Raw genomic sequence first — 56,976 nt, 5'->3', positions numbered from 1 at the left:
CAGACTGAGTTTACATCTCTACACCAATCATGCATGGTTCACATTTCCAAGTTTTTCTTCCCGGCCATGAGGGCTGGAAACTTACCAATTTTCTTTCCCTTTATCTTCTGTTTTTAAATGAAAGTGGAGAGTCTGATATAATTACATGATTCCAAGAACCTATGATCAGGTTTACATAGTGCATACACCTTAAGGCAGCCCTATCCCTCAGCTTTCTGTAGTCTGGCAGGGAAGCAGTGGATTCGCTATCACTAACAATTTTTAAAATCACAGGGCACAGCTCAGAGAACACATTTTCAATTTAGTATCCATTACACAGTTTCTTAACTGTTGCCCTTGAGGGCTATTTTTTAGAGTCTCAAAGCCCCAGGCTGGACACCACTTTTCAATCCAACTGACTGCTTTCAGTTGCTTATAGGAGACTCCTATATGCCTTTTTTCATAATACAAGAGAGCTAAGGGACATTCAGTGATAATGAAAAGGCAGCATATTTAAAAGTTATGAGGGCTATTTTTTTTTTAGAACATTGCATAACTAACTTATGAGATCGAGCATCAGAGGGGTAGCCGTGTTAGTCTGTATCCACAAAAACAATGAGGAGTCTGGTGGCACCTTAAAGATTAACAGATTTATTTGGGAATAAGCTTTCACCCAGGGTTTTTTACCCACAAAAGCTTATGCCCACATAAATCTGTTAGTCTTTAAAGTGCCACCAGACTCCTCGTAACTTAGGAGACTCATTTTGCTAGCTCAGTAGGTATACAGGAGCAGGATCCTAATGGGGAACATAAGCCAAGGTCATGTTCAGATTTTCCTATATAATTTAATGGAGGTTCCTTAACATGCCAAACTGGGTGGGAAGGAAGGAGTTAACATTATAGATAAAATGTTCAAAAACAACTACAGATTTTGGGTGTCCAACATGAGCCTGATTTTCAGAGCATTGCAGTTTCCACTGACTTCAGCTGAAGCCTTAACTCCTATCACACACACACACACACAGATTCCAATGATGCAATTTCCACATAAAATTTAATATTAACCTTAGATCAACTACATAGATCACATTACAGAAAAATATTTTAAAACCATATTTGCAATATGACACCATATCCGCCACACACCAATAGAAAACCAAACATAGAATGTGTAATGTACTTTATTAGAGACACACCAACTTTATATCAGTCATCAAAAACACATGAAGCCATAACCAATAAACATGGACAAAGGTGGACAAGGATGCCTGTTAGCAGTTGAGTTTGAGGGTAAAGATATGTGGGCTGAGGTTGGTAGAAAGGAGATAGTTGAGGGTAAGAAGGGAAACTGCTGAACATAGTGCAGGGGTATTGAATGATTTAGTTACTAACTTTTTATGTTTCACTTTGGGTCTAGCGACCTTAACTTGCAGGTGAAGAGTTTTGTGTGGGGAAATCTACAATAAGCAAATGTTAAGTTCTGATATTAAGTAGAGACTAAAATAGGGTAAAAAGGGAGGAGGAAAAAGCATAATAGTAAAAAATGGTGAGAAGTAAAAAAGGTGGATTTTGAGGAAAAGTTGAAGAAGGAAGTAAGGATGCTTGGCATACAAAAAAGAGAGATATCATTCTAGGTGAAAGGAGAAGCTTGGAAAGTGTCATGAAGATGGGTGACATGAGCAGACAAAGGGTGAGAATGTGAGAAGAGCAAGCAAGAACATGGGGAGCTACAGAAAATGAAGCATGGACAGGAGCAGAGCTGTGCAGGAACTACAATGTTGTACAGACAGAGAGGTTTAGTGAAGGGGCATGACATGGAGGTGACAGAGTTGTCAACAGAAGCGGAGAAAGAAAGCAGGGAGAAAGTTGTGGAGGACAGATATGTTCAATTTCTGACCTGTTTTTCTTTAAGGAAGCAGCAGGACACCCATATCAGAAAGACATAGAAAAGACGTGAACATAGTCAAGGGTGGAAAAGAAGAATTACATCTCATTATAGCATAAAGCTTATAATAGACTCAGCCAAGAGTTAGTGTAAAGAAGAAAAAAGTAAAAGAATGAAAACCCAACCCCTGGGAACATCAGCAAAAAGGGACAGGGAAGAAGAAAAGGATTTTTCAAAAATAGTGTTAAAGGAGTCATCAGCAACACAGAAAATGAAGAAAGAAAGGACACAGCTACAGATGTCCAAAAAAGAGAGGCTCTCATGAAGTTCGTAAGCACTAGAGCAGTGGTTCCCAAACCTTAACAACCTGTGAACCCCTTTCACTAAAATGTCAAGTCTCGTGAACCCCCTATTAAAAATGAATATTTCCAGGGATTTTCTCCTTTACCTGAGAATAAAGCAGTGATCTTGGAAATATAAAATTTGTTTTTATGACATGCTTATTACACACTATTTATTATTATTATTTATCATTACAGTATTTTTATTACATTAAGAATGTAAGCAGTCAGAATGAGCGCTACCCTGACATCTGGTGGTGAGCTGTGGAAAAGGACATCAGCGTCTGATCTCATTTGCATGGGCACACCCACCCTGCCTAACATGTTGGACTGCCTGCCCAAATGGTCACTTTGGCTGCTGTGGGATCCCCAGTCTCTGTTATTGGGGCAGGAGTAATAAAGCATTGTTATCCTGGTTATCAAGGACAGTAGAACTGTACTTGGCATTTTATGATGGAGGGATTCGCCTTCTACGTAGCAGCACTCACGAGGCAAGGGACATGGGTTCCAAAGCCCAGTGAACTGAGAGAGGTGGGGGATAGGTATGTGTACCTGGTAGCGTAGGCCCCTAAACACCACTTTTATATTTCTTCTCTCCAGTGTGTAATAACAGAGCCAATTTTGACTCCATTAGGAGTCTTGTTATATGCTATAGAGCTGAAATCACTGATACCTAGATCTAAGCATTAGACTTACTTTGGGCTAGTGGTGCACCAGCACCGAGGCTCCCCTACCAGCTAAATTCACTGAGAGCTGAAGTCACTAAAGAGCCGAAGTTACTAAGTGCTGTGTTAAGTGGGGGGAGAGCCTGAAGACAAGTTGGTGGAGCGGATAGCAGGACGGCGAGTGGAGCAGAGCGGAGCAGATAGCCGGGTGGCTGGCGGAGAGCAGAGCGGAGTGGCCAGCAGGACAACTGGTGGAGAGGCGCAGCTGGTGGTGAAGATTGCAGCAGAACCCCATGGAGAGGCATGGCACTCTGCTGTCAACCCAAGCAGCGGAGCATGTAAGATGCCCTCCATACCTCCCCCCCACTTCCACCCAGGCTGGGAGGTAAACTCTGCAGATGAACTTCGGAACTCTGGGGGTGGTACTGACCAAGGTCAGAAACTGTGGGTGGGTTGACTGTTGGGTTGCTGGACCCTAAGGGGGAAAAGGACACTGCCAAATTAACTTGGGGGTGGGTCTTTTGCTCATGGTTTGTGTTATGAATTCAGTTTGTGGTGTTTCCCCAAGATAATGCCGCATTGTTTTTTCCTCCTTTATTAAAAGGCTTTTGCTACACTCGGACTCAGTGCTTGCGAGAGGGGAAGTATTGCCTCTTAGAGGCACCCAGGGGGTTGGTATGTAATTGTCCCAGGTCACTGGGTGGGGGCTCGAGCTGGTTTTGCATTGTGTTATTAAAACAAAACCCCTAGACACTGAACCCGGCCCTTGTTGCTGCCAACTCTGACGGGCAGAAGGGTTACATGAAAATGGCAACACTCTTCCTAGATCTCACTTTCGTAGCTTGTATCACTTTGAATACACCTGTTAGGAGCCTTGTCTTATATGTTTCACAAAGGAGTATCAGCTGTGAAACAGCACAAAGATAAATAAATATATGGAGATATACCTCTCTTGTAGAACTAGAAGGGACCTTGAAAGGTCATCAAGTCCAGCCCCCTGCCTTCACTAGCAGGACCAAGTACCGATTTTTGCCTCAGATCCCTAAGTGGTCCTCCTCAAGAACTGAACTCACAACACTGGGTTTAGCAGGCCAATGCTCAAACCACTGAGCTATCCCTCTGCTCAAAGAGTTCCTTCTACACAAGCATTCAGGTCTTGAGCAGTCCAGGCAAAACACACATTACAACAAAGCTTAAATTTGTTCATAATGATTATAAAAACAATACTAGCAGCCTATTTAATTTTAAAAACAGCAAAAAATATCCACCTCCCTTTCCATTTCTTATAAGGAGTCTTGAAGTTTAAATCTTCTCAGTGTGATAGATATGCTTGCTTTGATCTGCTTAGCTCTTGGAAGCTGCTGGCCCCATGCTGCCCAGAGTCCCTAGGGACAGCTCTGTCTGCCATTAGGGAATTCCTCCCCGATAACCCCCTGTAACATTTCACAAACCCTAGTTTGGGAACCACTGCACTAGAGAGATGAAGGAGAATGAGCATAGAGAACAGATCATAGATATGGAAAGAAAGATTACTTTTGTGATCTTCTGAGTGGGCAGTTTCACAGGAAAGGAGAGGGAGGAAGCTCAAGTGAAGACAGAGCAAAAGGACTAACCACATGAGTAACGTCTACAGGGTCAAGCAAAGGCTTTGAGTGGAAGCAATATTCCCATGACAATGTCTATGGGCACTAATTAAATAAAGCAGCAAATTAAAGAAATAAGGAAAGCTGTATGTGTGGGGAGCAGCAGGGTCTAAAAGATGGATCATATTTGGTGGTTAGTACTTACAGGCAATATCATTTGCTTTTAAGAGAAAGTTATTTTTCTTTCCCCCTCTAATGCTGAAACAGGACTGCTTAGCAAGTCTTGTCCAGCAATAACTTTCTTGCTGCTTCCTCTCTTGGGACTTTAAGCCACACTATTTTTCATTGGAGAATTTTGTAAGTTACTATCCTCCCTTTCTAGAATAAGTGTCAGAGGTTACCCTTAAATGTAACAGAGTCTTGTAATAGAAGAAACTGTTAGAAGAGTGAAATAATGTTGCTAAACTTACCTTTCAAAAGGGGAAATATCTAATTCTCTTGGAAACTCCTGGCTAAAGGAGTCCTCCATTTAATGACTCCCTCCTCAAAGTTTCCTTTAATCTGTGGTGTGGCAGAACAACCTGGCTTTATAAGCAGTCAGCTGGAGCATGCCCAGTACAAGGGAGAAAGCCTCAACTGCACAAAAGCGTTTCCCCTTCATTTTAATCCTTTCTTCTATTAATGGAAATTTTGAAGAGAAATAGTTTTATCTGGGAATACTTACAGGGATCTCTGTCTCTTTCTCTTTTTAAATAGAATGTTGTGTTCTCTTATTGTTTACTTTCTTGAGCTACAAATCATTGCTAGAGCTTCAGGGTGAGAAAATCTGCTGGGGCTAGTTTTAATACTAAATAATAACTCTTATTATCTTGGTTTTATTTTTCTCCATCCTCATTTTACAGATACAGTGCTTCATGTATGATTTCAGAAGTGTATTTTTTACCATCTCTCTTGAATATAGATCTTAGCATCTGGGTAAGACCAGGAATTTGGAGCTTTTGGATTTTCCTGCTAGACAAGCCACTCTCTGGCCCCAATTCTAGGGCTTCCCACAGCCCTGGCCTGTAAGCCAGCATACAGGTACTAGAAAGCTAACAGATCTCCCCATGGAGGAACAACCCAGGTGTAAGAGGGATATCTATGGTGGCACAGAGCAGAATGCTGTAACCCTTGCACTCCCTTTCAGTGAAGGGGCATGGGCGGGAGGAGGGTCTATCATGGTTTATGAGTTAATTGGATTGTTAGATTTGTGTCCCACAAGCTGTGCCATAAATAGTTATTTTTAACAGTCTGAGCCTTAGCTTTATCAATAACTTCTTATGATGACCTTTGTACTTTATTAACCTAAGCATGCAAGAAATTCAAAGTGAAACCAATTTGTTTTCTTAATCCTTTTCTTAGCGATAAAGAACTAATGATGTTACAATCAAAGAATTCCCAGCTTGCATTAATTTCCCCAACCAAAGACATATACCGTGTCACAATTGGCTGACATTTGTACTGTGATGTCATCTTATTATAGTGCCATCCCAGAAGTTTTCAGATTTCTGGTGTCTAGAAGGGGCTGGCTTCATGGAGAAGCGGTGCTCTTAAAGAGATGTTATACAGCAAGAGCAAGCTCCTAGCATCTATGTGACCATCCCAGCAGAATTAGCTAAACTGGTATTGCACCTTAACATTATGTGGTAACATGAGTTTGCAAACACAATTACATCAACACCCCCAGGTTGAATTTAGGGTTAAACAAAATTTGTACCTATGCATTTTGAGCGGGGGAGATCTTTGCAATTTTCATCCATTTGACTCAAACTGTTCCACCAAATGTATTTGCTGGAGACATTCAATATCTAATATTTTTAAAATAAACAAACAACCCTACACTAGACCTGATCTTTCACTGAGTTCCCAAAGGGGGAGTCAGCTCTGTGGGAATATCAGATCATTAGGTTCTGCATTTTAGCAATGGGAGCTTGCTCCCAAAGCCCAAGATAAGAAATTACATTTTTTCTCCAAATGTCTCCTCTGTGAAATACGGGGCAATGGTGAGGTATGTGCACACCCTTCAGCAAAGAGTCACTGAAGTGGAGAAAGTTTATAAAGTAACTTTTAGACCTCATGCCATGCTATTCTTATCCTGGCATAGTTTCTCTGAAAGCACTCTCAAGTGATTCTGCTCTCTGAATCAACAAGATGCAGGAGATGAGTAGCACCTTGGACAAGACAATTTTGCCTTATAACTTAATTTTTCCTTTTAACAGGGCATTATCACCTCCCCCAAGTGTGTTTATTTGGCATGGCTGACAGCTTCTTCAGGAAATAGATGACTCTTTAATCTAGCAGTGAAAGACATAACGAGATTTAAATGGTTAGAAGCAGAAGATAGACGAATTGACTAGAAATAAAGTGGAATAGTGAGGGTGGAATAGTTTACCACTGGAATAGTTTACCTAGGAACATGGTAGATTCTCCATCTCTTGAATTCTTTAACTCAAGATTGATCATCTGTTTGAGTTATAGCATATATTTTAGGAAGACATTCTGAGCTTGATGCGGAAGTTACCAAGTGAGGCTCTATGCCTTGCGTTATGCAGGTGATCAGATTATATTATAATGGTCCCTTCTCACCTTGAAATCTGTCAATCTATATGAAACCATGCAGCAGCCTTCTTCAGGACTGCTAGCAATCTTTTTTCATCCAGACTCATCAGCTGCTAGAGGCAGTGTCAGAGTACATATGATTTCTTCCCCTCCGATCATTTTCAAGGTCAAGATTTTAGACATATGACATGACCTGAACCACATTTATAATACACCTCTTGATTGTATAATGTTTTAAGGTCTTAAATTCCTGAAGGGATTTCAGGACAATTTCAAAATTCATTCATTCCTTGTATTAGTGGGATGAAATCCAACTAATCACAGCTTGGATCCTTGAAGGATGTTTCCTTTCTGGGACTTCTAGAGGTACAATGTTCTACATTAATGAGTAGTCCTTGTGAGGGAGTCCTATTCTCATAGTTTTGAAAAAGTGTTGGCAAATCATCGGTTGAAGAAGTCTTACTTAATTTGACTGCAATCATAATTACAGGTATAAAAGGGTGTTTCAACTGCTGATGATGATCAAAGTCCTAGGGAAAATGGCACAAGTGCTGGCTTTCATACTCTTAGTACCTGCAAGCACTTCAGACTGTATGAGTGTAACATGCACTATTATGAATCGGCAGGACTACTTGCAGTAGTAAGCACTACATCTGATCATAAGTCCTTGCAAGATTGGATCCTTTATCTATACTTACTGCTTCTTTGAGAGCTATGATCTGGGTTATGTCACTGCTACCTACATATAACTCTTTAGACTCAGGCAAATATATTACTACTGTAATATAAGCTTTTCAGAACATTCCACTAAATACAGCTTTGTCTAATAAATGTAAGTGTTTCATTTCTGAATACCTCTGAAACTTTGAATATCTTTACATGATTTATTTAGTCTCACATACAATAAGGATTGCTGGAGAGCTGCTTTCATAAACCATTCAAATGTGGTCCTCAATAAATATGTTGAGCTTTTGGTTTATTAAAATAGCAATCCTTTCCCAAGGACAGAAACAAATATGATATTTTGTATATGATGCCAAATGTCCTTGTAACTTGGTTATCTACATTAACCATGATTAAATAGGTTTATTCAAAATTATAACCATTTTAAAACAAAAAGCAAGAAAATTATCTTGATTGTTCAAGATGAAAAATATTTAGGGGAGATATAACAACTGATAATCATATCCAAAGTTTAAGCTTTCACTTCACAAGAAACAAGTAGTCGTATTTCAAGCCACTTAACAATATTCAAAAGATTAAGATTTTCTATATAAATACTCAGCTGTTTCATAATATAACACATAATAACCATATAATAGATTCCTGCTTTTAAAAAAAAACCTGTTTCTCTTTTTTATTTGTAACACAAACACTCAATGAAAAAAACAGTAATTTGCACATATATAACACGTTTCATAGAGGATGGTAAAATACTTTAGAAAAATAATAAGTAATATGATCCCTATTTTATAGGTGTGAAACTGAGGCACTGAAGTTTAAACGAGTTGCCTAAGGTCACAAAGTTCAACACTGACAGATAAAAATGGAATCCAGGTTTCCTGACTTTAGTTCTATATCAGGGGCGGGCAAACTTTTTGGCCTGAGGGCCACATTGGGTTTCAGAAATTGTAAGGCTGTGCCTCCCCAAACAACCAGGCATGGCCTGGCCCCCACCCCTTATCTGACCCCCCCCTGCTTCTCTCCCCCTGACGCCCCCCCCCCCTCCAGGATCCGCATCCACCTCTCCTGCTCTCTGTCCCTGACCACCCCCGGACCCTCCACCCCTAACTACCCCCCACCGCCCCATCCAACCAGCCCCTCTCCTTCCTGACTGCCCCCCCCGTGACCCCTGCCCCATCTAACCACCTCTTTTCCCTGTCCCCTGACCGCCCTTGGAACCCCCACCCCTGACTGCCCCCATCCAATCCTTCCTCTCATTCCTGACGGTCCCCCCAGGACCCCTGCTCCATCCACCCACCCTGCTCCCTGACTGCCCCCCGCCACCCCATCCAACCCCTCCTCTCCTTCCTGACTACCACCTCACCCCCAGAACCCTGCCCCATCCAACCACCCCTTCTCCCTGACCACCCCCAAAACCCCCGCCCCCATTCAGCTCCCCACCCTCTGACCACCCCGACCCCTATCCACATCCCCGGCCACTGACCACCTCCCAAACTCCCCTGCCCTCGATCCAATCCCCACTGCTCCCTGCCCCCTTACCACACTGCCTGGAGCACCGGTGGCTGGCGGTGCTACAGCCGCGCCACCCGGCTGGAGCCAGCCACACACCGCTCAGCACAGAGCTACCCCAGGAGCTTGCAGCCCCGCTGCCCAGAGCATTGCGCCCGCAGCAAGCTCCCATAGATAAAACTCAATGCAACTGAAATGAACGTAGGAGTGTCTCTTGTACAAGAGTCTTTTTGCAGTTTTTTTGATCCTCTGCACAATTTTCAGCTACAGAGCATATCCCACTGCACAGACTGAAACAAGTTTATCCTGTCACACAAGATTGTTTAAGCCAATCTCAATGTCACCCTTTTTTGTTTACAGTTTATCTAGGAACACTTTATCCTATACTGGATCTTACTATGTTATTCAGGATCTGCCTGGCTTTATAATATGAAACTGAATTATAAACCTGTGATAACTGAAACATAAAAGTTAAATCCAGAGTGAAACTTGGTACAGAAAACATCAGGCAGGAAATGGACATTTTGTAAAAAAAATTATACAAAATCTATTTCCGTGTGTTTTTTTTTTTAATATGGAGATATACCTATCTCATAGAGCTGGAAGGGACCTTGAAAGGTCATCGAGTCCAGTCTCCTGCCTTCACTAGCAGGACCAAATACTGTCCCTGATAGACTCCCCCTGCTGCGATCCCTAAAAGGCCCCCTCAAGGATTGAACTCACAACCTTGGGTTTAGCAGGCCAATGCTCAAACCACTATCTCTCCTCCCTGATAACTCTTAGTTTAAATTTAAAAATTTCCAACAATAAACCAAGTGTACTTTTGTGTGATCCACTCCTGATGCAATACTAATGCACTTCTTCAGAGTTCCAGTGACTCCCCCACTAAATTCACCCTGTCCCTAAGCTCCAAACAGAGGCCATATCTTAAAGCTGCAGCCATGTTTCTAAAAGAAATGACAAAATAGCATTTCAGAAAGGATACCCGGGTTCTAAAAGAAGCTGATGTGAAATTACTAGAATGCCCATTCTATCCATTTGTCACAGTACAGGTCTGTCGCATCTTACGCGCATTTAACATGCGCGATTTCAGCTTTACGCGGTCGTAAAAACGAAACAAAAACAAAAAAAAAGAGAACAACAACAATTTTAATACTGTACTTGTAGTGTGGGTGATTCCGCCCGCCATTCAACTCAATGCAATTTTGACTATACGCGGTTTTCGCTTTACGCGCTAACCGCGGAACGGATCCCCCACATAAGATGAGACTTGCCTGTACCTGAAGTTCTCATTTCACGAGAGGTAAAACAATACTGATTTTTAATTGCTGTGTTCTATTTAAAAAAAATCTAATTTCCCCTTTCTCTCTATTCCATTCCACCTATCAGAAGGCTGCTTGAGACTCCATTGGTGCCACCCACATTTGAGGCAAAGTCACGGGTGCAAAGAACAGAAGCAGGGGTTGCATGTATGAGCTATTACCATAGCAAACCACGTTAGAAACAGAGGGAGGAAGGAAAGCCCATCATTTTACCTGTAGCACCAGAAGCAAACTTATAGAAAAAGGAAGGGTGGATCTGGGGAAGCTTTCCCCATGTCAAATTGCAGCTCTCCTCTACCCCTCCCCACACCCCAGTCTGCTGCTCCCAGATGGGGAGGTGGGGTTCATCCAATGTTGAGACATGCTGATTTAACCCTTAGAATCTTAATGCTTACGTCCCAGATAGTGTATCTATCTCCAGTTTCCTTCCCCAACTCAGCTGCTCAAAGACACCCTTCCAAGCCTTTTCTCTGCACTCCCTGAAGCTCCAAAACCACCCTCTTATTTTACATTCTTCATGAGCTGGCCTCAGAGTATAGCTGTGGACCCTCTTCCTTTTCTTCCCCAATTCCGGCCCCTGCCATATCTTGGCAGAGCTGCATAGCGCAAGATTCATCAGCAGGGCAAGGCTCCCAGGCAGGCAGAGAAGTTCCTGGCCTTGGAAAGGTGGGATTGGCTCTCCTTAGTAGTCCTGGTCTGGCCTCTCCTCTACCTGCTTGCAAATTACCGCACTCCCTGAAAACTCACCCAAAATACCTGGAAACTAGCCAGTTCTGATGTTTTAAAATAAAGACATAGATTTTAATGCACAATGTTTGTTGTCCTTGTATAATGTTACCCTGGAAGGTGTTAATGACTGCTGTCAATCACCTGGTTAAAGTTAATTGGTATAGTAAGCATGTTTCTATCAGACTAAATGAAAGAGCAATTAAATGCCTCTTGTGTAGCGATAGATGAAACAATAGATGCTACTTCCCAAAGCACTGGCTTGCATGGAAAGGCCTGAGCAGAAGCTAAACCATGTGTGCAGAGGACTGATTGAAAATTCAGGAGGGTTTGGGTATTGATTGGGTGTAATTGTGTGTGTAAAGCAGAAAGCAACAAGAAAGCCAGGAGAAAGCAAGAGAAGTAGCAGAAAGCTTGCCCCAAGAGAGAGCAGAGACAGAGCTTCTTGGGGCACAGGACACGCTCGAGAGACAGACTTTGAAATTATGATCAAAGAAACTGCCTGTTTGTTCTTACTGTGTTCAGGGAACACACCTTTCTGTACATTCTTTGTAAATAAACAGGATTGCACCAGAGAAATACCTGACTCTCATGATCAATTTCTTCTCCTAATGGAAACAACCCAGCAAGGGCTGGAATACTACCTAACTGCTCAGGCCAAAAAGTAACAATAATTGAAATACATATTTATTAGCTACGCAGTTTTGCAAGGTTTCAATTCCAAGTACAGTTCCCTCACTTGTGTGATTAGAATAAGGGATACTTTGTGTCTTATTCCCCAAATCAATATGTATGAATAGCAGTAGCTGAGCAGTCACAAAACCTCATATATTCCGTTTTATATGGAATGATCCTGTGTATTTGGCACTTTACCTGAGAGGCTTTGATTCCCCTGACATTCTATTTTTATAAGAACATCTTCATAAACCAACCATAATGATTTGTACTTATGCTTTCCAACCAAGGATCTCATCACAGTCAACAACCAACAATTAAAAAAAGCATCACCACTTGAAGTTTTGCCCATTTGTGCTTAGAACATTCCCCACAGTGTTTTAGTCCCAGAATTAAATGTAGGTGCTGGGACTAAACATACTACATACCTGTACTAAGATAATTTAGCCTCTGATTCCTTATCAGTACATCCTAATGCCTCCTAAAAAGCATCACTGACTACTTAAGTTTTACTGCTTTTGAACTAAAAATCATGTGCCCAACTAAGGATCATACAAGGTTATCCAGTCAGAGAGGGTATAACAAAGAAGCATTATGCCTACAGAAGCTAGGAGCAGGTATAACCTCAAGGAGTGCTGAGGGAGCATGCTTATTACTGGCTGCTGGACGACTCCTGCCCACTGAATAGTTTCAGTGTTTACTTTCTGGTACACCGCAGGGGCAGGGCTATATTCTTGAGCAACAATATGCCCTCAGGGACTGGCATACTTCTACCAGCTCCAGCCAACCTCCCCTCTTGGGCTCTCTTAGTGCAAGCAGCCCAAATCTGGATGCCTCCTGTGCATTATTTTCTCCCCCTGTGTCAGAGCAGGCATAATTGGACCTATTGTGTAATTAAAAAAATAAAATTACTCAATGCAAACTGTATCCAAACAATCTTGAGTCTGAAAAAAAAATGAATACAAGCAAAACAATTTCAGAGGCTTTATTCCTCTCCAAATTGTAAGCATCAGAATGCCTTCCTAATGACTTCAAGTATCAGGGGGTAGCCGTGTTAGTCTGTATCTACAAAAACAACAAGGAGTCTGGTGGCACCTTAAAGACTAACAAATTTATTTGGGCATAAGCTTTCATGGGTAAAAACCTCACTTCTTCAGATGCAGAAGTGAGGTTTTTACCCATGAAAGCTTAAGCCCAAATAAATCTGTTAGTCTTTAAGGTGCCACCAGACTCCTTGTTGTTCCTAATGACTTGATTGACTGCTGTTATTTCAAATGTTGCTCATGAATGTATTTGCTTTATTTTTGTCAGCCCTTAACTCTTTAAAAATGCAGTTTATGTTGAGTGAATTAACACAGACTGCATAATACTAAAGCTCTGTATATGATTGCACTGTATTTAATGTAGCTTGTGCATTACTTTCAAGCTCTGCAAATCAAAGGTTCAAATAATAGGACTGATCATTTCTTTAGTACAAGCCACAATCCTTCTAATATTTTATGTTTTGCAAATGTATTTTATCATACTCAGAATAACAAGCCTTGCATGCTTCTAATAGATATTCATCAGACACTAGTTTAAATGATCTAACACAGAAAGAATGTGTATGTTTTGTAGAAAGTTGAAGTGATGTAGATGGCTCAGTGAATATCACCTAATAATCAGTTATTTTGTCCATAAGTCTCAGACCAATTCAGAAAGAAAATAAAGCTTCACTATCCCCATTTTACAAATAGTGAAATGTAGGCACAGAGATTAAATTAATTTACCAAGGTTACACAGAAGATCAGAAGCAAAACTGTGACTATAACCCCAAATTCCTGATTTTCAGCCTCATTATTTAGCTATAGGTTCATGCGGCATCTTCACTATCAGTTAATAGTAAAGTTACTATTGTAGCTAATAACTCCAGTACCCCTGGCTATCCTACAAGAGGCACAAGAGAGAAACTCTTTGCTCTGCCTCCAAACTTGAAATTGGAGCTGCACAGATAGATCCATGTGGCCGTGGAGATCAGCTTGAGGGACTGGGGCCTGTATGATCTCTCTCTCCCTTCCCTCTTGGGAAATCCTCTTGTTTTTTCCTTCCTGTATTTTTATGTGCATGCAGTACTGCTTTGGTAGCTAAGGAGTATGCCTAATAGGCCAGCTTGAGTCTCTTGAGTCCCAGTTTACTGTTTTAACAACTTTTCACATACAATGCAGATTTTCTTGATTTCATCTAAATTTTTCAAGTTCCTGTAGAACTTGTAGAATCTGTTACATGACTGAAAGACTAGACAATGAGAATGTTACCAGAATCCCTTGTCTGTTCTAGGCCAAAATTCTGCTCTTACCTATGCATGTTTAAGTCAGTGGGAGTTATATATCTCATCTACTTTCTCTGGAAAATGTAGTTAATACTAGTTTGTATGTACTCCATCCATTGCTTTTTAATCTGCAGATCTCACAGTGCTTTGCAAAAGCAGACAAACACTATTATCCCTGCTTTCAGTTGGCCTAATTAAGGTCCAGATCCCACAATGAGTTTTATTTGGGCAGACCCCTGCATCCACATGGAACTCCACTGAAGTTAATGGGGCTGTATGCAGGCCTGGACACCCTGATCTTGCAATGAGCTAAGTCAGGGATTGGCAACCTTTGGCACGCGGCCCATCAGGGAAATCTGCTGGTGGGCCGAGACATTTGTTTACCTGCAGTGTCCGCAGGTTCGGCCAATTGCAGCTCCCACTGACCGCGGTTCGCCATTCCAGGCCATTGGGGGTTGCGGGAAGCACCACAGGCCGCAGGATCTTGGAGTCATTGTGGATAGTTCTCTGAAAACTTCCACTCAATGTACACTAACAGTCAAAAAAGGGAACAGAATGTTGGGAATCATTAAGAAAGGGATAGATAAGACAGAAAATATCATGTTGCCTCTATATAAATTCCATGTTACGCCCACATCTTGAATACTGCATGCAGATGTGGTCACCCCATCTCATAACACAAGAACTAGGGGTCACCAAATGAAATTATAGTAAAAGCTTTTTTTATCCAGCATGTTGGGGGAATGGGGGGTGCTGGTAAATGAAAAATACCAGTTAGCTAAGGAGAGAGTTTGGGTGCGAGAGGGAGTGTGGGGCTGGGAGTTGGGGCACGGCAGGGGGGAAGGATGCGGGGCGTAGGCTCTGGGAGGGAGTTTGGGTATGGCAGGGGCTCAGGGCAGGGGGTTGGGGCATAGGAGGGGCTTTGGGGTGCTGGATCTGGGGGGCGCCCACCTCGGGCAGCTCCCTGCAAGTGGCGACCTGTCCCTGCTGCTCCTAGGCAGAGGTGAGGCAGACGGCTCTGCGCGCTGCCCCCGCCCTGCTCTGAGTGCTGGCTCCGCACTCCCTCTGCACTCCTTATGGTCTTTCCTCCATTTAGGAGCAGCAGGGACATGTTGCTCCTTCCGGGGAGCCACATGGAGCCAAGTAGGGAGCCTGCCGGCCCCACACCAACCGGACTATAAACCAGACTTTCTATGAAGATTAGAAATGCCGGTTTATAGAGCTTTTCGGTTGGCACAAGGCCGGATAACACAGCTTTTAGGCAGCAGGTTTAAAACAAACAAAAGGAAGTATTTTTCCACACGATACACATTCAGTCTGTGGAACTCTTTGCTAGAGGATGTTGTGAAGGCCAAGACTATAACAGCGTTCAAAAAAGAAGTAGGTAAATTCATGGAGGATAGGTCCATCAATGGCTATTGGCCAGGATGGACAGGGATGGTGTCCCTAGTCTCTGTTTGCCAGAAGCTAGGAATGGGCGACAGGGCATGGATCACTTGATGAATACCTGTTCTGTTCATTCCCTCCTGCGCACCTGGCATTGGCCACTGTCGGAAGACAGGATACTGGGCTAGATGGATCTTTGGTCTGACCCAGTGTGGTTGTTCTTATGAGAGAGAAACTTTAAGGCAAAATTCACCCTCAGTCAAGATGCTGGAATAAATGACAAAAAGGTCTTTTATAGCACCATTTACGGGTCTATAAATAGCAGTAAATCTCCAGTCCTTTAGTTTTGTATTGAATTTGTTCAGTTACAATAAGCCACTCATTTGTTCTGTTGATATGAACTTTTAAGAGAAAAAAAAAATTATCTAAAATTTTTTCCAAGTGCTTTTTGTTCATTCATTGTTAATAAAATGCCTGAGTATAAATCTGGAATAAGACTAGTTTCAGATTTATTGTGCAATTACCAAAATATGACTTTACAAAGCAAATCCTTTGGAATAAAATTTTCTGTTTGTTCGGATACTAATCAAGTTAAAATTCTAATTCAAATTACTGCTGACAGTAGGGATGTAAAATGTTAAACGGTTAACCGATTAACCGATAAGTATCGGTCTTATCGGTAAGGTATTCCAGTTAACATTTAAACTCTGGCTGTGGGACTTCACTGCCATTTCTCCCCTCCCCTCCATATCCTGGCTGCCATCCCCTGTCTGCGAGCCATCCCTGGGGTCCTGGCTACCAGCCCCCACCCCCCGGTCCCAGCTGCCCCTGCACCAACAGAGCCCCGGGCGTGCGGGCTGGCAGCTGGGACCTGTGTGTGGGGGAACGGGGGCAGCTGGGACCCCGGATGTGCTTCCGCTGGGGGTTAAACATTTAACCAGTAAAATTTTAATAGTTTAAATGTTTTCTTTTTTAAAACGTTATTTACATCCCTAGCTGACAGTAACCTTAGCTTGCTTTAGCTCCCCCTCCCCCTTTTTTTAAATGCTTTAGAGGTAAGTCTTTCCAAAAGAGAACTGATTTGTTAAAAAAGCCAAATTATCCTTTTAAATATATTGATTATAATACTATTTATAGAACCTTAACACCAATCAATTAATCTTTTTGTCCTGAGAAAAGGAGATTTCAATGAAATGAAGTGGCTAGTCAAAAAAACACTAAAGTAAAAAAATATAATCCTTACATTTGGAATTGGTGTTACTTAAGAAAACAATGACAGTATCTCAGATGCCATTTGTACCTTTGAAAAACAGGGAAGCAGTAAGACAAGAAGTAAACCAGTATGTTAAAGGGCAATGTTCAAGAGATTGTTCAAACCATACAAAGATCCTCATCCTCCAGAATTTTTAAATCTAATCCTAGTGAAGCCAGTTAGGATCATGAACTGCAGCAGGCAAACTGAAAGAATGAAACTAAAAGGGCTAATATGGAAGAGCAAATAGGTAAAGAGATAAAAACAAATAGAGATTATTTAACTATGTCAGAAGCAGGAAGCCTATGAAAGAATCTGTGGGTCCATTGGATCGCCAGGGGTGTTAAAAGGATCAATCAAGGAAGATATGGACATCACTAAGAAGCTAAATGACTTCTCTGTATCAGTATTCCCTATAAAGGATGTTGGGGAGATATCTACCTAGAACTACTCTTACCTGGTAATAACCATGAGGTACTATCAGAGACTGAGGTGTCAAGTGGAGGAACAGGAACACATTGATAATTTACGTCACCATACCCAGATGGTACATCTAAGGTCTGGTCTACACTACAGGGTTAGGTTGAATTTAGCCACGTTAGGTTGATTTAAAAACGAATGCATCCACACAACCAACCCCATTCCATCCATCTAAAGGGCTCTTAAAATCAACTTTTGTACTCCTCCCCGGCGAGGGGAGTAGCGCTAAAATCGACTTTGTTGGGACGAATTTGGGGTAGTACGGACGCAAATCGACGGTATTGGCCTCCGGGAGCTATTCCAGAGTGCTCCATTGTGACTGCTCTGGACAGGACTTTGAACTCCAATGCACTAGCCAGGTACACAGGAAAAGCCCCGGGAACTTTTGAATTTCATTTCCCGTTTTGTCAGCGTAGCGAACTCAGCAGCACATGTGACCATACAGTCCCCCCAGAATCATGGAGCATAGAATGTTTCTACACTCCCCCTATCATCTCCGTCCCTGAGGTTATCGCAGATTAGAAGGCGAAAAAACCGCACCCGCGATGACATGTTTTCCGAGCTCATGCAGTCCTCCTGCACTGATAGGGCACAGCTTAATGCATGGAGGCATTCAGTGGCAGAGACCAGGAAAGAATTAAGTGAGCACAAAGAGCAGGACACGATGCTGAGGCTAATGGAGGAGCAAACGGACATGCTGAAGCATCTGTGGGTGGAGCAAACGGACATGATGAAGCGTCTGTTGGAGCTGCAGGAAAGCCAACAAGAGCACAGACTCTTGCTGCATCCACTGTATAGCCGCCTACCCTCCTCCCTATGTTCCATAGCCTCCTCACCCAGACACCCAAGAACATGGGAAGGGGGAGGCTCTGGGCACCCAGCCACTCCACTCCAGAGGATGGCCCAAGCAACAGAAGGCTGTCATTCAAACAGTTTGATTTTTAGAGTGGCTACAATAAGCCATGTGGCCTTGTCCTTCCCTCCTCCCCTACCCCACGCGGGCTACCTTGTCCGTTCTCGCATTTTTTTTTTAATTAAGAAAGAAAGAATGCATGGTTTCAAAACAATAGTTACTTTATTTCGAAGGGGGGAGGGTGTTTGGCTTACAGGGAATTAAAAATCAACAAAGGGTGCGGGTTTGCATCAAGGAGAAACACGCACAACTGTCACATCAAAGCCTGGCCATCATGAAACTCATTTTCAAAGCCTCTCTTATACGTGTCTTGCTTTGCTCTTCTAATTGCCCTGGTGTTTGGCTGTTCAAAATCGGACGCCAGGCAATTTGCCTCAACCTCCCACCCCGCCATAAACATCTCCCCCTTACTCTCACAGAGATTATGGAGCACACAGCAAGCAGCAATAACAATGGGAATGTTGGCTCCACTGAGGTCTGACCAACAGCACCAGCACGCTTTTAAACATCCAAAGGCACATTCTATGACCATTCTACCACCATTGCTCAGCCTATAGTTTAACTGCTCCTTACTACTGTCCAGGCTTCATGAACAGATTCCCCGAGCTCGTCGCTGGGGAGCAGGAGAGCAGAGTTGAAGGGGAAGTGATGGAGCCATTCACCATGCCCTGGAGGTTGCTAGGAGCTGGGCAGGGAAGACGTTCCCAGAACCCCCGGCCAAGCTACATGTCCGATGAGGACGGTTACCAGTTCTACTGCACCGTCTGCTGCCAGCAGCACCCAGGAGGACCAATACGGATCCCCCAAGCTCGTCGCTGGGGAGCAGGGGAGCACAGTTGCAGCAGAAGTGGTGGATGACGATGGTTAGCAGTCCTATTGCACTGTCTGCTGCGAAGGGAAGGAGCTGCTGCTGTGTAGCAATGCCAGCTGCTGCAGGTACTTCTGTGTCGAATGCTTGGAGGTCCGGGTAGGGCAAGGTACGTCGGCCAAGGCAAAGGAGCAAGAGCCCTGGGGGAGGGATAGCTCAGTGGTTTGAGCATTGGCCTGATAAACCCAGGGTTGTGAGTTCAAACCTTGAGGGGGCCACTTAGGGATCTGGGGCAAAATCAGTACTTGGTCCTGCTAGTGAAGGCAGGGGGCTGGACTCGATGACCTTTCAGGGTCCCTTCCAGTTCTATGAGATAGATATATCTCAAAAAAAAAAAAAAAAAAAAAAAGCTGTTACGTATGGCAAACCACAGAAGTGCTATGGGGTGTTACAGTGCCGACCAGACTGGAATGTATGGCTGCAAGACTTCTTCACCAGCGACAAAGGACAGGAATATGATGCATCTAAAAAGGCCCTAACATTTCCCAGAGTCACTACCCTTAGATAACAGAATGTCAATGGTTGCACTGGCTACTTGTATCACAGCAGTCCCCACAGTAGACTTGCCCACAACAGCATCGATGATGGTGAGCTGAGTGGGCTCCATGCTTGCTGTGTATGACATCTGCACAAGTAATCCAGGAAAAAAGGCGCAAAATGATTGTGTGTCATTGCTTTCATGGAGGGAGGGGCAACTGACAACATATATCCGAAACTATGTTTTTGCCCCATCAGGCATTGGGAGCTTAACCCAGAATTCCAATGGGTGGCGGAGACTGCTGGAACTGTGGGATAGCTAGGGCCGGCTCTAACTTTTTTGCTGCCCCAAGCAGCAAAAAAAGCGCCGCCCCGCCGGAACCCCCACCCCCCCAGAGCGCCACCCCCCCCACCGAGCGCCGCGCCGCCAGAGCCCCCCCACCCCGCGGAATGCCACGCTGCCCCCCACCAGGTGCCGCCCCAAGCAAGTGCTTGGTTGCCTGGTGCCTGGAGCCGGCCCTGGGGATAGCTACCCACAGTGCACCACTACATAAGTCGATGCTAGCCACGGTAGTGAGGACGTACTCTGCCGACTTAATGCGCTTAGTGTGGACATATGCAATCAACTGTATAAAATCAATTTCTAAAAATCGACTTCTATAAAATCAACCTAATTTCGTAGTGTAGACATACCCTTAGAGTTCTGAAGGGGCTTAAGAATGAAGTGGCTAAGCTAACCATAACACGCAATCTCCCACTAAAAACAGCTTCTTGAGGATAGCAAATGTTGTACCTATATTTAACTGCAACACAAGGGGCTCACTGACAGAGGATAACGAATGAAGGACTTCTGGTTCTAAAAGGATGACCATCTATCTATGCCTGTGCTAAAAGTCTCAGCTCTGTTAACTTGAGGCCAATAATAGATTCATAAATCTCTGTGATCCATTGTGTAAGCACGGGTTACATAAAAAAGGCTCTAGGAGTGATCCAAAGAAATTAGACAAGTCAGTCTTCTACCTGCCCCAGTGAGCTTCCAGGCAGTGAGGATCCAGTGCCTCAGAAGAATCCAGCCCATAGTGAGAATAAATTACAGACAACTTGATGTACAATAGTTCCGTATATCAGCTGTATGTATACACATGTATCCAAGAGGGGCCTGTTGTAGCAATTGAGGCCAAACAACCCTACTTTACTAGTTAGCCTAACTGGTGAAAAGTGGATAAAGTTTCATAAATGGTTAAAATATAAAACTATTTAAGAAAATATGTGAGAAGGAGACAGACAGACTGAATTAATGTCAACAGAAAGGATCTACCAATACCATTCAAGGACTGGGTTAAGATTATGACTGGTAAACAAAATTGGTTTGGCAGAAATTAGGCCTAATTAGTTTGTCCACCAATGAAAGGATCGATTGGGACCCTTAAACAGAAACTTTAGGGGAGAAAAGTTTTTGTTTTTGCTTTTTAACCATTACTGCCAGAACACCAGACCTCGATGCTCCACTGGGGATGCTTGACCATCATTGCTGCACCAGTGAGGTCCCAAGCCTGATGCAGGTGAGATCCTGCTCTGCCTTCCCCTCCCTGATGTACTCGTCTCTCCCCCCATTATCTTCCTCCTGTCCTATCACTCTCTGCTGGCTTTTCACCTGATCCTGAAATCAACTGTACTGCATGCCACCAATATAGGGACATTATATGGCCAATCCCACTATGCATAGGCTGAGAAGTACCAGTGAAGGAGAGGGACCTCAGCAGATCAACTAGACTCAGGAGGAGAGCGAGGGTCCAAAGCAACTGCTATCATGGCTGATCTGCCAGCTCAAAGCATCTGTGACATAGCAGCCACCCTGTATCCTGAGAACATCAACAAAAATCATATCTTCCCCTATCTTTACTATCCTCTCTCTCTTCTCTCCCTTCTTTGTCTCTGTTTTGTCTAAAGCAGGAAAGTGATTATCATTCCTGACTCAGAAATGAACAATGGAACTAACCCTTTCTTCCCCACCAAGGAGGGCTGTTCAACTAAATAAGAGACTTTAACCAATATTCAATGTCTCCAAAAAGGGACTTGAATAGGCTTTAAGTAAGTTTGTTTGCATAATCACTCGATTACAGTTTCAATGTGTTTTGCCTTGTTTTAATATTTTTTTCTTTTCTGTTTCAATTAATTTCATAATATGTTTGCCAAGATGCTACGGTCTCTATATACCAAACCCTGAACCTTGTTTGATGCTGGAAAAAGGTAGGGGCTTGTTCACGTTGAAAAGTTACATCACCATAGCTATGTCTCTCAGGGGTGTGGATTTTTCACATCCCTGAGAGACCTAGTGAAGCCAACCTAACCCCTGCTATGGATGTTAGTATTCTCCTAAGAATTCTTCTGCCAACCAAACTACTGCATCTCAAGGAGGTGGATTACCTACAGTGATGGGAAAACCCATCAACAATAAGTAACAAACCATCATGGCTATTCTTATTTATTTGCCAGAGTCAGAACAAATCTACTGTTCACTACTCAACTGAAAACAAAATAGTAATGAATGGTATTTGATAAACTGAGCACAAATCTGGATTTACTACCTTAATGAGATCATGCAGTGTTAGTGAGATTTGGAGCTAGCCTGCATGCAGTATGGAACCATAGCATGGAATTCGTCATTAATCTACACTAGTTTTATCCCTGCCCATATGATAGGAAATGACAGCCCAAGCACTGCAGCACCTTTCCTGCTGAGATGGAGAGGGCAGGACAGGATAACCAAACAACCTGAGACCCTAGGTCAGCCAGGTTGGGAGAGGTGGGGCAGCAGAGGAGCAGAATTAAGTCATCATGACCCCTCAGGTGTCAGGCCTTGTGCCTGTGGCTCTCCTGGGGTGAAATTCTGCAATCCTCCTAGTCTCAAATTGGGCCCTGGGCCTCAGTGCCCTGTGAATCAACCATGCTTACCCAGATGGCTGATTGAGTCTGGGCGCTTGCAGTTCTTCTCTTCAGGAGTCTGGCCAGTAGTGAATACACTGACCACACAACCTTCTTAACCCACAGTATTGTTTATTTAGTAGTAGGAAAAAATATTTTAGAAAAAAAGGGATTTTATAACAAGAAACAGCCTACACGTCAGTCACCTAAAAGGCTATCATCCCCCAGTGGCAACCTATGCAAGCCTAACGTCTAACACCCCAGCAATGTCCTGTGTGCCCCGCTGGTTCCCCCAAACAACTAGTGTCTCTCTTGAGAAAGGCCCTTTTCAATCTTGCCACAGTTCTTTTGTTCTTTTTCCATGTTCATGGGCCTTTTCTTGTCCTGGTTCAAACCAGTTTTGTAGGTTGGCTGGGGACAGAGGCAAAATCAAAGTTAGCTATAGTTCTGGCATTTTCTCTGAACAACTTTTAAGTGTTTACTGAGAAGTGGCTGTCTTGAGCTATACTTTTCCTTCCTGCCTGTTTTCCCAGACAGACTCATATTGAGCTAAACCAATATAGTCATAAAGAAAACAAACTGACAACCAGGTCAACATATATGATTCATAAATCATGACAGAGCAGACTGAAAATGCAGGTGTTCTTGGTATGTGTGCACTCTGGTTATTTAAAGGGAACAGTTACTGAGCTTACATTTATTATTCCATAGAAGCTGACTTCGATTTAGGTCAGCACCAATGCCATTTCAAAAGCTAAGGTAATTCTTTCTTTCTTGAATTGATACTTCCAGTCTGAAGGTTTATTTTAGACTTTCCGTTAGAGAGTCTACACTGAAGACAATGCCATCATGCAAAAGGAAAAAAACTCCTCTCTACAACTTCTGTGAACACAATGGGCCGGATTCCCTTCTCACATGGTGTAAACCAGGAGTAAATTCACTGTAGTCAATAGAAGTGCTTCAGTGTAAAATTGGTATAAGTGAGGTAGAAACAGGCCCAAAGTGCTTCATGCAGTTATTAACAACATAGCTAAATTGGATGAGAATAGCTATGTCACAGCCTAGTAACAACCAACGAACACTAGGATCAGCTACACTACACACAGGTTTGTTTTTAACAACTGTTGACAAGACAGTATGAAATAATTGTCATACATATTAGAATCAAGGGCTAAGAGGTAATAGTACTTTGACCTTTCTACTTAGATTCTGATTTGATCTTTTGGTTTAGAATCAGTTTGAATTGGAAACCAAAAACCAATTCTAATGCTCTAGTTCTTAAAGTTTCCTAAGAAACAAAAAGAGGCAAAAACATCACATGACATGCAAAGAATTACTAGTCCTACAAAATATTATCAAGAAATGAATGGATAAACTACCAAAGAGAAGGATGATGAATAGTAAAGAACACATCAATGATACATTCACATAAGGCTAAAGAGAGAGCCTGAAACAATGAATTATTGTTCTAGTACAAATTTGTTAACAGGGGGAGGCAGATTTTCAATTGACTTGAATATCTGGAGTAGCAAAATGATATTTAGACTCATTTTGTCTTGTTGATAATCTGGATTATATTAGAAATTATGTCTCTGCTTGTTTGTGTTAGAGCTGGCCAACTATACCATAACCCTGATTTAATTGATAGTACTAATTAGTTTCCATAATTTTCATTCTGGTAAGCATACTCAACTTGTAGATGTCCTTCAGATTCATGAATTCTAGTACCAACTGAGCAGTGATTTCTCTTTAGTGTGCTGCCAGGCTAAAATTCTGGATGGGTTAGAAAAGAGAACTACTGTATTATCATAACCCAGAAAGTACCTTACCTGCAGTAGCACTCCCACCTTTCCATGACTTTTGATCTTTCACTCACATTGAGATTTACAGGACAAAGGAAATCCTTTGCTCAGGTAAGCGGCCCTTCAAAAAGATGATTTGTAAATATGCCACTCTCCTACAGCACCTGCCTCTCCCAGTGCATTGCTGCATTTATTACATGTGATGAGGATGTCCGGGAGGCCTTTTGCTTGTGCCCTTTCACATGAGGATTTATATCATACTACTTTTCTCTGTGACTTTCTGCATTCCCTTTGCTACCCACACTAATTTTGAATCCACTTGAGATTTTTCTATTTTATCATCTATTTTTCTTGCATGATCTTTGAAGAGGAGTCCTAAACCAGGACTGTGACATGTTGTATTGCTAAATTGATTATGATATCACAGACTGATCATATCCTCTGCATCACAGAATCAAGAAAGAGGCTGTAAAGAAGAAATTCTGTTTAAAAAAAAAATTAGACAAGTAGCAAAAGCCAAAGAAAAGTTAGAGTCCTTTCACAGGTAGATTGATTTGTGGTTATATGTGTGAACATCTTCCCCAGTGTGAAATTCCCTTTTGAAACATTTGAAAAAAGTTAATATTTATTTTAATAATTCAAAATCCATTAATCATTTCCATTTTTACATAGAATAGGTGCCTGATAATGTCTTTCTTGGCACTTCAATAGCCATTGACATTTCCTAACAGGGCAATGTGGCTGCTCAGATCATTCTTTGGGCCTGATTTTACAGTCCCTTGCACACACAAAATTCCTATTGAAATCAATGGGAATTTTGCATAGGATCTGAAGAATTAAGGTCCTGCATAGGTGATGTAGCCTTCAGGGGAAAAGAACTAGGCACTCAGCTCTTCATTTCAAGAAGCTGCATCCATAACACTTGGCAGTTCTACTCTTCCCCACAGACAATACACTGTATTTTGTGGACATCAGCTTATTTCACATGTATTTTCTTATAAAAACATTTCCAGCAGCTAAAGGATTCTTCAGTATATTGGGCCAGATCCTTAGCTTCACTAAGGTCAGTTTGTGCCACGATATACAAACATTTTTTCAGAGTGCAAAGCATCATAGAGTCACATCACAATGGACAGTAAACACAACACACAAGAGTCATTGTCCAGCAATCTTCCTCCACATTCGGCAGTCTTCACCCTGCTTTGAGAAGCATGCCATACTGCATCCTGTCCAGAAAACCACATTGTCAAACCAAACTCGCCAAAGGTACCCCCTTCTCTGGCACCTGACACCACTCCCTGCAAAACTTGCTTCAGCAACCTTCCTCTGTTCATCTGATCCACATGTTCTGAAAACTCAAGTTTTCTTTGTCTGATCATCTTGATATTAGGTATCACTCCGGTTACTCTGTAAATTTAGGCAATTACCTCCTCATTAGTCATGTAAAGAATAACTAACGTGCAGCAATCACTGTAGCGTTTCAGTTTGAAGGCAGTAAGCCTCTTAATATCCTGTTTCCTTAACGTCCATGTCTCACATGCATATTGCAAGATGCTAGAGACAAGAGACTGCAGCAATTTCATTTTATACTTCATGGTAATACCTTTATTTCTCCAAACATGGCTAAGGGTATGTCTACACTACGGGATTAATCCGAATTTAGATAATTCGGATTTGAGAAACAGGTTGTATAAAGTCGAAATGAGTGCGGCCACACTAGCACAGTAATTCGGTGGTGTGCGTCCAAGTACCGGGGCTAGCGTCGATTTCTGCACCGTTGCACTGTGGGTAGCAATTCCATAGCTATCCCATAGTTCCCGCAGTCTCCCGCGCCCATTGGGATTGTGGGTTAAGATCCCAGTGCCTGATGGGACAAAAACATCGTCGCAGGTGGTTCTGGGTACAGCCTCACTTCCTCCCTCCCTCCCTCCCTGCATGAAAGCAACGGACGGCAGACAACCATTTTCGCGCCTTTTTTCCTGGGTGGGTGAACACTGCAGACTCCATACCACGGCAAGCATGGAGCCCGCTGAGGTCAAGACAGCACTCATGAATATTGCAAACACCTCGCGCGTTCTCGTGGAGTTTATGCTCAGCCAGGACCAGAAAAACGAGGCGAGGAGGCAGCGGCGGCGGCAGCGCAGCGACAAGCATGATGAGGACATGGACACGGACACAGAATTCAGTGAAACCACAGGCCCCGGTGCTTTGGAGATCATGTTGTTAATGGGGCAGATTCTATCCATGGAACGCCGATTCTGGGCAAGGGAAACAAGCACAGACTGGTGGGACCGCATAGTGTTGCAGGTCTGGGACGATTCCTAGTGGCTGCGGAACTTTCGCATGCGTAAGGGCACTTTCATGGAACTTTGTGACTTGCTGTCTCCTGCCCTGAAACGCCAGAATACCAAGATGAGAGCAGCCCTCACAGTTGAGAAGCGCGTGGCGATAGCCCTGTGGAAGCTTGCAACGCCAGACAGCTACCGGTCAGTCGGGAATCAATTTGGAGTGGGCAAATCTACTGTGGGGGCTGCTGTGATGCAAGTAGCCAAAGCAATCACTCAGGTGCTGCTACGAAAGTTAGTGACTCTGGGAAATGTGCAGGCTATAGTGGATGGTTTTGCTGCAATGGGATTCCCTAACTGTGGTGGGGCAATAGACGGAACCCATATCCCTATCTTGGCACCGGAGCACCAAGCCACCGAGTACATAAACCGCAAGGGGTACTTTTCAATGGTGCTGCAAGCACTTGTGGATCACAAGGGACGTTTCACCAACATCAATGCGGGCTGGGCGGGAAGGGTTCATGACGCTCGCGTCTTCAGGAACACTACTCTGTTTAAAGGGCTGCAGCAAGGGACTTACTTTCCGGACCAGAAAATAACCGTTGGGGATGTTGAAATGCCCATAGTTATTCTTGGGGACCCAGCCTACCCCTTAATGCCATGGCTTATGAAGCCGTACACAGGCAGCCTGGACAGGAGTCAGGAGCTGTTTAACTACAGGCTAAGCAAGTGCAGAATGGTGGTAGAATGTGCATTTGGCCATTTAAAAGGTCGCTGGCGTTCATTATTGACTCGCTCTGACCTCAGCCAAAGAAATCTCCCCATTGTTATTTCTGCTTGCTGTGTGCTCCACAATCTCTGTGAAAGTAAGGGGGAGACCTTTATGGCGGGGTGGGAGGCTAAGGCAAATCGCCTGGCTGCTGATTACGCGCAGCCAGACACCAGGGCGATTAGAAGATCACACCATGAAGCGCTGTGCATCAGAGAAGCTTTGAAAACCAGTTTCATGGCTGGCCAGGCTACCGTGTGAAATATCTGTTTGTTTCTCCTTCATGAAAACCCTCCCCCTTTACTGACTGATTTTCTGTAAGGAACCCACCCTGCCCCTTCCCCCATCTTTCTTTCAAACCATATAAAGTCACTATCATTTAAAAATCATTTATTCTTTATTAATAGATTAGAAAAAGAGGGAGGGAACCCGGGTGGTATTTGGGAGGAGGATTGCTGGGAAGGAAAAAGCCACAAAGAAAAGGTTAAAAAAATGACAGCCTTTTGCTTGGGCTGTCTACTGGGGTGGAATGGGAAGGTGTACGGAGCCTCCCCCCCCCGCGTTCTTACACGTCTGGGTGAGGAGGATACGGAACATGGGGAGGGGGGAGGGTGGAACAGGGGCTGAAGCGGCAGTCTGTTTTCCAGCAGCCGTTCCTGAACCTCCACCAGACGCCGGAGCAGCCCCAGCGTTGCATCCTTCATCCTCTGGTCTTCCTGCCGCCATCTCTCATCTCGATCGTCTCTCCTCTCCTCACGTTGGTCCCTCCTCTCCTCATGTTGGTCCCTCCTCTCCTCACGTTCACTGACTTCTTTCCTATACTTTGAAACTGTTTCCTTCCACTCATTCAGATGAGCTCTGTCACTCCTGCTGGATTGCATAATTTCAGAAAACATGTCCTCCCGCGTCTTCTTCTTACGACGCCTTATCTGTGATAACCTTCGGGATGGAGGAGGGAGGCTTGAGGAATTTGCAGCTGCTGTAGGGAGGGGAAAAAAAGAGAGAATTGTTTTAAAAGCTACATTTTGCAGAACAATGCTTATACTCTTTCACGGTGACCAACACTGTTCACATTACATAGCACATGTGATTTCTGTGCAAGGTCGCATTTTGCCTCTTAATGCTGAGTGCCTGTGGCTTTGCTGCTAGAGATCACAGGTCTGGGCAACAGAATTCGGCTTGCATGCGGCCATGGTAAGCCATTGTTTTACAGCTTCTGCACCCTCCTTTCCCACATACCAAGCATAGCCTGTAGAGTGCTGCAGAAGCCTGGCCAATCTCAGCCAGTTGGGGGGGGGGCAGTGTGGGGGGGCTTGTCTGGGCCCCTTCAGGCAAGTAGAGTGCTGCGGTTTTTCTGTTAACATTCAGCAGCACCAGAAAACAAACTAACCTCCCCCCCCCGCCATGAATTCTCTGGGATGATCACGGTACCCCTCCCCCCACCGCGTGGCTGGTATCAGGGAAGATCCCTGCAGGCACCAAACTACCCCCCCCCGCCGCCGACCCCCCCCCCCCCCCTCGCCATGAATTCTCTGGGATGATCACGGTACCCTCCCCCCACCGCGTGGCTGGTAACAGGGAAGATCCCTGCTAGCCAAACGCGAAAAACTCAGGGCCAATTTCCCATCTGCGCTTGGCTAACTGCAGGGAAGGATTTATTTTCCGCCACAGGCAAACAGCCCAGTAGGAACGGCCACCTCTGTCCCCTTAATTAAGTTCCCGTATTTCAACCAGGTTACCAGGAGTGATATCACTCTCCTGAGGATTACACAACAAGATAAAGAACGGATGTTGCTTGAATGCCAGCAAACACCGGGACCATACGCTGCCAGGCTTTGTCAGGCAATGATACCAGATTACTTGCTGCAAGCATGGCGTGGTCAAGTGTCCTACCATGGAGGAGGGAATAAGGATGCACTGCCCAGAAACCTTCTGGCAAGGCTTTCGGAGTACCTCCAGGAGAGCTTCATGGAGATGTCCCTGGAGGATTTCCGCTCCATCCCCATACACGTTAACAGACTTTTCCAGTAGCTACAGACTTTTCCAGTAGCTGAACTGACCGCGAATGCAAAGTCAGGCAAAGTAATCATTAAAAACCGTTTGCTTTTAAAACAAGTTTTATATTTTAAAAGGTAAACTCACCTGAGGTCCCTTCCATGGGGTCAGAGTCTTGGGTACTGGCTTGGGAGGCTTGGGAGGGTACTTCAGTCAGGGTGATAAAAAGATCCTGGCTGTTGGGGAGAATGGAGTGCTGTGTGCTCTCTGCAAGCTCCTCCTCCTCCTCCTCTACCCCATCGGCAGAATCCTCAGGCGTCGAGACTATCCCCGACCCAGAATCCACGAACAAAGGTGGGGTAGTGGTGGCAGCCCCCCCTAGAATTGCATGCAGCTCGGCGTAGTAGCGGCATGTCCGCGGCTCTGACCCGGAGCGACCGTTTGCCTCCTTTGTTTTTTGATAGGCTTGTCTGAGCTCCTTGACCTTCACGCGGCACTGCTCAGAATCCCTATTGTGGCCTCTCTCCATCATGCCCTTGGAAATTTTTTCAAAAGTTTTTGCATTTCGTCTTTTAGAACCAAGTTCTGCAAGCACTGAATCCTCTCCCCATACAGCGATCAGATCCAGTACCTCCCTCACGGTCCATGCTGGTGCTCTTTTTCGATTATCAGCCTGCATGGTTACCTGTGCTGATGAGGTATCTGTGGTCACCTGTGCTCTCCACGCTGGGCAAACAGGAAATGAAGTTCAAATGTTCGCGGGGCTTTTCCTGTCTACCTGGCCAGTGCATCCGAGTTCGGATTGCTGTCCAGAGCGGTCACAATGATGCACTGTGGGATAGCTCCCGGAGGCCAATACCATCGAATTGCGGCCACACTAACCCTAATTCGAATTGCTAAAATCGATTTTGGCGCTACTCCGCTCGTTGGGGTGGAGTACAGAAATCGATTTAAAGGGCCCTTTACATCGAATTAAATGGCGTCGTTGTGTGGACGGTTACAGGGTTAATTCGAATTAAAGCTGATAAATCCGAATTAAAGTCGTAGTGTAGACCAGGCCTAAGAGTCACTGAAGCAGCAGGTGAATCCAATTCTATGTGGGCTCTCTAAGTGGTGTTTAGCATCCATTGTAGTCATGGAACCCAGGTATTTGAAGTGCTCAATGCACTCAAGCTCTCTCAGTTTCCATCTGCTAAAATGAGAGAATCAGTGTCGACATTTAAAGTATCTTCACTAATTTCTATCTTCACTATCTTCACTAGCTTTAGAGTTAAAACCCCAATGAGATAAATAGAAAATGGGGCAGAGGAGTTCACACCCTTTCAGCCATTGTTTCAGATGGTCAGCAGATTCTGGAAGACGATAATCTGCTGATTTTTGTTCAGTCTACACTAGAAGGATTTCTTTGTAACAATGAGGGTTTTTTTTTTTTTTTTTTTTTTTTTTTTGAGTTAAAATTCTGCAGAAGCTGAATGTGTCAGGAAGGCCACATAAATACATCAAGTGGGCCAGATCTGGTCTGGGCATTTGACAATGCTGGTTTAGTGCTATGGTCTAGTCTTTAATCTATCTGCATCTCAGTCTTCACACCTGTAAGATCGGGACCATTTTCACAGGGGTAATGAGGATGAATTACTTAGCATTTCCATAGAACTTTTAAGCTGCAAAACAGTTACACAAGTATAATGTAAACAACAAAATGGTTCAGTTTTTTTTTTTTTTTTAAATCGAGGAAACAAATTGAGTGTTTTCTGTTTTGTACTGTGTTTAAGAAGTGAAGTGAAGAAACTTCTACTTAAAACAGACCAATGCTTTCCTGTCTAATTTCTTTTATACATAGTTCAGTTGGGGGAATCTCTGGGCTCCCTTTGTAAATAATCTCTTGGCCCACGTATCTGGAAAAAATAAGAATACTTGATGTATAACAGATGACAGTTTGGAAAACAATAAAACAGAAACCAGATGGGACAATAATATTTTGTCCATGGATTCTTTGTTAGTGCTTCTCGCCTCCCCAGCACTGCCAGTGTGAAGTGTTCCAAATACAGTAGGAACATGCTGAAAGTTGTTGGAATCTGTTCCTCTGAATACACTGGGTAGAGAATACTGGGACACATTGAAGGCAAGGTTATATTGCATAGCTGTGGGGATTGAAGAGACTTTACTTGCATGGAGGATATTTATAAAATTAAACAATCTGAATCTTTTCTTTTTTTCAAAATGTATTTTCACTATAGTGTAGTTTGTCCCATTTGAAGGATATTTGAGGGAGTGGCCATTTGTTTCTTCCCAGCCGGGCCCCCGATCCTGCATTCCTTGTGCACTGGCACTCCTACTGTAGTCACTTGGAATTTTGGGTGTGCAAGAAATGCATTTTGAGGCCTTAGAAGGAGCAAACAAGGATGACAGAGGCATGACTAGTTCCCTATTACTATATTTTACATTGCAGTGGCACCCAACAAGTGAAAGGTATTGTTTTAGCACAGAGGAGATGCAGCCCCAAGCTCAGTGGCTTGAGCATTGGCCTGCTAAACCCAGGGTTGCAAGTTCAATCCTTGAGGGGGCCACTTAGGGATCTGGGGCAAAAATGTCTGGGGATTGGTCCTGCTTTGAGCAGGGGGTTGGACTAGATGACCTCCTGAGGTCCCTTCCAACCCTGATATTCTATGATGACAATCTAAAAAAAGAAAGACAGATGAAAGAGAAAGAAAGGGGAACAACTTACAGAGTATTTACAGGTCACTAATTTTTGGACAGGTGCTCTATGGTTCCCTACACTTACAGCAAATAAAGAATCACTGTTAAAGTAATTGCTTGCAAAAGTGAGGTTTAGCTAAACACTTGCTAACTAGGTCCACATTTGGGTCATACTGGAAACTACCCTTTTGCAAACTGAATGGACAGGGAAGCTCTTATTTTATTCATTGAACGATACAAGACAAACCGAAGTTTGAAACTCCACTTTTTGATTCCTGTTTCCCAGTTAGATTGTAGTGAAAAAAACATCAAAGAAACACACACTATCTTTTCTATATGGTGCTTATGCATATTGCAGCTGTACATATTGAAAAGTAATGTGTTTTCTCAGATTTTGTACAAAAAAGGAAGTCAATCAAACTCCCTCCAGAACTCTGGGGAATTTGCAAATTATGGATGCTCTTGCACTAAACAATCATCCTAGATTGTGAGCTTCTGGGGCAGGACTGTCTTTGCTTGTACATTGGCTAATACAAAAGGCCACTAATCCTGTTTGGAATCCTGTGTTGCAGCCACAATACAAACAATAAATGAAATACAACATTCTATGCAGCCAACACAGTCATCTTCCTTTGGGGAAAACATACAGGTTTTATTGTGCTATACATGCATCTTTCACAATTGTAGTTTAGAATTTTTTTTTTGTCCTTTACTCTCGGTAGTGTACATCCCAGGAGATAGGTGTCGGTCTACATGATAAAAAAAAAACAACAACCTTAGAGCAGTCATCTTGTTAGCAGTCTCAGCAGATAAGCTAGGACAAAATAGTCTGGATGATTGTACCTTCTCATCTGAAGAAACGATCTCTCTCCTGGTAAGGGTCGAGGTACATCACTGGGATAATATATAGGAGGCTTGTAGCACTGTTGTTCATGATGTCCCGGTTCTGTGTATAAATAGATGATTTCACCATGATGAGTAACTATGACATCATTCTTAAAACATTTGATGAACATTTCATTCCAAAAAGGAGATATAATTCTCATATGTGCATGCTTTTACCAAAGGGTACAAAGGCCCAGAGTAAGCATGTTAATTTTTATATGAAAAAACAAAGTATGGTGACATTAGGAAGAAGAATACATAAGACTTTCTAATAGATGAGATTTTTGAAAAGGAATCTTCAGGAAAAAAGTACAAACTTAGAAAAGTTACTGAGTTTAGTGTGGAGCAGGAAATACAAGGGACATGGCAATATGAGTTTGTGAACATGCCACCCAGAAAGCAATAGTGGAATTATAGTGCAAGAAAAAAGGAAAAGGAAGCACTATTAAAATAATCTCTTAAAAGCACAATTTCCTGAGCACAGTGTAGCATGGGAGATGGAGGAGTCTGCTCAGCCAATGACAAGATGTTCAGGAAACGTTAGAAAAAAGGAACATGTCCGTCAAAGCAAATAAATCAGGGAGATTCCTATTTCCTGGGACCTCTGTCCAAAGACAACATTCATTAACAATCTGGGCTGTTAAACTCAATATTAGCATACTGCTAAATTTAAACAGATTCATGTGCAGAGGTGACTGATTTGTAAAGACTTTTAAGGAGGGGAGTCCGAGAGCAGCCCAGGAAAGTCATTTAACCCATCTGAGCTGTGCTGAGCATTTTCTTTAGCTGCTATTTGATGTACTTTCTATTCCTTAGCAAGGAAGCATATGTTCATCTACAAATAATCCCTGGTGTTATAAAACTATTTCTAACTGTCATCTGTCTTTGCCAACAGTTGCTGAAAGGAGGCCAGAAGGAGAATAGTGCTTCATAAAAGCTGCTTCCCAGTGCTATAGCAGGGCTAAACAACTCTTTTGTTTACATTCAGAAGATCATTTGCTCTGGCAGAACAAGACACAAAACTTTTAAAGACTTCAAAATAAAAATGTGGGTATTACAAGGGAGCTTTGGGGCCTGATCTTGCTAGGTGCCAGGCACCCTCAGTGCCCGCTGACATCAATGGGAGTTGAGGGTGCTGGGGACTTTGCAGGATGAAGCCATAGAGGCCCACTTCTGGCCTTTCCTCTGAGAGGGTTGTAGCTCCTTCTGCAGTGCAAGAGTGTGTTTTTACTCTGCAGGAGGGGCAGGCTGGGAAATCTTTAGACTCCTGCCTCTGTACTGTGCACAGCTGCTGAGCACCCAGCCTGGCTTGCCCCATAATGCACAAAATAGCTAATCAGATAAGTCTGTAACAGGGGGCTTGGAAGGCCAGGCAGTGTAGGGATTGGCGTGCCTGATGTCCAGCCCCTTGTTTCCCTGATCAACATGCCTCAGTCTTTCAGAAAGCAGAGGTAGGGGGACCTATGCCCTCCGACTCCACAGGGCCCTGTGTGAGCTGACCCCTGAACAGGGGGAACTCCAAGCAGGGAGTCCAAAAGCCACTCCTGGGCTACTTCCTACCAGAGTCCCTTCAGTTTTGGGGGGTGGCCCATAGTGTCCAGTTTGCTGGGTCACCTTGTCTCCCGTGGCACCCTCCAATGGATCTGGACAGTGCCCTGCTGCAGTCCCAGGCAAATTTGGGCAGGGCAACCATGAGTTTGGTGACGCCAAACTGCACGTCTCTGGGCTGCAGTCACCCAGTTACCTCAATCGCTGGAGGTTCTGAGGTCTCCTCCACAGTCTCCCTTGGCTAGGAGACAGAACGAGCTCCCTGGTGGCTGCCTTGGCTAGCGATCCTTCTTTCAAGTAGCACCGTAGCTAGCTCCTGCCTCTTCATCAGTTAGCCTTGAACTGGACCTGGCTCTCTCCTTTTCTCCCCACTCCAGGCCTGGCATTGGCTGCAAGTATGATGGGCAGGGCTAGCTGGGGCCAAAGGCTCTCCTTAACCCCCTCCATGCTGGCAGACAGTTTCTCTGCTTCATCACAGTCAGTGTATTTCCATGAAAGACAAGCATTTATTTAAGTATGACCCCGTTCTCTTATAAAAGGAGTATGTTTTTTGGGGGATGGGGAGGGAGATAAGAATGTGCTAATTTAAGAAATGGTCAGGTCATTATGAAGCGATGCATGATGCTTAAAATGTTGTGTATATATTACATATTTAAAAACAATTACCTAGGCTTCTGAATCATCTGAGTTCTTAACACTGCCTGCTTGTCTGCATGATTAGGACTGGAAATTGCAGCTATCTTACATTTTAAAGCATGGCTGCACTTGCAGTCATTAACAGTAATTCTCAAGGACTAAAATAATGGGAACTAGATGTTATTCCCAGTGATTTCAGGAGAAAAAATTCATAAAAATAAGAAGATTTGCCCAACTAGGTCTCCAAGGTAAACATTTTTATGTGTGTCCGCGGTCAAAACATAAACCCAAGTTTGTTACATGTTACAATTGTGCAATATCCACCACGTGGATGAAATTGCCTATAAACTGAAGATACTCCATGGGCCAGGAAGCTAAGAACTAGCTAGAATAATACTCATTACAAATATAAAGCCTATATTGTGTTAGTATCAGAAAAGATTGCGCTAGAGCTCTGATCTGAGTTTTTCTAAAGTAGAAAAGTTGCACAAATAGGGAAGGCAACTTTATGTAGTTGTTAAAGTCGGAGCTTGGGAGACCTGATTTCTGTTCTCGCTCTGCAAATGATTGTCACCTTACACAAGTCACAACTTCTTTGGATTCAGTTTCTCCATATGTAAGAAAGGGATAATATTTACCCACCATTGCAAGTACTTTCAGATCTTTGGATAAAAGGCTATCTATGGTTATTATAAAGCAGTGTTATTAATATAACTGTAATTAAACCTGTTTTAAGTAGTCAATAAGGGGACCAGCAAAAATTGTCTATTCAATGTGGGCTTTAACTAAAGGCAAAGCACAGTGATATTGAAAAAACTTTGTGGATACTTCAAAGTGCTCTCAAGATAAGAGATTGTCCATCAGTGATGGCTGTTGGTGCAGGTTTCACAGTGTGAAATAAATGTCCGGGCGCTTGCCTCAAAAAAGTAAATTCTTGCTCTGTGTGTATGCACCATAATTGAGAGCTCATGAATTTTAGATGCATTTTTCTGAAATAATGTTTAGAGCTTGTAGAAGAAAGGCAAGTATATTCCATGAAAAATGTAGGAAGAACCACTTTTCTTTTGTTTTTCTCAAAATGTTTAGTGAAATTCACAAGTCAACAACTGAGATGCTATTCACATTAGGTTGAACAAAAGCAGAAAATATCACATATGCTCTACAGCAGGGGTGGGCAAACTTTTTGGCCTGAGGGACACATCTGAGTGGGAAAATTGCATTCAGGGCCATGAATGTAGGGCTGGAGCAAGGGGTTGGGGTGCGGGAGGGAGTGCGGGGTGTGGGAGGGGGTGCAGTGTGCAGGAAGGGGCTCAGGGCAAGGGGTTGGGGCAGAGGAGGGTGCGGGGTATACGAGGAGGCTCAGGGCAGGGGATTGAGGTACAGGAGGGGGTGCACAGTGTGGGAGGGGGCTCAGGGCAGGGGGTTGGTGTGCACGAGGGGTGCGAGGTACAGCAGGGGGCTCAAGGCAGGGGGTTGGGGTGCAGGAGGGGTGTGGCAGGGGGCTATGGGCAGGGGGTTGGGGTGTGGGTGCACAATGGGTTCAGGGTACGGGCTCCAGCCCAGCACCACTTACCTGGAGTGGCTCCAGGGTGGGAGTGGTGCGCACCAGGGCTGCACCGCTCCGGGAAGCGGCCAGTACCACTTCCCTGCAGTCCCTGGGGGGGTGGGGGTGGACAGAGAGCTCCGTGCGCTGCCCTTGCCTGTGGGTACCTCCCCCAAAGCTCCCTTTGGCTGCAGTTTCCCGTTCCCGGCCAATGGGAGCTTCAGGGGAGGTACCCACAGGCAAGGCCAGCATGCTCAGCAGTTCCCCTTCCCCAGGGCCGCAGGGACGTGATGCTGGCCACTTCCCAGAGCGGCGCAGGGCAGCAGCGCCACGGGGGTGGCAAACCCGCGGGACGGATCCAAAGTCCAGAGGGGCCGGATCCAGCCCGCAGGCCATAGTTTGCCCACCCCGCTCTACAAGCAAGCCTCTTCAGCAAGGTTCAGATATATTTTTAGACATATTGGTACAGGCACAATAGAACATATGCGTAAGACCCCAGCTCCCAGTGTCATATGATGAAGTCAGAATCAAACTTTCCTTAAAAATAACTAACTATGGACTTGTCTACACAGCTATACTCAGGAAAATTAATTCAAATGAAATCCATTAATGAAATCTGTGAATTTAAAATGGATATTGAAACCACATTAAACCCTGCATGGAAGCTTTTATTCAGAATTGAAGTCGCCTTAATTCAGTTTAGGTCAATTCAAGAAGTTACCTCATTTTGTAAATTAAGCTAAACCAAATTTAAGTCACTTTAATTCTGAATGAGCATGTCCACATAAGGGTTACAGTGATTTAACTATCTACTATAAAAGTTAAGTCAGATTAATTTTCCTGAGTAGCCTCATGTATACAAGCCCAATTATATTTTTAGCGGTTATGGTTGCAAAGGAAAGCTTGGAAATGTGACCCAAATGAAAGTGATGCTGTGATGTCTTCCTGAATCTGCAGACAGAAAAAAGAACAGCAGCCATTAAATCCCAGGAGAAACCATCTGGTCTTGCACCCACCACCAGGATAGGCCTGGCTCCTATTGCTCTGGGAGGCAGCAGGACTGGGTTATTAGGAAGCATGGATGCCCCACTGGACTCTGTGGGATGGCTCTGACTTGATGAGGCTCAGATGCACCGCAGGACTCTGCTCCTCTCCTTGGCTCCACAGGCCAGACTGGGTTGGGGAGACAAAGTGGTGATCCTTTCCCAAACACCAGCTACCAAAATGAGTTGCCACTCAGTGGATTGAGAAGGTCCATGATCGCCTTTATCCTTTCTTATATGCTTTGTTAGTAGTGAAATAGTCAGCAACGTAGACGTGCCAAAGATTAACAACTAGCATTTGAGTTAACAACCCATTGAAATGAATGGGGCAGTTCACTCCTCTTGGTGCTTGTTTCTGGCTCTCTGCAGATGCAGGCAAGCACCACTTCCTGTGTTTAGATTGGGTCACGTCAAGAATTTCCCCCTTACTATAAAGTCTCTTTTTAGAAAAAAAGAAAGCTTAGATTCTGGAGAACAAGATGGCAGCTCAAAGATATACCACATTACAAAGTCACCCCTATTTGAGTCTTGCTTTAACTGCAGGCACAGTGAACAAATTCAGAGTTTTAGGCCATGTCTGCACTACAGGCATTACAGAAGCATAGCTACTGCACTGAATGGGCTTAATTATCATGGTCTTAAAGAAAGGGATGTGTGGTAATAAAATCTGATGATGATACCAGTCAAAGGAAGAGAGTTAATATGAGACTAGGAGAACACAATCCAGCAGGACTTGGATAGAAAAATATTCTTGATAGCCATGGAGTCCCAAAATGTTTTGTTGTATGCACAAGCACCAGTTATTTCAACTCAGATTCATCTCTCCTGCATGCCTGTACAATTTACTTTCAGGTACTAAACTTGTGCCTGGTGTTTTTAGTGCCTGACACTAGATGTCTCTCTTGTGCTGAGAAATGGTGCTCTTTCAGAAGCAACTGGTGAGCAGCCAGCATTTCCAAAGACAGAAAATTGGCCTTGTTGTGCCACACCATGTTCTGAACTGTAGGGTTTTGGAACAATACTGCACACTATAATATACTGGCCAAAAACATTACAGTTTAGAATACTGTTACTATGGTGTTTTGGATCACTACTGTAGAGTACATCTGTATTTTTAAAATGAGGTACAACTTGTTATTACTTAGTATTAGGGTAATTGCTCAAGACCCTAAGACCAGGGCCCAAGTGTGCTACGCACAGTACAGATATAGTTAAGAGAAAGTCTCTGCTCTGAGGGAGCTTTTGGGCTGCAAACATGTTACAACCAATATATTTGTTCATTTTTGAGGTGGGGTTTTGTAGGGAGGAGGTTTGTCTCTCTCTTTAGCTGAGGAAAGGAGAGAGGGACATTGAAGGGAGGGGGAAAGGAAAAGAGGATGGAAGATGGGGGCTATAGAGGGCAGGTTGAGGGAGGCTGAAATAAAGCAACGATTAGGAAGGGGGTGGGAAGGAGTTAGTGCAAACAGTCAAGCAGCAGAGCGGAAAGAACGTCCAGAGTAAAAACCAAACAACACAGCCCTCAGGCACTGATGACCTTATCAGCATCCAAAGGACCTCCCCCTCTGCTGTAGCTGCATGTCTCTGCTCCTGCCATCTTAGTTTCTGGGGGACTCTTCCCATCAATTTCTTTCTTCCATGAGCTCGCAGGACTACGGGGAGGAGTGCATGGGCCACCCTGCACAGTTATAGGTCCAGGGTTGCTAACTAGGAACAAGCAGCTGTGTAGTTTTGCAACTGTAGTGAGGGGGCACAGTCTCCCTCCCTGACAGATGGGGAAGAGAACTGCAACTACCCCCAGGTGGGCAGAACCAGGATACCCGTGGCTGCCCTGTTGAAGCAGAAGTGGGACAGGCACTGGAACTATAAAAGGCAGGCTCTCCAACTCAGTGGGAGGAGAGCTGCTAGAGGAGCAGGATGTCTCCACCGGCTGCTGGAGCTTGGAGCCGACGGAGGCCACTACAGCGCCAGAGACCCAGAGGAAAAGACAGTTACCTTTTCCGTAACTGGTGTTCTTCGAGATGTGTTGCTCATGTCTATTCCATCATAGATGTGCATGCTCGCCACGTGCACTGGTGCCGGAAATTCTTCCTCTAGCAGTACCTGTAGGGGAGCGCGCCACCCCCCCCCACGACCCCTGGAGTGACGCCTCCATGGCGCGGTATAAGAGGCGCTGCACGCTCCCCCCACCCTCAGTTCCTTCTTGCCAGACAACTCTGAGGGGAAGGAGGGTGGGATGTGAAATAGACATGAGCAACACATCTCGAAGAACATCAGTTACAGAAAAGGTAACTGTCTTTTCTTCTTCGAGTGATTGCTCATGTGTATTCCACAATAAGTGATTCCAAGCTAGATCTGTCGGAGATGGGTAGGAGTTCACAAGGATGGAGAACAGCCCTGCAAACCCAGCGTCATCCCTGGTCTGGGGGATGATCGTATAGTGTGAGGTGAACACGTGGTGGACCTACAAATATCCTGGATGGGGACATGGGCCACGAAGGCAGACGAAGAGGCCTGCGCTCGAGTCGAGTGTGCCCTCACAATGGGCGGCGGCAGGAACACCTGCCAGTTCGTAACAGGAACAGATGCACAAAGTGATCCAATTGGACAGCCTCTGAGTGGAAATCGGCTGGCCCTTCGAGCGATCAGCCGAGGCGACGAACAGTTGTGAGGACTTTCTGAACGGCTTATTCCGCTCGAGGTAGAAAGCCAGAGCCCACTGCACATCGAGCATGCGCTCTTCACTGGACAGAGGACCAGTAGAAAAATGTCCTGACCCATGTGATAGGTGGAGACCACCTTCGGGAGGAATGCGGGATGTCGGCAGAGCTGGACTTTGTCTTTATGAAAGATGGCTCAGAGGTCAGGGCCCTGAGCTCCAAGACTTGCCTGGCCGATGTGATTGCAACCAGGAAGGCCACCTTCCACGAGAGGCGAGACCAGCAGGACGTGGACAGTGGTTCAAAGAAGGGCACCATGAGATGAGCCAATGCCAGGTTTAGGTTCCACTGTGGGACTGGGGGTCTAGACTACAGAAAAGGACGGTCCAAACCCTTAAGAAACAGGCCAGTCATAACATGGGAAAATACCATGTGCCCTTGCACCAGCGGATGGAAGACCGAAATGGCTGCCAGGTGCACCCTGACCGACGAGGGCGCCAGGTCCTGGGTCCTCAGGTGGAGGAGGTAATCTAGGATAAACTGGATCGGGGCGGTCACTGGGGAGATACCCTGGTCCACCGTCCACCTAGAAAATCGGGACCACTTCGCCAAATAAGTGCGGTGACTGGAGGGCCGTCTATTTTCGAGGAGGACGCGCTGAATCTGGTCCGAGCACATCCGTTCCTCTCCACCTAACCAATGAGCAGCTATGCCGAGCAGCCACGCCGTGAGGTGAAGAGCCGCTGGGTTGGGGTGGAGGAGGCGGCCCTGGTCCTGAGAGAGCAGGTCCGGGCAAAGCGGCAACGTCCATGACGGAGCTACCGCCAGGTCTGTGAAGGTCCCGTACCAATGCTGCCTGGGCCATGCCAGGGCAATGAGGAGGACCCGGGCCTTGTCTAACTTTATCTTCTCCAGGACCCTGCTTATTAGGGGGAATGGGGGAAAGGCGTAGAGAAGCCGGCCTGACCAGGACAGGAGAAAGGCATTGGAGATAGCACCTCTCCCCAGCCCCTCCCTGGAGCAGAACCGGAGGCATCGCCGGTTCTGCTGAGTCACGAATAGGTCCACCTGGGGAGTTCCCCACCTTCGGAAGAGCCGGTGGGCCACTTCCGGGTGGAGGAACCACTCGTGTTGCGAGGAAAAGTCCCTGTTCAAGCGTTCCAGGCGCCCGGTAGGTGGAAGGCCTTCAGGTGGATGTCATGGGCTATACATAAGTCCCACAGCCTGAGGGCAGAGGATCGGGTCCCACCTTGCCTGTTGATATAGAACATCGAGGCCATGTTGTCCGTGAGGACACTGACTACCTTGCCCTCTAGGTGCGAGCGGAAGGCTATACACGCCAGCCGCACCGTCCTGAGCTCCTTGACGTTTATATGTAGGGTCAGGTCTTGAGCCGATCACAGTCCTTGGGTCTGAAAGTTCCCCACATGGGCCCTCCAACCCAGGTCCGACGCATCGGATACCAGCTCCAATGACGGGGCCCTGTCCCTGAATGGGACCCTTGGAGCATGTTGTTTGGGGCGGACCACCACTGTAGTGAGGCGATCACGGAGTCCGGCACAGTGACGACCTTGTCCATCCTGTCCGTGGCCTCGGAAAACTTTGAGACCAGCCAGAGCTGGAGGGGCCTCATCCTGAGTCTGGCGTGATGGACCACATATGTGCACACCAACATGTTACCCCAAGAGTTGCAGGCAAACCCTGGCTGTTGTCACCAGGAACCTTGTGACTGAGTCTATGAGACCTTTCAGGGTCTCGCCCTGTCTGGCGGGAGAGAGGCCCTGGCCGATTCTGCGTCAGGAGAGCCCCAGTAAACTCTATGCGTTGGACCGGGACTAACGTGGACTTGGTGTTTACCAACAGGCCCAAGGCGGTGCCCCTGGACAGGAAGAGTGCCACGTGATCCCTCACCCGTGACCAGGAGGTGTTTACAAAATGCATGTCGGTGGTAGCGGCCTACTTCAGCTGGCGGTGAGTCCAGATATTCCCCTATCTGGACGACTGGCTTGTCAAGGGCACCCGTGACCAGGAGGTGCCCTTGACAAGCCAATCGTCCAGATAGGGGAATATCTGGACTCACCGCCAGCTGAAGTAGGCCGCTACCACCGACATGCATTTTGTAAACACCCTGGGGGCAGTGGACAGACCAAATGGAAGAACCGTGAATTGGTAATGATTCTGTCCCACCACGAAATGGAGGAAGCGTCTGTGCCCCTAGAATATGTGGATGTGGAAGTACACGTCCTGTAGATCGAGGGCAGTGTACCAGTCCCCGGGATCCAAGGAGGGGATGACAGAGGCCAGGGAGACCATGCAGAACTTGAGCTTCACCATGTACTGGTTCAGGCCTCGCAGGTCCAGGATGGGCCTGAGCCCCCCTTTGGCCTTTGGGGTAAGGAAATAACGGGAGTAGTACCCCTTGCCCATGAACTCCTCGGGCACCGCCTCTATCGCCCCTAGGCCAAGGGGCCACCCCACCTCCTGCTTGAGCAGAGCTTCGTGTGAGGAATCCCCCTAGAAGAACATGGGCAAGGGGTGGTTGGGCGAGGAGGAAGTAAACTGGAGGGTGTAACCCCGGGAAATGGTGTTGGGGACCCATCGGTCCGAGGTTAGCCATGACCATTCCGGGAGGAAAGCACACAACCGGTTGGAAAAGGGAAGCTTTAATTGGGGGTGGATCCCCGATGAGGACTGGCGGGGTGCCCCTGAGCGTCCCATCAAAAATGCCTTTTCCCTGCCTGCTTGCCCTTGGAGGACCCAGGCTGGGGGGCAGGCTGAGACTGCCTCTGAGGGCGTCTCTTATAGTCCCGCTGCTTCTTATGAGTGGCCTTGTACTTCGTGAGGGAGGCCTGGGCGGGAGTCTGCCGTGGCTTGAATTTAGGTTTTGCCGGAGCTGGAACATAGAGGCCCAGAATCTGGAGGGTCGTGGAGTCCTTCAAGCCATGCAGCCTTGTATCTGTTTCCTCCACAAACAGAGCTTTCCCATCAGACGGGAGATCCTGCATGGAAGACTGCGCTTCGCTGGACAGCCCAGAGAGTAGGAGCCACAACGCCTGTCTCATGGACACCGCGGAGGCCACTGATGGTGCAGCCGTGTCCGCGGAATCCAAAGCTGCCTGCAGTGACGCCCTAGCAGCCGCTGTCCCTTCCTCCACTAGTGCCTTAAACTCCTTCCTATCGCGCTCCTGGAGGGAGTCCTCAAACTTAGGCAGGGAGCCCCACAGATTGAATTCGTACCGGCCCAGGAGAGCCTGATGGTTGGCCGCCCGTAACTGGAAGCTCAAAGATGAATAAATTTTCCTTCCGAAAGAGTCCAGTCTCTGAGAGTCTTTGTTCTTTGGGGTCAGGGCTGGCTGACCCTGCCGTTCCCTATGGTTGAACAACTCAACCACCAAGGAGTTGGGCGCCGGGTGGGTATACAAGTATTCATGCCCTTTAGAAGGTACAAAGTACTTACGTTCTGCCTTTTTAGAGATGGGAGCCAATAAGGCCAGTGTTTGCCACAGGGCATTTGAAATCTTAGTCATCCCTTTGTGGAGAGGCAAGATCACCCTACCCAGTGCCGATGGGGAAAACACGTTAAACAGAGAGTCCGAGGGCTCCTCCACCTCCTCTGCCTGGAGGTGTAGGTTCGCTGCCATCCTCTTTAAGAGTTTTTGGTGGGCCCTAGAGTCCTCCTGCAGGACATAGGGGGCCGGGGCCGCAATCGCCTCCTCTGGGCGGGGCGAAGAGGCCGGTGTGGTGCTCTGGGTGTCAGCCAGCACTGGAGAGTCCACCACTTGGTCGGACTCTGGGCATGATGCTGAGGATGTACATCCCACTGACTCCTTCCTCGGGGGTCTGGAGAGGGAGGCCAACGGTGCTTCCGAAGCTCCAGCCACCGAGCAAGCCCCACCAGGGGCTGCACTGGAGGCCACGGTGCCCACTGGTACTATTCGGCCGGCCACGACGCTCAGTGGCACTGCACCTGCTGTGGCACCGGCGGGACTGACTGTTCGGGTTGGCTGGCCTGGCCCATTGAGGGACAGCTACAGATGGAGACCGGGCTGGCATAAGATCCACTGCTGTCCCTAGACTGGGAGGAGTGGCAGTGCCGGGATCTATGACAGCCACGGGACCGCGATCTTGATGTGGAGGACTGGTACCGACAGTAATAGCTGCTCTGTGAACGGCCTCGACGGGCAGACCTGCGATGGCGAGACGCTGGCAATCAATGCCTGGGGCTGCGATGTCTTGTTGGAGACTCGGAGCGGGAGGCCAAGCAAGAACTGCGTTGACGATCGTGTCGTGACCGACTGTGGTACCCTCTCCGAGATGGGGACCGACGGCAACACCCGCCGTGGTCCTGTCAAAAATCGCTCCTTGAGGACAAGCGGTGCCGCGAGTCCCGACGGACAGAACCCAGTCAGACAGTCTGGTCAGCATCCAGAGCGATCCACCTGGACTCTGCCCCAAGCGGTCTCTGGGCGGTGATCGGCATTGGGAACGTTCCCTCGACGGAGACCAGTACCAGGCCAGAGGCGGCTGCGGGGATCACAGCGGCGGCTTGCCTCTGGAGCACGGGGCCGACATCGGCGGCGCTCCAGGCACTGGCATAACATCCCGGGCCGCCTGCAGAGCTTCAGGTGTAGAAAGCATCCGGAGAGACCTGTTCCGAAGGTGCCGGGCTACTCCGCTCAGCTTGAGTCGGAGGCCTGGGGCCCAGTGAGGATCGAGGACTGCCCGACATGGGCCTAGCCTCTGTCCCAGATTTCCCTCAGTGCCACTGCAAGGAGGGAGTCTTCTTGGCCCTCTTGGTGTGCCCTGTGGGTGGGGAGTGGTGCCAACTGGTCGATGGTACCAGTGGGTCGCCGCGTACCGGTGCCGGGTACCGGTTCGGAGTGGTGTGCTGGGATTGGGATCAGCGCCAACTCCATCAGGATGGGCCGGAGCCTAATGTTCCTTTCTCTTTTGGTCCGAGGCTTAAACGACTTGCAAATCTTGCACCTTTGGTTGATATGGGTTTCTCCCAAGCAGCGCAAACAGTCTGCGTGCGGGTTGCTCCTTGGCATAGAATGCCTGCAAGAGCCACACGATTTAAACCCCGGGGCATGCCCTGGCCCTGGCTCACTGACTAACAACAGGTACTAACGTTGAACCAACACTTCTGGGGACAAGCTACAGCAAAGCTGGAGCAGAGCAGTTCCGACACACCTTCACTGGCAGCAAGAAGGAACTGAGGGTGGGGGGAGCATGCAGCTCCCCTTATACCGTGCCAGGCAGGCACCACTCCAGGGGTCGCGGGGGCGCTCCCCCCTACAGGGGGGAAAAATTTCCGGCACTAGTGCACGTGGCGAACATGCACATCTATTGTACACATGAGCAATCACTCGAAGAACTACCGGAGCTGCCAGACACCAAGAACACAGAGGTGCTGTAGGGGCTGCCTCTAGCCGTTTACCCCAGCGAGATGGACGACAACCCGGAACCCAAGTACCCCCAGATTGGGAGTGTAGGAAGGAGCACAGGGAAGCCGAATAGGCTTCAGCTGTGTTACTGACTAGAAAATGGCCAGTGTGTTGTGGCCAGATTTCCCTGCTGACCACTCCACTACTGTTAGGGCCCTGGGCTGGGATGCAGTGGAGGAGGTGGGCCTGCATCCCCCTGCCACCTCACTGTCAGGAGTGGCAGCTTGTCGGCTAATTCTTCCCTGAAGGGAGTCACTTTAGGAGCACTGACGGCCAGGGAAAGAACTGCAACCGCCTTACAGCAACTATTTTAAAAAGTATGAAACTACAGGTACTTGGTGGTTAGCTGCCTGTGGTTTTAGTAAAATGTCTGCAGCCATGCAGCTTCAAGCTGCAAACTAAGAAGCACTGGAACAGGTCAGAACGGAGATTGGAGATCTCCAGGTGCTGTAGGAAATGGCCTAAATGCAGGTTGTATTTTTCCCAATGAGCTAGAACTGGGATAATCCAACAACAAATATTTGTGCATACCAGTTATTTGAATCAGCAGGTGGTTTAACCCTGTTTATTTGCAAACATTTGGATGAATGTTCCCAAGCACAGTCCTCAGGTACTGTTCCCAATTATGTCAATGAAAACAAAATCATCATGAATGCTAGTACAAATTTCTTACAAGTATCAACCCAAAAAAGCAGTTATGGTACTTGGAAAAGAACTGTTTTATTACAAAAATAAGATTAATTGAAGAGTTACAAATAGAAAACAAACACATAAAAGCCACAACCAGAATCTGACTAGAATGGCACTACACTTGCTCTCCATGTAACTCATATCACTAAACTCATTTCCTATTTTCCCTCACACTCATTGGCATTCATGTGGTGTGGCACATAACTGCTAAGTCCCCTCATTAGAGATTAATTTTAAGGCATCTCAGTCCTGCAGTGAAAGATTTTACTGTATATTTTAGTGATTTTTGCAATTCTATTTTATTTTTGTAGTAATATATTAGCACAAAGGGCTCAATGGCATATAGTAAGTTACTGTATATACTCGTTCATTAGCCCATTCGTTTATAAGCCGACCCCCCAAGATGGTTAGGTAAAAATAGCAAAAACTGTGTGATCCTTTCATAAGCCGACCCAATATTTCAGGGGTTGGCAAACTTTGGCTCTCGGCTGTCAGGGTAAGCCACTGGTGGGTTGGGACGTTTTGTTTACTTGGAGCGTCTGCAGGCACAGAGCCCCTCAGCTCCCTGTGGCTGCGGTTCGCCGTTCCCAGCCAATGGGAGCTGCAGGAAGTGGCGCGCATGCCTGCAGACAATCCAGGTAAACAAAACAACAATGTATTAGATATTCTATTCAATGATTCCATAGAGTTTAAAATCATCAGATTTTGGTGTAGACCTGTTCATAAGCTGACCCCTACTCTTTGATGCGTCACTTTTTTACCAAAAATATTCGGTATATGAACGAGTATATACCGTAAATTCAAATGGTCATCGCTTGGGAGTGTTATAAAAAGGCAAAAACAAGCTGAGCAAGCATCTTCACTCTATGTGGGTCTTAACAAAAATTTCATGAAGAATTTATGGCTGTTGCGTAACTCAGCCACTCATCATCTGAGCTGGATGAGCAGAAGGCATAGGATACTGTCTCTGCACAAATTGCACTGGTTCTCTACTTACTACTAGATCCAAGTCAAGTTTCAGGTACTCATCTACTAAGCACTCAATGGAATAGAGCCCAGATATCTCAAAGATTGCCTCTCTAATACTGATGATTGTTTAGTGGACTCTGACTAACAGAAACCAGGTTTGAACTCAAGGGAGTTTGCAGATGAGCCTTCTCAACAGCCGGCCTAAAGCCAAGGAGAACTCTCCCAAAAGATATCAATGAGAGTTCTATACCACTGGCATCTTCAAAAAATGCTGTGCTATTCTATTTTATGCACTTGTTGTGCATAAAAATAATGTGCTTCACAGAAAAAACAGGATAAAGTCCCAGCTCTTCTAAACATTCACTAACCAACTGTAGAAGAAAATGTGGTAGCACACCCCAAAACAGAAGACAATGCTTAACCAAAGAGCAAAATGCAAAATTGCCTGTCACTTCTAACCTAATCATACTGATTTTCTGTAACTCATGTACAGCACCTTGATATCATGACAACAAGCTCTTTGGAAATGCTTATAGATCTAATACATTTTTGTACAGAATTTATAATATAGATGAGAATGTGAGACTCCTTTAATTCATACTATAGCTATTTGTAAATCAGGCAAAAACATTGGTTCAGACCATACCTCACTTGCATATCTGGAATTCCCAGGGCACCCAACAGGACTTCCAGCTGAAGTTAACCAGAGTTTTGAATATACAAAAAAATACAGGAACAGAACCATAAGTTATATTTTCAGTCATGGCAGCTATTGATAACTGTTCTAGAAATATTAGTATGAATACAGAAGACAATACTAGCTGGAAGAACAGGTATTAGATTATTATTTATGTAAGTACTTTGGGAAAGGAGCTGTCTTTTTGTTCTGTTTGTACAGTTCTAGCACCATGGGGGACAGGTCCATTACTGGGGCTCCTAGGTGCTACCACAATTCACACACACACACACACACACACACACACACACACACACACACACAAAATGAGCCTGCAGTCAGCCTTTCCCTCCAACCCTAGAAACCCTGATGGGGAAAACCCCTTTTGGTGATTATACAGCACACTCACTGTACCTTTACCAAGTATCTTTACTATTATTATTTCTTACCTTAAGTTCCAGGTACAATGCAGCATGGTTACAGGGACCCTTTCTTGCTCCCTGGTTCAGTCTTTTATACAGCTTGTTTTTTTTTCTGTAACCTATCCAGCCAGTGAACTAATTAGCTCATTATACTCCCTACAGGTGCAAGTGATCCCCTCTAAGGGTACATCTACACAGGGATAAAAGACCTGCAGCCCCAGCTGGGCTAGGTCAGCTGACTCAGACTCATGGGTCTTGGGCTGAATGGCTAAAAATTACAGTGTAGCTGTTTGGGTTCAGGCAGGATCCCGAGCTCTAGGACCCTCCATCTTTACAGAGTCCCAGAGCTCAGGGTCCTGCCTGAACCCAAATGTCTACACAGCAATTTTTCAACCCTGAGTTTTTCAACCCATGAGCTGACCTGGGCTAATCAGTTTTGTTGTTTTTATCCCTATGTAGATGCACTCTGACCATCCAAACTCAATCACGCTACTTAATGCCTTCCTACTCTAACTGCACCCAGTGTCCTGTGTGTTCTAAGTGACCAGGGTGCTGGTCCCAAAAGGGGCTCTATTTATAACTGCTCACAGCACCCTGTCACAGTCCAAAATTAAAGAAGTAATCGCAAAAGCACATATAGGAAAAACATTCTGAGATATCTTGTTACAGCCTATTTTATTCTGAGAAAATTTACATTTCATCAGTCAAATGTATAAGTTTCAAAAAGTATCTAAAGTCTTGAGAATAGAGAAATTGTTGTTGATGTATATTCTAGTAGCCCTTCCGCTCGCTCAGGCATACATGGAGGATTGAGAGGAATGGGGTTGCTCTTGCTTCTAGAAAGGGTGTAATATTTTTTTTTCTTCAAATGTGATTGTCTGGTTGGAGATTGATTTGTTATATAGATCCAGGCTGGCTTAGACCGGCATTGTCATTATAGTTGTTTTGCACAGGATACGTATTTTACATTCTATCCCAGTGCTTAAATCTTGAGAGGCAGACAGTTTCAGTCAAATTAAATAAATGAGTGTTTATAAAAGATATGAGTTTAATTAAAATGGGCAAGATTCACCCTGATGTAGATAGAGCGCAATAATAGTTGTACCAGAATAACTCCCTATGTGGACACTCTTATTCTGGAATAGAAGTGCCTTCTTCAGATTTAGCTTAATCCACTTTCAAAGTCCACTTTCAGTCACCAAATTCTTATTCTAAAATAGGAGTGTCCACATGAGAAATGATTCCAGAGTAATTATTCTGAAATAGCTATATCAGTAAATTTCCAAGTGTAAACAAGCCCTAAGAATAATTTCTTTAACATTATTTTGCAGTTGCCTCAAAGCAAAAAAAACAAGTCAATAACCCACTACCATACCAAACAAGTGAGTAACATTTTATTAATTAAACACATTGCCTTATAAACCATGCAGCATATAGGTTTATCATTGAGTGGAATAGTGTAAACATTATGTCAAAGAAGTTCTGTTTTAAGGATTCCCTCTCTCTCTCTCTCTCTTTGGGTGGGTGTATGTGTGTGTTTGCATGCACCAGGCTGGGGAGGGGCATAGCCTGGGGTAGCCACTCCTGTGCTATTGATAATACATTCATGCTCCATACACCCTTCTAACAGAGACTAATCCTACATGCAGACTCACACACTTTTCTAGTAGACTACTCCACCTCACACAGTGTACGGTAAGTTTAACCAAAGAAGGAAAACAGGATCTGATTTTGTGAGGAATCGTTTTGTTTTGAGATGGGTTTGTTAGTGAATTCTGGCCACATCTTATCTTTGATGCTAGAATTAAAAAGAGATTTTTTCTCCAGTCATGTTGCCAGTGGTTTTGTATCCATATTTACAAACATCTTTCTGTTTGTTAAGACTTTGACACTTAACGAATTTAGAGAATTTTTGAACTGGGGAATACAGCAAAGAGACGTTCAGAATGCAGTGAAGAGGTTGTTAATTTGCTTTAGCCATGTAAGGAAAAAAAGAGAGATCATAAAACTGGAAAACGATATTGTAGAGAAAAATCTTTGTCTACCATTGATGGTGTTCTAAGAACCAATCTGCATAGCATAATATGTCAAAGCAAAAACAAAGCAGAGTTTGGTTATCGCAAATGATGGCATTATCTATCTTCAGTATATCGATTTCAAGTTTGTGTAATAAAACCACAAGTGAATACCTCAGGAACAGAAACTGTTTATAGTAAAACCATCCATCTGTGGAGAGTGCAGAGATGTGGTGCCTTCTGTAATTAACCGTGCTGATTTCTGAATGACCCTTTCTGACAAAGACTAGGAGCAGTACATCGCTTGGTCTTATATTTGATTAGGATTTAGGGAGCACTAATGAATTAATGTTTGCAGAGAGATTTGAAGTAAACAGCTATATGCATGACAAGTATTAATGTCTATTATTACGGAAGGCGCTGTCTCAGCAACCTTTCAGATACGCTTAATAAAGGCGTTATAAATGCTTCATAAATAATAACAATGACCAAACAAATAGTTATGAATGACTGATCTAGTGGGGCATGCCCAACGCTGATGCGCGTGTGCTTGAGGAGAGATGCATATTAATAATAATTAGCCATGCCTGTGGCTGTGTCGCTGTGCTGCATGTCCCCTGCTAAGTGTGCGCCCTGTCTGTCTCTCTAGGGCTCGGGGGATGCCGAGGGCCCCTCGCTCCTTCGCCGGGACTCTCCATCCCTGCTGCACTTGCATGACAAAAGGCAGCCGCAGCGCAGCAGCTCCACTGACCTAATGAGATGAGGGTCTCCCGAGCCCTTCCACTGAGCCTCCTGCTCCTGGGCTGCCTGGGGGGCGCCGCCAGCGGGCAGGCCCGAGGGGCCGGGGAGAAAGCGGAGCGCCCCGCGCCCTGGGCGCAAGCCGGGCACTTCTCTACCCGGGAGCAGTATGCGTGCAGCTGGGAGCTGGTCCGAGGGGAGGAGGCCACCGAGCTGCAGCTGAGTTGCCAGGCGCCTGGAGAGGGCGGCAGCGAGGGGCTCCGGTGCGTGTACCGGGGCCAGCCGGAGCGCTGCGCCGCCTACAGCGGCAAGAGCCGCCAGTACTGGAAGCAGATCCTGGGCAAGCTGCGCCGAAAGCGCCACCCCTGCCAGGACAGCAGCCCGCTCAAAGCCCGGCTCTGCAGCAGCAAGAAGGGGCCGCCCGAGGCGCAGCTGCGCCTGGCACCCCCCAGCTCCAGCTCTGCAGCGCCTGGGGCCGCCGGGGGCCCCGCCCGAGGCAAAGCCAAGGGCCGGGGCAGCGTCCACGAGGCGCCTGCGCTGCAGCAGCCCGGGGTCCCCGGCGCCAAGGCGGTGAGCAGCGGGGCACACTCTAGTGCCCTGGAGAAGCGCGGCAAGGCGGGCAAGAGGAAAGGGGGTCCCGGCTCCCCGCTGCCCCCCGAGCAGCGGCCGCCCACGGCTGGGGGGAACCCGGAGCCGCCCACGGAGCTGAGCGAGGACCTGGCCGAGACCTACTGTGCGGAGCAGTGGCACTCGCTCTGCAGCTTCTTCGTGAACTTCTGGAACGGCTGAGGCGGCGGGGGGCGAGGAGGGAGGGAGATGGGCGGGGTGGGGGGAAGGGTCGGGCCCAGGCGGGCAGTCGGGTGGGTGGGGCGGAGCTGGGGGTAGGAGCGTGCAGCTGTGGGACACCCGGGTGGGGGGAGGGGTATAACTTACTCATTGGTACTAACCCTGCAGCCGCTGCTAACCCCGGGGCAGGGCGGGAACTGGGGCCAGGCCTTTGCACAGGGGTGTTATTGGCTAACATGACTGACCAGTCCCTCCTTCCAAGCACCATGCCGTGTGTAGTCTGCGCTGCTATTTCAGAGCTATCTGCTCTGGAGGTGACCGCGCCCCGCCGCCTACGCTCCGGTAGTTAAACCCCTAGATTTTCTGTACTGTGACTTGCGTTTACTCGCTGGGAAAGGGCGTCCCCTTGTTCACCAGGAGCAAACGTGTGCCAGTGAGTTGTAGTGCAGATGATGATGGGTGCAACATTAATAAAGATGCAACTCTTTTACAGCAGCGTGTGTGTGATCTCTGACTTGCCCCAGCCTGCTTGTGGCTGTGATGCCACAACTGAGCCCCGCAGGACCAACTGAGGAGTTGAGGCAGCAGTACCCTACATTAACTGACTGTTAACATGATTCCCTGAAGGTGGATGAGGGCCTCGAGATCCTTAAAGACTTTCCCAGGTGGCAGAATGCCTACACAGCACTGGGGCAACAGTGAAATTATACCTCTGAGTATATTGTACAAACCTTTCATCCTACTAAAGCTAGCCATTCATACAAGACTTAGTTTATTTTCTAGTCTATTGTGAAAAGCTCCAGAGAAACAGTCAATATTTATGTGGCTATAGAGGCTGTCACCATAAGCTATTGCTTTCTCTGTTCCTTGTGTCCTGCATTGTAAAGTGCTGAGAAACACTTACTGAAGGGAACCTACTTTCTCTAGGTGCCCTGGGAATATGCTCTCTTTTCCTCCACCCATGCAAATGAAACATATTTTAATTAATATGCATTCAAATACACTCCTCTGAGTCACACAATTTAGGTACTTTTTCCTTAGCTTATTTAACATTCTTTGGCTGGTATTCTTTCAAAGGGGACACTCTCCCTTCTCCCCGCCCCCCTTCATGCTCACCTTTTCATAGCACTGCTGCAGCACCATTTACATCAGTTTTCAGAAAATAAATTGAAAGAGTGGTCTCCGTTGACCCAGCTCACACCTGTTTTTCCCTCAGGAAAGTGTCAGTTATTACACTTCACTTACTTACAGCTTCACCTCACTTATATTTAGTCTCATATTCATGTTATTTCCTACTGTGTGTGATTATGTGGCTGCCATGGGGCCCAGTCATGGAAATCCTCAACCATCTAACTAGCCTTTCCTCTGTACCTTAATGGGACTGCTAGCAAGAAAAAAGAGAGAGGGGTTGCCGAATAAGATCCATATATTGATTATGCTGATTTTTCAGAATATAAATCTAGGGCCCAAGCCTGCAGCTGCTTATGCACATGAATAGTTCCACTGAATTGAACGCGGTGGGACTTGCATGTGTAAAGTTACTCATCTACATAAGTGTTTACAGAGGTGGTTTTAATTAATATTATCTGCTCTCTTCTCATTTTAAAAGGTGTGGCAATTTTGTTTTTTTTTAATCAAAGACCTGTACTTGTAATGGCAAAGTGTGATGTTCTGGCTTGAACAGGATCATCAAAAAGAAGAGCAATGTAAACAAAATATTGATCTTATTATAGAAATCATCAAAGGAGAATCAGAATTGCTACATACTGAATGGAGAAGTTCAATGAAAGTCAACAGGAATTTCACATACAATTGCTGCAAGAATATGGCTCTCAGTTTTTAAAAGTTATGACATTATTATGCTGCTGAAAAAAAAATCCAACCTTTTTCATATAGTGTACTATGTAAATTAAGAGACAAAAACCAGCTGGCGGAGGTTCTTATTTATATATTTTAACTGATGGATGTTTTCAGTGCAGATATAAAGACTAGAAGACAGCTGATATCTTCCCCAAATAACTAGTTTCTACATTCCCTAAAGATGAAAATCAAATTGGAAATGACCCACCTTAAAATAGACCCTGACAGTTTCAAAAATTGTATAAAAAATACTAAAAAAATACACTAAACAATAAGCCCGTGAAGGGTTTGCTCCTTTCTTGCCTAAACCTCTTTGTGATGGCAGTAGGAACAAGAATGAAGAGTGGGGTCCTATTTTGGGGATAGGGGAAGATGTATGGGCCCAATCATGTTTCGATTAAGTCAGTGGCAAGATTGTGATTGACTGCAAACAGTTACTGTTGTTTCTAACAGATGAGAAAAGGATTCCTAAAAGTGAACTCCGTTTGGAGATTTGAGTCTCAGTTTTTAAATCAATGGGAGTTTTGTAGTTAACACAAAGGAACATTTAAATGGAGAGGGAAATGCCTTTCTCACATCGATAATGCATTATCCAGTCTTTACAACTGGAACTATTTAAATAGTTTATTAATTTTATTGGCTGGGCTTGATATTTTAAAGATAAACAAGTCAGTCATTTAGGTCCTGGTCCTCCAATCACATTGACGTGGGCAAATTCACTAGCCTCACTGATGTCTTGTGGCTCCATATGGGGGTCCACTCAGCATGAAGCAGTTTCAGGATCATAGTCCTAAAACCTGCTTTGACTCGCTCTCTGCACTTATAAGCAGTTCAGTACATGCCCAATGCCACAAGCTTCTTTGAGACTTTTTCATAGACTTGATCATTTCTGGCACTCTTTCTGATTTGCTCACCTCACAGCAGAGATTTACCAGAGTTCAGCTGTGTTCCTCTGGCCTGGTAGCAGCATGGTTGGTGTAGGGCTCCTGTCTACTATGGGCCATAGCCAACACGAGAGACTACTAGCTATATTTCCACGTATGCAGTCTGCATGGAAAGGAGAGATAAACACCAAGCAGCTGCATTTGAACCAACCGGGGTTACTTCTGTTTCCTGGGATTCAAGTGGGAAGTTTTGGGGTCAAAGGACTGAAACACAGGGCCAGGCAATTTTGGGATTACATTGGTGGAATCTCCAGACCTGAGTCTGGGTACTCAGGCTTGAGCTGCATCCACACTGCAAAATGACAGGGTTTGGAGCCAAATCTCACTAAGACTCGAACTCAGATGCCACCTCCCTGAGGTGGGTCCTAGGACTCAGGTCTGAGGGTTTGCTGAGCCAGGTCAGAAAGGAGTGTACATAGATAACAGGGAAGTTTGGTCTCAAAACTGAGTCTGCAGTCAGGTTTACAATGCAGTATAGACAAACACGTAGGGAAAGAGACAAGAGTGTCTTTGTGGACAGCGTAATGAAAGCCTCTGCTCATTGTGCAGCAGTGGTCATTAAGAATACAGAATGGGATAGAAATTATTGAAAATATTATAATGCTATTACATAAATGAATAATACTGTATGTTCTTATCTGGAATACTGCATTCAATGCGGAGCGTGTTATCTGAAAAGAGACATAGCACAAATAGAAAGGATTCCAAGATGGGATACAAGAATAGTTAGATGCATAGAGAGAGACAGTTATGAAGTCAAATTGTAAAAATGGAATTGGTCAGTTTAGAGGAGGAACTATTAAGAGGCAAATGATAGAATGATATAAAATAATAAATAGAACAGAGAAGGTAAAGTTATGAGAGGGTAAAAAGGAGCACCTAATACAAGAATAAGGGGATGGCAGATGAAATTGAAAAGCAAACAGTTTAAAACTGATGAAAGGAAATACTTGAAATAAATAGCATGTGGAACTCATTGCCATAAAATATTTAAGGCCGAGAGTTTAGCAAGATTAAAAAAGAATTGGGCGTTATTTGGAGAATGAGAACATTCAGTTACTGTATATAGGGTAATTTATTGTGTCTTGATATAAATCCTCATACTTTCAGGCCATAATCAATGACAAGTGGACAGGGCTCAGTAAGAAACTTTCCTTAATGGGCAGGTTAATCCATAATTGTCCCCTATGGAGTTTCTTGAACTTTCCTCCAAAGCATCTGATACTGGCTACTGTCAGTCAGCATACTGGACTATATGGACCATTGGTTTGATCTGGTATGGAGATTCTTATGTTGAAAGCAGTGGGGAAAAAATCCTTGTGTGTTCTTGAAACAGTACCCCAGAGTGCAGTAATTAGACCATCCCACAATATAGAAGATAAATTAGAATACAACATTAAATATAGCTGAGCAACACAACAGTAAACTATTTGTCATGCAATGCTGTAAGTTGTAAACATCTCAATATTTTCACTGGTGATCTAAACCAGAATTTGAACACTGATTTCCACCTGCTAAGCCTAGTGAAATATAGTTGCTCTGAAGCCTCCATTAAAATCAGGATGGGGGGAGGGAGAAATATGAAGGGAGCATACTACATGGAATATTCATTCCTTAAGGGGTCTCCACAGGAGCTAACTGTGGATCCAGATAAAAGATGGTTCAACAGAATGGCTGAATCTCCATTGAATAAGTTTCAAAGATGAAACATTTTGGCTCCTTAATATTCTGTTGAATACAGTCCTCAATTTGTGCACTTCCTTCCCAAGTCAGACCACACAGAAATTAAAGAATTTACTTACTGAAAACATGAACCAAAATGTGTAGATTTCTTCTTTTTACATGTCTACTTAAATAACATTTTCTAACAGGCCTATATTTTTCTCTGCCAAACAGACAGTTCAGTTTTTGCAGGCCAAAAAAGAAGGCAGAGGCAGCTTTAAAGTGGAGGTATTTTTGGTTCCAAGGAGTGATTTACATCTGCACACAATGA

The 56,976-nt window shown here is 45.3% G+C and overlaps 1 protein-coding gene and 1 long non-coding RNA gene across 2 annotated transcripts; one reads left to right on the top strand and one right to left on the bottom strand.

Moving 5' to 3' along the window:
- Positions 1 to 32,796: 32,796 nt before the first annotated feature.
- On the bottom strand, positions 32,797 to 52,209 carry LOC128840648 (uncharacterized). The gene is made up of 3 exons (XR_008445681.1): positions 52,126 to 52,209; positions 32,968 to 33,070; positions 32,797 to 32,873 (listed from the first exon to the last, which is right to left on the bottom strand). It is a non-coding gene; the product is annotated as an uncharacterized LOC128840648 (long non-coding RNA).
- On the top strand, positions 50,033 to 52,192 carry FGFBP3 (fibroblast growth factor binding protein 3). The gene is made up of 2 exons (XM_054034916.1): positions 50,033 to 50,335; positions 51,305 to 52,192. Exon 2 carries the CDS (start codon positions 51,415 to 51,417, stop codon positions 52,180 to 52,182), a length of 768 nt encoding a protein of 255 aa, XP_053890891.1. The 5' UTR covers positions 50,033 to 50,335; positions 51,305 to 51,414; the 3' UTR covers positions 52,183 to 52,192.
- Positions 52,210 to 56,976: the final 4,767 nt, after the last annotated feature.

The sequence above is a fragment of the Malaclemys terrapin genome, chromosome 7 (assembly GCF_027887155.1).
Source record: "Malaclemys terrapin pileata isolate rMalTer1 chromosome 7, rMalTer1.hap1, whole genome shotgun sequence".
Taxonomy (NCBI): Eukaryota; Metazoa; Chordata; order Testudines; family Emydidae; genus Malaclemys; species Malaclemys terrapin.
Note: the sequence above shows the minus strand (reverse complement) of the source record. Positions and strands in the feature narration are given on the sequence as shown.

Excerpts from the sequence above, each read along its gene's own strand:
- FGFBP3 (XM_054034916.1), top strand. The coding sequence starts at position 51,415 with ATGAGGGTCTCCCGAGCCCTTCCACTGAGCCTCCTGCTCCTGGGCTGC.